Source organism: Tamandua tetradactyla, chromosome 5 (assembly GCF_023851605.1).
Source record: "Tamandua tetradactyla isolate mTamTet1 chromosome 5, mTamTet1.pri, whole genome shotgun sequence".
In the NCBI taxonomy this organism is placed as follows: Eukaryota; Metazoa; Chordata; class Mammalia; order Pilosa; family Myrmecophagidae; genus Tamandua; species Tamandua tetradactyla.
This window is the reverse complement of record NC_135331.1, coordinates 89,080,295-89,145,179: the sequence shown is the minus strand read 5'-3', so window position 1 is coordinate 89,145,179 and position 64,885 is coordinate 89,080,295. Positions and strand designations below refer to the sequence as shown.

Genomic DNA, 64,885 nt, shown 5'->3' with positions numbered 1-64,885 from the left:
TATTTACCAAGACAATTAATATGAGAATATTCACATTTCTTCCAAAAAATTTCATGCTCTTCCCTTACATACCCCTATCATTGACATTTGGCTTTGGTGTAGGTGCCTTTGTCAGTTAATAAAAGAATATTACGATGTTAACTATAGACCTCAGTTTGCATTAATTATATATTTCCCATATGCCACCCCCATTATTAGCACCTTGTAATAGTGACATACAATTGTTCTAGGTCATGTACAAACTTTCTTATATATTTACAAGTTTGTGTTTGTACTTTTTTTTGTCATGATTAAGAAATCCTTCCCTAGTCTGATATAATCAATATATTAGCCTATATTTTCTTCAAATAGTTTTTAAGTTTTTCTTTTTAAATATTTAGCTGTCTGAAATTTACCTTTGGGATGGTGGAATATAGGGATTTTTTTTTTTTCTTAAATTTGGATAGCCAGTTAACCCTTTGGATAGCCATTAACCTTTTCCCACTGATATATGTCACTTCTGTCATACTATGTTCTCATATGTGTGGAGTTTGACCCAAGAAGTTATTTTCTGTACTAGTGCCCTGTCTGTCCACATGCCAGGAGTGTACTGTTTTAACCATTCCAGCTTTAGAGTAAAGTTGTGTAGATGGTATGGTAATTACTCTTCTTCAAACGCTTTCAGTTTTTCTTCTATAAGATCTTTTTTTTTTTTTGTATGCTGTATGGCAGAGGTCACATTTCGTTCTTTTCCCATGTGAGTGTCCCATTATTGCAGCAATGTTTGTTGATTTTTTTCCTTTGTTTGTTTGTTTTTGGGAAGTACATGGTCTTCCATAAGAGGTTTAGGAACAGCTTGTTAAGTTCTATAAAATATCTTGTTGGGACTTGATTAGAATTGCACTGAACTTACAGATTTGGAAAAAATTGTCGACTTTATATTGAAATTTCCTCTTCATGAACATGGCATGTCTCTCCATTCTTTTAGGTTTTCTTTTTATGGTCAATAAAGTTTTACCATTTTCTCCCTAAAGATTATGTACACATTTTTGTTGTATTTATTTCTAAGTGCCTTATAGTTTTTATTGCTATTACAAATGGCATTTTCTTAAAACAAAATCTTCTATTTGATTTTTGCTATGGGATTAGCATATAGGTGTTTGTATATTCATCATGTCCTCAGCAATATTGCTGGATTGTGTATTAGTCCTCATAGCTGGTTTGTAGGTTTTCATGGATCTTCTATGTAGACCATCAGTCACCTATGCATAGTGATGGTTTTATTTCTTCTTTTTATTATTGTTCCAGTTCAGAACGCTCAGCACAAGGTCAAATAGAAACAGCACAAACTAGCTTCTTTATCCTGATGTTGGAAGTTGCTTTCTGTTCCTAGTTAGTTGAGTTTTTTTTTTTAATCATGAATGAGTACTAAATTTTATCCAGTTATGTTTCTGTAACTATTGAGAGGATCAATGTGTTTTGCCTTTCAGTAAGTCAAAATTGTAAACATCATTAATGGATTCTTTAAGTAAACCGTCTTTGCATTACTGGGATAAACTCAGCTTGGTCATTCATTAAACATGTGTACACCCAAACTCCACTGCATTGAGTTTGCTATCATTTTATTTACGATTTTTATAATAGTGATTGGCCCCCTTTTTCAATTGTCTGGAACAGTTTATATAAATAAACAGATGAACAGTTCCTTTGAGAGTTGGCAGAATGCCTCTGAAAAATCAACTGGATACTGTGTGTGTGTGTGTGGACATTTTTAGGTTCTGTTTCAATTCTTTAGAATTTATAGCTCTGCTTTGGTTTTTCGTTTCTTCTTGACTCAGCTTGGGTTGCCTTGCATCTAATTCCCCCACCTCTTCAGGACCAAGGCCTCATCTCCTAGCCTTGGGTGGCTGGTAAGATGCAAGCCCTTAGTTCCAGAGCTAATTCCCTCCCAGTCCCTTGTCCAAAGGAGCTACAGCCAGCTAGCTCATCCCCAGATTGTCAGTGTCCTCTTTGTTTCTAGCACCTGAGGCTTTCCTTTCCTTTTAGAATTCACTCATATGTTTAATTTTTTCTTAATTTATCCAGCACTTACTTTTAGATTTTACACATTCCTCAATTTTGCTTGATTCTGAAGTTGATGCTTTCATTTTATAGTCAAGAAATCTAGTGTTCAGGTGGTTTAATAGCCTGCCCTAGGTCACACGGCTAATTCTTTTAACCTCATTACCAAACACAAATGTCCTGATTCTGAATCCTGTGCTCTTGCCCCATTATTCCAAGCTGTCTTATGAAGCCAATCAGGCCAAATTGGAGAGGGTTACTAAAAAGTTAAATAGGGGATCTTATAGAGAAACTGGAGGGGCCTGGGATGGAGGTGGGCTAATGCTGGGAAATATGGAGGAAATAATTGTGTTATGGAAATGGCATGTGCTACTCCTAGCTATAGCTGCTGGAGGGAGAATGATCGCTTCAATCCATCCTCTAAAAAATTCTGAAACATCTACCCACCCCACCCCCAGCCCCAGATCTTGGCATGCATATTCAATGAATATTTATGGAGTGTCCTCTGTATACTAGGTCCAGAGAAGGATAGAGTGAGCCTCTGCTGACATGGTCCCTGCCCTCAGGGAGCTTACATTCAGTGGAGATACAGCCATCAATCAAACAGTCACCAGCATGTGTAGAATCGCAACTCTGCCAAGTGCCTGCAAGGAATGTGGGTGCTCATGAGAAGGGAACCTGACCCTAAAAGGACAATCAAAGAACTTTCCCAGAGGATGCAAAAAGTGAGCTGAGATGTGAAGAATGAAGAGCAGTTAACTAGGTGAAGAATGGAGAGAAGCCTTTGAGGCCCAAGGCCCAGTGTGTACAAAGGCTGTCCGCGGAGGAAGCGCGGAGTGGAGGGGAACTGGAAGGAGGCCTGTGTGACGGGACCACAGGGAGAGAGGGATGGTGAGTCGCGGGTGGTGGAGCTAGAGATGTAGGCAGAGCCACATCTTGCAGGGTCTTAGAGGCCAGGTTAAGGACTTGGTCTTTAACCTAAGATCAGAGGGAAACCATTGGATGGGTTTGTGCAGGGTGTCTGAGGCAATCAGATTTTCATTTAAAAAAAAAGCTCTCTTATGCAGGTGTGCAGTAGGGATTAGAGAAGGCCATTCTGCTCTTTTTCCAGGCCTGGGAGCGCTGTTGGGGACCAAGCACTTTGACCTTGGGTTCGGTGGACCTGGTCATTCCAGCTTTGAAAAAACCCAGACAGGACACTATGGCTACCCACTGTGGTTGCTCTGCCAGTCGCTCTGGCTGGGCTGGTTGGGTGCTGTGCCCTAGCTGTGCCTCCCACAGAAGAGGCCATCACTCTGACAGCAGACGGAGTCTGGAACCATTTGTGTTCCTCCGCCCTCCTAGAGCACTGCTGGGCCTACTAGGAAGGGGAGAAACCAGAAGGAGGCTGCGGCAGGTGCCCTGACTTTGCCTCCAGACTCCCCCTCTCCCGACCGGTGTGTCCTAGTATCACAGCAGATGGGAGCTGTGAACGAAGCCTGGGCCACTGAGGCCATGTGGTAAGACCTGTCCCCAGCGCGGCCGGGTGGTGCTGTGCCAGGCGGGGAGCTGCAGCAGAAACCATGCCGCTATGGACTTGACAGGGCCCCCACCTAGCTGTGTCCCAAGCGGTGGCCACACTGCAGGCAGAAGAAGGGCTTCTCACCGCCTTCCAGGGCTGCATGTTGGCCAGCCATGGCCATGCCTGGGGGAAGAGCAGATCACATTCCAGGCATTCCAGAGGGGATGGTGGGGGTGGGGATGGGGAGTGGGGGGTGGGGGGAGGCCTGAGCAGTAGGCCCGCTGCTGGCCCATGAGTCTGGGGTGTGGGCTGAAGCCGTGACCATAATCAGTGCCTAGATAGAGGGGGAGACACCAGGTTGGCACCTGGGCAAAACGCTTGCCACACTTGGCCAGGAGGTCGTGGTGCTCACTGAGCGGGACTTCTCCTAGCAGATGAGGCTGGGGTGGCAGCCAAAACCCTGAGGCTGGCAGTGGCACGGAGTTGGCTGGCTCGTGTGTATAGAGATGTGCTGTACAGGGGCAGAGCCCAGGGAGAAGCTCTTGCTGCAGCCATGGCTGGGGCTCCTCAGGTACGTGCGGTGGTGCAGGGTCAGGTGTGAGTTGTGGCGGTCACCCATGTGTGAGGGAAGGCGTGCCCCTTGGCAGAAGTGCTGCCCACGTTTGGGGCAGGGAAAGAGCCACTCACCCAAGTGAACTACGGTGTGCAGGGGGAGATAGGAGGCTCCATATTCCAGGCAGGAGAAGGGCTTCCCTGGGGATGGGGTGAGGGTAGGGACCCTGGTAGGGGAGGTGAGAAGGTCAGTTGCTACAGCTGAGGGGTCAGTGGGGCCACAGTAGATAGGGGGCGGGAGCCTATCCTCCCTTCTCCTCCTTTTGCTTTTCTCCCAGGCCTAAAGGGTATTGGGGGTGGGGGATGGTGTAGGAAGCCCAAGGTGAGAGCAGCAAGGAGTGAGTGAGAAAGCAAATGGGACAGAGGTAGGAGAGTAGCAGCTGAGCTTTTCTTCCCAATTGGGGCAGTGGCTGGAGGCTTCAGTGACCCCTCCCTTCTCCCAGGGCAGTGTAGGGGTAGTGGGGGAATCCAAGGCATGCCTTTTCTGTGAGCAGTTTACCAGCCAAGAGGGGTTTTTTACCAAGAGGGTTTTTTTTCCCCCTTGGCTGGTAGGGCTGGTGCATGGTGGGGGAATCGAACCCGGGTCTCCCTCATGGAAGGCAGACATTCTACCACTGAACCCCCCCGTGCACCCTCAGAGTTCTTTTTTTTTTTTTTAATGCGGTAACCATAAATAAAACATAAAATTTGCCATTTTAAGCATCCTTAAGTGTACAATTCAGTGGCATTAACCACATTTACAGCATTGTACTGTCATCACCATTATCCAGCACTAAAACTTTTTCATTACCTCAAACAGAAACTCTTGTATCCATTAAGCAATAACTCCCTTTTTTGCCTCCCCCTAGTATCTGATAACCTCTAAGCTGATTTCTGACTCTATGAATTTGCTTATTATATATATTTCACATAAGGGGAATCATACAGTCTTTGTCCTTTTGTGTCTGACTTCATTCACTTAGCAAAATGTCTTCAAGGCTCACCCATGTTGTAGCTTGTGTAAGTACTTCATTCTTTGTGTGTGTGTTTGTGCATGTGTGTGTGTGTGACAGAGCCATATGGTTTCAGTGAAAATCAACACAATAGTTGGACATTAACAAAAGATCAATTTAGAAATACTGTCAGGCAAGCATGCAAAATTCAGACAATAAAACAATGCAAGGCCTGGTGGCCTAACAAAGACTCTTCAGGTGAAGGTGGATTTGAAGATACTGAACAGAACTATATAAATTAGGAGCTGAAAGGGGCACCTCAGAGATCAGTGGGCCAGTTCTCTTATTTTATAAATGAGGAAGGTAAGCAGACATGAATAGGTGAAGCTCACACATAGTGCTATTTGCAACTACACATATCTAAAATACAGGGAGTTAAGAACTCAGAACGTATTAAGCCCATGGTTTTTGTTTTTGTTTTCTTTTTTGGATTTTAAAAGGGAATTCATTAAAGGGGCGGTGCAAGGGTAGGTCAGTGGTATAATTCTCGCCTGCAATGCGGGAGACCCGTGTTTCACTCCGAGACACACATGCCAAAAAAAAAAAAAAAGAGAGAGAGAGAGATGTCAAACATAGTCATGAGGTCCTCCTGGAGGCTTTAAGGGTGCACGGGTGGTTCAGTGGTAGAATGCTCTGCTCGTCTTCCATGCAGGAGACCCGGGTTCGATTCCCGGACCATGCACCACCCCCCACCCCCTGAAAAAAAAGGGAATTCATTAAGCCGCAAGTGCACAATTCCAAGGCTGATGGCCAAATCAAGGCAGCAACAGGAGGCTACCCCCACTCTAGAAAGACCGATGCCGTCTAGAACAGAGCTGCCACCAGAGTCTTTGGCTTCTGGACACTTCTGTCAGCTGGGAAGGCACATGGCGATATCTGCTAGCTTTCTCTCCCCATTTCTTGTTTCATAAGGCTCCCCGAAGCATTTTCCTTCTTCATCTCCAAAGGTTTCTAGCTGTGTGAAGCCCACTGTTTTCAATAAAACATTTCGCTAAGTTCATTTGATTTAAACAAAATATTCCAAGGCTGATACAAGGAGTGGGGGTGAAGTTATTAACACAGCACAGCAGCATGTTTCACAAATATATTTATGTTTAAGAGATTGAATGGAAAAAGCTTATCTCAAAGTTTTTTTTTATCTCAGAGGTTTTTAATGCGGTTTTATTGAGATATATTCACACACCATCTCTTAAAGATTTTAATGCTCAGTTTTGATAAACACAATTAAGTTTTCGTCCAATTTTCTGACACAGAACAAAATGTACTAGCTTTGAAAATGTTCATTCATTTTCTCCTATACATTTTTTAAAACTTTTTTTATTGTATAGTATAACATATATACAAAGCAAAGAAATAAAAAAAGCAATGGTTTTCAAAGCACTCTTCAACAAATACAGAACAGATCCCAAAGTTTGTCATGGGCTACCATATGATCCTCTCAGATTTTTCCTTCTAGCTGCTCCAGAATATAGGAGGCTAGAAGCCATAAGTATTTTTTTATCACTATCAACTTTATTCCTTCTTTTTTGTGTGTGAAAAATATCATATATACAAAAAAGCAATAAATTTCAAAGCACAGCACCACAATTAGCTATAGAACATATTTCAGAGTTTGACATGGGTTACAATTTCACAATTTTAGGTTTTTACTTCTAGCTACTCTAAAATACTGGGGACTAAAAGAGATATCAATTTAATGATTCAGCATTCATATTTCTTCGTTAAATCCTATCTTCTCTGTGTAACTCCATCATCACCTTTGATCTTTCCATCCCTCTCTTTAAGGGTGTTTGGGCTATGGCAATTATAAATTTTTCATATTGGAAGGGTCTGTCACTAACATAGGGTAGGGAGATGGAACTATATGATGTTCTGGAGAGACTGGGCTAGGTCTCAGGACTTATCTGGACCAGGGACCTATCTGAGGTTGTTGGTTTCTGGAAATTTACTTTAGTGCATGGAACCCTTGTGGAATCTTATATATTGCCCTAGGTGTTCTTTGGGATTGGCTGGAATGGTCCTGGTTGGGGGTTGGCAGGTTATGGTATGTAGCAAGGTCTACCTGATGCTTGCCTAAGAGCAACCTCCATAGTAGCCTCTCGACTCTATTTGAACTCTCTCTGCCACTGATACTTTATTAATTACACTTCTTTTCCCCCTTTTGGTCAGGATGGAATTGCTGATCCCACGATCTCCTATACACTTTATTTTTGTGTGTGTGTGCCTAATCTTTCACAAGTGAGCACTGGGTACTTTTAACCTATGTATTGTCAATGTATGTAATTTTAATCGCACACATTAGGAAGAAACAAAATCCACAATATTTCTATAGCTCACAGTGTTTTAAATGAAAAGCCCTCTTCAAAATGTGCTTTTCATTAGGAAAAATAAGTAAAACAGACAAATGGATCTACAGAAAACACACCATTAACTTTCGTGATTTCAGTGTGGTACACAGCCCAAGTCCCCCAAAGTGTGTTCATGTTTGAGTTAAGAATATTAGAAATGTATTAAATTGAGATTTTATTATGCTGACATTTGTTTTTCATTCCCCACCATCTTCAGCCCAGCTCTAAGCACTTGGAATTCTCTAATTGTTGAGAGCTTAGTCAGAATCATCTGGGACATTGGTGATAAAAGAGCTTGTTGTAATTCTTGCAATAACTTCTGTGGCTGTCCACACACACACACCAACTGCATTTGTCAAACGGGCCACACCCTTCTCATATTCACCTTGGGCCAGTTACTCTTCACCAAGCTGTATTCCTTCAAGGAAAAATTTCTGATCAGTTTTTAGCATTTTTAAGGTCAAGTGACTTGGAAAGCCCAGCTCTCTCCTTGGCAAGTTGCTTTGTTCTTGCAACCTGTTCCAGAAGTTGAGGTCATTGTCTCTGGTGGTCAAAATAAATGCAGGATCGGATAAAAAGGACCTCACATACACCGGTGGCATTGGTGCTGTTCAGACCCACAATTTCTCTCCACTGTGGAGCGAGGAGGCGGCGGCTGCAGCTGGGGAAGGAGCTATGGGCTGCCAACCCTCAAGGGTGACAGTACTGCTCAAATCTGACCATCTGCAGGTGAGGAATACAGAAAGACCCATGGGCACCACTTCATTTCTTGTTAAAGCTGCACAATATTTCATTGTATGGATATACCACATCTTGTTTATCCATGCTTCTATTGATGGACACCTGGGTTGTCTATGTTTTGGCTATTGTGAAAGATGCTTGTGAACACCGGTGTACAAGCATCTGTTTGAGTCCTTGTTTTCAATTTTTGGGGGCATGTACCTAGTAGTGGAACCAGGGTTTTGAGGGCTGGCCAGGTAAAGATGGGGACTTCAGTTAGGTCTCACTTGGGTGGGGCGAGTGGGGTTCTAGGAGGGTGCCCTCCCTCAGCCTCCCGAATGCACCCTTCCTTAGGCTGCATTCAGACACGTGATCTGCTCTGGTTTGGGAACTGAGAAGTCTAGAGAGAGGTGAAATGGGGGGAGGTAAGGGAGAGAGAGAGATTTTATTCCCTGCAGAAAGCTTTGCTTCTTTTCCTCTCCATCCATCTTTTGTGTGGCCCTTCCTGACTCTCCTTTCAAAGGCCCACAGAATCCCTTCTGCTGTGACACTAGCTATTCACCCTCCAAGGAAGGGGTGCTAATGTTTCATTGAATGTTTCCTGCAGTGATTCTCAACCTTGTGTACACATCAGAATCTCCTGGAGGGCTTGTTAAACACAAACTGCTGGTCCACCTCCAAAGTTTATGATTCTGCAGGTCTGGGGTGGGGCCCAGAAATTTGCATTTCTAACAAGTTCCCAGGTGATGGTGACGCTGCTGGTCCTGGATCCACACAGGGAGAACACGTCTCTGTTGTATCCATTATAGTACTAAATCCTCACAGCAACTTGTCATCATCCCCATTCTACAGGTGAGGAAACCAAGGCAAGATTCAATGACTTATGCAGGCTCACTCTGCCGGTAAGCTGGCAGAACCAAGGCTTGACCAGGTCTGTTTGACTCTAGTAACCCACCCTCCTTCTTTACCCTGCTCCTCTGCATGTATACTGTGCATTTCTCCTTTATTCAACCCTGTACTCCATATATGCAGGCTTGACTGAGAGAGACTGAAGGACTTGGGGTGATAAACACCCAGTGGAGCTAGAAGTGAGTCAGAGTTGGAGGGGGTGTAGCTCAGCTTAGGCTCAGAAACACCCCATTCTCCCTGCACTGGGGAAGGAGAATTCTGGTTCACCGGGGTAGCTATTTCTATTTGGGAGCAGGGGAGAAAGGAGAGAAAGGAGGTTCTGGTATGCCTCCCACATACTGTCAGATAAATAAAAGTTATGAGTACTGCGAAGTTCACAGCTACTTGGTGTTGGACAGGGTGATGGGGCACTCACAGCAGAGAGGGGACAAGAGAAAAGAGAATGGGGAGGTGATGAATGAGGAGCCGAGTAGGGATGTGAGGTGTAGGAGGGGAAATACAGGGGACCAGCGGGAGCACAGGCAGTTTCAGAGTGAAGCAAGAGGACCCCGGAGATAAAAATATACATGGCAGCTAGGGGGAGAGGGGGCTCGGGGAAAGAAGAGGGGGAGGAGGTGACCCTCCCCCGCAGCCCTAGTACCCAGGAGAGAAGCGGACTTCTGCCCATCTTTTTCTCTCCTTTAACGCTGAAGGAGCAACGCCCACCTTCCTCTCACCCCCGCATCCTGCAACAGCCACACCTGGATGCCTGAGATCGGTGAGAAGGGGATTTAGGATCAAAGGTTCCAAGGAGGCGGGTGTATAAGGGGCTCCTGTAAGAGCGAAGTGGATGTTGTCTATTTCTGCAACGCAAGAAATCTAGGAGTCTCCGGAACCGAACGTTAGGCCGCCAGGTCTGTGATATTTGTGGGGGCTGGAGGATGGCCGCTTGCGAAACCAACCAGAAATCAAGCGTGGAGTGGGGGGCCTCGGGATGGGCGTGCCGGCCGCCTAGGCCCGGCGTCCCGGCCGGCGTTCCCCACGGCCTCCGCCTCCGCCAGCAGTACAGGGAACTGAGCGAGCCGCAGGAATTCGGGGCTACTCAAGGGTGGGGCGCGAAGAGCAGCGGAAGCAGGAAGTGAGGGGCAGCGGCTGAACTCGGGACAGAGAGAGCGTCAGACCCCTCTCCGGAGGCGGCTCCTCCTCCCCGGCCGCTCTCCGCTGTCCCCTCCGCCCGGCATGGGGCCCGCCCCGCACGCTGAACTCGAGGCACGAAGCCCGCGCCGTGGCTTTACTTGACGCTCCGATCCCTCCGCGTCGGCCGCCGCCTGGACAAGCACACGCCTGCGGCTCCCGGGCGACCCCCTCCTCTGCCCCGCCCCCGGCGGGCACCTCTCGCGCACTCATGGGAGCTGTAGTCCCCGGCCTTGCCCACCCCTCTTCGGGAGGTGAGCGGGTGGCCAGGATGCAGAGCAGGAAGGATCTCGCAGCCCTGCCCATCTCTCTCTTCTTTTCTTTCAAGCTATAAACACCAGCTTCTAGCAGTGACAACGGAATCATTCCCCTTCCAAACAGCGCGGTCCTAACCACCTCAAACCTGCTTTCTTTTGCTACTGAAACCCTAAATTTGAGCCTGGACGATTCAGGTTTTACTGCGTAAGTTGGGATCTGATTTCCACACATCTCTCCGCGCCTTCTGTCTTTTCTAGCCTCACCGAACATCTACTCTATTTTATGACCTACCTGTTTGCTAATTTGGAGGCTCGGAAAAATGGGAGAGACCGTTAAAAACCTCTGACATTTCCTCCCCATCTCCACAGCTGATTTTACACGATTTCTGGGCCTCCCTCCCCAATCATTTTTTTAAAATGTGTACCCCTAATAAACATAGACACCGAACTGCATGTTTCAAAGAGGAAAAAAAGCAAATTTGTTGTTGTTGGGAGGAGGGTGTGAAGGAAACATTCTTCACCTTCCCCAGCATCATGTACAGATGCTAGGTTGAGGGCAATAGAAAAGGCAGTAGGTGGGGGTGCAGGCCCCACTCTGTACAATATAGAAGAATCTGATATAGATACTTTGTATAAAAGCCACGTGTCCTCAATCATGTCCTCATTTGTGTCCTCTTGCTGGCCAAGGGCTGGGGGGCACAGGGGGACAAAGAAGCTGGGGTGGTAGGCTAAGACATGGGGACATCCTGTGGTCCCCATTCTCTAGCTGTCCCCTTGCAGGGTCACTTTGGATCCTTGGTGGGGGCATAGCAGAGCTCCAGTGGCCGAGACACCTTCCAAAACTTTTCATTCACCAACTCCAGGGTCAGCGAGCCATTCAGTGTCTAAGGGAGGGTAGAAGGCAGAAGCACAGGGAACAGAAGAACATTGGAAAAGGAAATTCGGGGCAAAAAGTAACCAAGGTCGGGGAGGTGAGGAGAGAAAAGGAAGAAAAAGGGTGATGGGACAAAGCAGAAACATGGAGAACACAGGAAGAGAAGGAAGGACAGAGATGGGAGACAGATGCAGAGGTTGAGAAGAGGGCTAGTCAGTGAGCAGGTCAGGATCACGGTCATGCCCCAACTCCCCACAGCCCCCCTCCAACCACTGCTCTGAGCTCTTACCGTGAAAGCTCCGCCCCCAGGGGCGATGTAGATGGTGTACTGCTTCTCGCTGACACCCTCCAGACTGGGCAAAGCAGGCTCCTCAGGGCCATCACCTCCTCCGGCACCCCCACCCTCCCCACCACCCCCATCAGGTCCCCCAGCATCAGCGGTGCCCCCTCCAGGCCCTCCTGGCTCCCCAGCTTCCTGCTGCTGCCTCCGCTCAAGGGCAATGCGCAGGGCCAAGTACTTGGAGAGATGGTCTACTGTGGCGTTTCCAGTTGTCTTCACATACCTGGAGTGGGAAAGAGGGTAGATTTAGGGCACAGAAAGCCTCAAATGGGAAAGGGAGGTAAGGGCTTTCCAAAAGGGCCTCTGGGTTAGGGTTTCTTTCTGGGTTGTGGTAGGGGTGGGGGGAAGCCTGCTTCTAATAGAAGTCTATGTGATCTTTGGTTTCTCAGTGGTCTGGGTTAAGACAGGGTTCCTCACCTAGTCTGGCAGTATTCTCCCTTCTCCACGAGCAGGGGGTGGGGCCGGAACACGAGCTCGATTTCTCCACCTGGCTCTGGGGGACTGGGGGCCCCGGGAGGGCTTGGGGGGCCTAGGGTTCCTCCTCCCAGGATCCCTCCCCGGTCACCAGAGTCTTCAGAACCAGCACCCCCACCCACCCCACCAGTGCCACCTCCCACTGTCCCTACACTGCTTCCCCCTGCTCCCCCTCCACGGGGACGCTTGGGAGCAGGGCCTGGGGCAGAGTCAGGGGCAGAGTCTGAGCTCACATCCTCTCCATCCCCTTCTCCCTCCCCAGGCTCTCCTTCCCCCCCACTCATTGTCGTGGTCTGATCTGACCCGGGCATCGGCCGCCTCACACGCTGGGCCCTGTGGAAGCAAGTGGTTGAGGTTAGAAAACACCAAGGATAAGGGGTTTAGACTTTAAACTTTAGAGAATTAAGAGATGAGGGTACTCTTAATAGTGATATCTAGTATTTATTAAACACTAACTACTATATCAAACACCCTGCTAAACATTTTGAATTGATCACCTCTTCAATACAACAAGTCCTATAAAACAGCTAATTATATTACCTCTATTTTATGGCTGAAAAACAGGCTCATAGAGGTTAAGTAATTTGTTTGAGATGGTAGGACCTTGCCTCTCAAAGTGGGATCCAAGAACCAGTAACATCAGCACCATATGAGAGGGTATAGAAATGCAGAATCAGAATTTGCATTTTGAACAAAAACCTCAGGTAATTTAGATACTCATGAAGGTGTGAGAACTGCTGAGGTGGTGATTTAATCCTATGAGGTATTTAATCCCCAGCAGTATATGAATCCAGAGTTTATGCTCAAAATCACTATGCTATTCTAACTTCTAAAAAGTCAGAAACCAGTGGGCTGGTTTCTTAAAAGTACCAACAGTTGCTTATAGGAAGCTACAGTTTATATGCATGACTTTAAGGCCTGACAACTAGGTATATAGTCAGCTCTTAGGATGCTGAAGTTCAGAAGGGTGATGGTCACTCAGCTGGCAGGCAGCAAAACCAATACCAGGAGTCTGACCCACGGACCCCTCCCACTAGCCCTGCTGCCTCCTCTCCAGTTCTGTGTGTCTGTGCATAGCCTGCATTCTCGCCCCTCCTCGCACCTGTGCATGGCCTGCATGCGCAGCCCCTCTTCAATGCTGGAACTCAGTGCTTGCTGGTTGTGTAGGCGGCTGAGGCGAATGAGCACCCGGTCTTGGTGAGCCTCGTATTCCTCCCGACTGGGATAGATCTTAGAGATCAGGGCATCAAAGTTGGGGTCTGGCCTTAAGGACCTCTTGGATACCAGCTTCTTGCGACAAGTGGGGCACTCCTTGTTCCTGGGATGAGAGAGCAGAGGCCATGAGCAGTCAGCTGCCACGGCATTGAAGCCCAGGCTGCACAAGGACCAGTGAGAGGGGCCCAGCTTGGTATCCCTTTACCCCATCTCAAACATGCCCCTCCCGTTACCCGCTGCGCAGGGCTGTGACGATGCAGTCAGAGCAGAATCGGTGGAGGCACTCCTTGGTGGTCATCGTATTCTTCAGCATGTCCAGGCAGATGGGGCACATGAGTTCTGAATGCAGTGACCGAGGGGAAACCGCAATCTCTGTGCCATCCATGATGGCTTCCTGGAGGCATTAGTGGGTGGAAAGATGGTGTTGGGTTGGTGGGGGAAGGGATTTTAGAAACAAGTAGTCTGAGAAATTCAGTGAGATGGCAGAATCTGGGTATCTCATTTGGCAGCTTGAAAAAGATGGGAATTCTGAGATAGAGAGAGGTTTTGGTTTGGAAAAAATGGAGAAGAGAAAGGATTTGTGTCCATTAATTAAGAGTAGCAGTTCTGCAATAGGAAAATCTGAGGTTTGGGAGGAGGCCCCAGGATGGGGGTAGAGGAGTGGCATAGATTTGTGGTTTGGGGAAGACCTACAACAGAATTTCTTAAAATGTGGACCTAGTACCACTTGTATCAGGATCCCTTAGGGAACCTAATGCAGATTATGGGGCCCTGTCCTACCTACTGAATCAGAATGTCTGGTGGCCGGCCTGGGAAGCTCCATTTTTAATAAGCTCCCAAGGTAAGTCTTGAACGCACTGACATTAAATTGAGGAACAGGGAAGGTCATTTTTGTACCTGTTTATCTTTCCAATGCACAGTAAAACGGTACTTGCTCTCCCACCCTGTTTAGAGGTAATAAATGTGAAAGTGTTTTAAAAAGATTAGGGTGATTCAAAGAAAGGTAGGGCTAGGAAGCCTGTGAAGCAGGGCAAGGTCGGCAGAATGGGGCAAAGAATGGGAAAGAGGCTGCATGATGGAGGTCTGTGGAGTGAGGGATTTGGGAGGAGTGGGTAAGCTGTAAACGGGAGGATCCTTCATCACCTGCGGGGTCCGATGCAGCTCATACAGGCTCAGTTCCCACGTTTTGCTGGCATTCTGGGCATTCGCTGGCGTCGTCATGGTGACCGGGTACAGACCCCCAACCAGGGCCTCACTGCGGAGGAGGAGTAGAAGAAAGCTTGGGGGAGAGGGGGAGGAGAAGGGGTATTAAGGGGGCCGCCTCTCGCGCAGACCCCGCCCCTTCAGAGGCTCTTTCCTCAGCCCCCGACCCGGCGCCGGCGTGGCCCCTCACCCACTCCAGCCGTCAGCGCTCCGACTGCCGCAGTACCTCTCCTTGAGCCCTGGCTCCGGGGCCGAATTTGCTCGGTCCTCAACCGCTGCTCAGACAGCAGGCACAGCCGCCGCCGCCGCCGCCGCCATGGCCGGGGCACTGGGGCCCTACGTCACTTCCGCCTGCCCCTACACCCCCCCGTCCCCCCCCCCCCCGGCAGCGGGCGGAGACGTCACCCGCCGATCAGGGCGCGGGTGGGACGCGACGTGAACACCGGGATTCCCCCGCCCACGAGACGCTCCAGCCTCCTGGAAGGAGCCAGGGTGCCCTGCGTTCCGCGCCACGTGGGGGCTAAGATCCCCGCCCCCAGCCCAACTTGGTCGCACGAGGTGCCCCCTAACCTTAGGTAGCCGTTCCCCTCCCGATTCCCCCAGCCGAGGACCTTAGCCCCAGAGGGTGGAGCCTGGGATCGCCCAGATCCCGGGAGGGAACGGAGGGCTCGGGAAAGGGGCCACCTCCCCGACCCTGCTTCCCCCGAGGCCCAGGAATCTTCCCCCAAAACAAAAAAAAAAACCTTCTCGGGAACCCCAGCCCGGGATCCTGGAAAAAAGTTGCAAACAATCCTCTGCGCTTCAGCCCTGCAGTCCTTCGAACGCAACTAACTCCTGAAGGGTCCAGGATTCCCCTTACCACCCTGGGGACTTGCTCCACCCTCCACTTTGGCTCTCCCCAGACCCTCCGACCCGCTCTCTCCCTCGAAGTTTGGGGGCAACGGCTCGGGACGTCCAGACTCAACTCTCGGCCGGAGGCATAGACTCGAGAATTGCGTTTGGACAATCAAGAGCCGCGGCCCGGGGCGGGGGAGGGAGGCGCACGGGAGGAATGGGGGAATGGAGACGCGGAAGCAGGGACACACACACACACACACACACACACACACACAAGATGGGGCCCCTATCGGGAAGGGGGCGTGCGCGTGTGGGTGGTGGGGCACAAGGGGCAGAATGTCTGGAGTGGGAAGTGGGCAGCTTTGTTCAGGACTGGAGTAAAGGAAGGGGATGGAGAGGGAAGAGAAGAAGAAGGAGCAGAGCCATCCCCACTGGGGGCAGGGGTTGAGGGAGATAAGGGAAAAACAGACTTTGATGGGTTTCCTGTGCCCATCAGCCTGTGCTGGGGATTCCGGACTTGGGCTGCAGCTGCCAGGGGGGGTTGTCTGTCTTTGGGACAGGGCATCAATGGGTCCCCTCCCCACCCCTGGGTTTCCCCCTACTTCCCTGTCCTCTCCTTCTCTTCGTGGCCAGTCCTTATGTGGGCTCCAGAGTCGATTAGCACGGACCCCCTCCCTTTCCTCCTCCTCTTCCCAGCCCCCTCCCTTCTGCTCTCCTCCAGCCCCTTTCATCCGCTGGTCCATTCCCCTAATCCTGGCCCCCTCCCTTAATCCCCCCCATCCGACCCCAGGCCGGCTGCAGCTATTGTAAGATGGAGAGAAAAGGGAAGGGGGACTCAGAGAAAGAAGAGGGGTGGGGGAGGGCCACCTGTTCCAAGACCCCCCTCCTAAGGCTAGACTGGACACTGGGATGGGGCCATGAACAAATCACCCTTGGGGATCATAAGGACTCAGGGAATTGGAGGGGGGCTGATGCTGCAGGACCATTGAAAAGAGGTGGGGCAGAGACCCCTCCCTCCAAAAAGACCCAGTGTCACGCATACACAGTGTCACACACACTCTCTCCTCTCACACCCGGCGGTGGAGGTTGCCCTGGGAGACCAGGCAGTGAAAGGGAACAATCTTTCTTTGGGAAAGGGAAAGGAGGGGGAGGTGGGGAAGGGTCTGAGAGCTTGGACACAAGAAGAACCAGAGGTGGTAGGGAAGAGGATTTGGAATTTATTAGGTCACAAGTACCCTTCCTCCCATATTCAGCATTCCCAAGTATATACTGCCACCCCTTTTGTAGCCTGGGAACTTAAGAGTCCTCATCAGCAGGAGTCTTGGTAGGGTGGTGGGGGAGTAAGCATAGTTGAGTTCTTGAGGCAGTTACATGAAAAGACCTCCTGGGAGGGGCAGAAACATTTGGACAGATGCAGAGGTAGAGAGACAAATGGGCTGGGGGGGTGTCCACTTTTGTTTCCTGCCTGCTGGAACCTCTGCCTTTCCCCTTGTGGCTCCAGACTCCCCTCCCTGAGTTGCTTTCTCATATTGTCTGGATTCTCTGTCCTTTCCCTCCCCATGCCAGCCCCATACCAGTGACTTCCACTGAGGCTCCAGTGATGTATCCACTATCTTCAGATGCCAGGAATGCGACCACATCTGCCACATCTAGGGGCATGGTGGGGAGAGGCAGAATCCTGCTCACTGTTGTGGACCCAAAGTAGCCAACATCTCCCACCCAGAATACCCCCTTCCCCAACACACAATGCAGCTGCCCATCCTGGTGAGGCCCTCACAAATACCACAAACCTTGGGCTTTCTTCATTCAGGCCCCTTTCCCAAGCCTCCTCCCACTCAGTGCTCACCCTCAGGGTTCCCCATGTATCCCATTGGGATCATTCCAGTCACCTGTAAGGAAATACTCTTATGTGAGTAGAAGTTTCACTGATGGATCATTTTATAGATTGAGTTGAAGTCTGTGGCTCTTCTTGCTTTTGTCATTCATCCCTTCATACCTTTATTGAACACTTCATAATTGCCAGGCACTGTGCCTAGCATTCTCTCTGAAGTCCAGGGAGGTTCTCTGAAGGATTCTGCCCTCCCCCCAAAACAAAACTTCCTACCTTGTCCCGAACTTTCTGTGGCACCTTCTGTGTCATGGGAGTTGTAATGAACCCTGGGAGGACAGTATTACAGCGGATCCCATGTCTGTGGAAGGGAGAGTAGCTGCTGACTCTGGAGTAGACTTAACATTGGCCCCTCCCTCATACCTGTTATATGCTTCATTGAAGCCCTCCAGCATCTCCAGGAGTGTGACTAACCGTCCAAGCTCCCGGGCTACAGTCTGGGTCAGCCCAATCACTCCAGCCTTGGATGCAGCATAGTTTGTCTGCCCCATATTCCCCACCTATAGGTGAGTCAGAGATCTGGAATGAGTCAGGAGTTCCAAAGAGGGGCTCTTTTCTTTATTCCCATTTGACCTCATCCCAACTCAACCTGACCTTTCCTACGATGCTACTGATATTGATGATAGAGCCAGGACAACCACCGGACACCAATGCTTGGGCTGCAGCCTGAGTGACTAGAAAGGTGCTCTGAGACCAGAGGATAACAAGACAAAAAGGATCAGCTGTTTGAAAGCCCTCCTCCAACCCTCCCACACCAAGGTAGGGAGGCCAGAAGTCCAGAGTTCAGAGATCACCACCTTGAGGTTGACAGCTATGACTCTGTCCCAGTCATCCTCAGACATGTGGAGCAGAAACTCATCACGGGTGATGCCCGCACAGGACACGACGACAGATGGCAGGCGAGAAAAGCAGGCCTACAGGAGGGGGAGGTTACCCACCAAAAAAAGCACAAAGAGCTGGGGCAGTGTAGGCAGTGCCTGCATTGAAAGGAGGCAAGAGCTCCCCGCGTTCACCTGCACTTGTTCCAGCAGGCGCCCAACAGCCCCAGCGTCAGACACGTCGGCCTGGAAGGCAGTATGAGCTCCACTAGGCGCCCCTTCCTCACTGCCCCGCCCGCCCAGCAGCCGCACCGTCTTTCGTGCCGTTGCCCCGTCCAGGTCGCAGGCGGCCACGGTGGCTCCCTCTCCGGCCAAACGCACACTGACCGCCCGTCCAATGCCACTGCCTGCACCTGGGATGGAAGGGAACACGCGGCGGGGACGGAGAGTGGGCAGGGGTCAGAGATCATTTGGGGGCATAAACAAAATTCGGACAAGGGACCAGAGGTCACAGGACCGCGAGGCCTGAAGCCGCGCCCCCTGACATCATTCTTTATCCCCAATCCGCCCCAGCAAGAACCCCCTCAACCTGTGACCAGCGCCAGAGCTGAGCGGAGCCGAAGCTGAGACGCCATGGTGGGCTGCGAGCTCCCCAACACCGAGCCAATCCGAGAGCTGAGGGGGTGTGGCAAGGGCAATACCGGAGCCAATCGAAAGCCTGCCAGCGAGAGGCCATCTGCGGCCAACAGCGCCCGCAGACCTCCCTCCGCGGGGGCGTGGCCAGAGTACCTTATGCGAGATCAGACCCACCCCCTTCCCCCAAAAGACACAAAGACGTGGTGCTAAGATCCTAGGACTTTATTTCCGGTCTCCGTCCCTTCCCTTAGATTTAAACACAGTGATATAAAAAAAATAAAACAAAAAATCAGGTCATGAGATTTGCAACTAACACTCACCTCTCCCAAGCACCCACTCCACTCCCCCCCCCAATCCCTCCCAAATCAGGACACACGATTGAGGTTTATCCCCGAGGCTCCTCCTGCTACTGGTTCTGTTTAGGGTTCTTTCTTTCAAGTCTTCACCAACAGATGAGAGAGAAGGCAGATCTGGTAAAACCGGTGTGTGGCAGTTTGGTCCTCTGAGAACAGGTGGGTAGGGGACACTGCTGTGATCACCTCACCCCTTCCAGACTTCTTCATGGCTCCTTTTGGCCCCCTAAACCTTACAACATGGTCAGCCCATACTCAACACCATGTTCCCCCTCGCCTTTCATTCTCATCTCTACCACCCCCATAAGACTGCCAAACCTTGATGACCATAGTGCCAAAGTCAGCACTCCCTTAGGCTACAACTCCTTGCTCTGGCAGATGTCCCTGGCCTCAACCCTCAGACCCCACTTGGATTTAGGGGCAAGAAGTTTGGGGCAGGGGTGGGGGTGGTATATCCTACCTCTCACTCGAGATGGGCAATCAGCACCATCATGACAACTCCCCCCAGCAGCCCTAGCACCTCCAGAAGTGACTGCAAAGGTGATGCCTCCCTCAACAGCTCAGGCAACACCGACACTGTTGCTACATAAATGAAGCCACCTGCAGTGAATGGCAGAATCCACCCAGGACCTGCACCACCTGCAACTTCACTGCCTACTGCCCCTCCTTCAGCTAAGAGGGCACAGGCTGTGCCTGCCAATGCCCCTACTGCCGTCAGCAGCTGTAGACGCATCGCCTGGTGGGCAAAAAAAGAGAGAGAGAGAGAGGAATTCACCAACTCACCAACATGGCTGGTGGAGTACATGAGTAGGGTGCATGTCTTTGGAAACTAAAATTTAAGGCAAAAGAAAGAGGGATCTAGGGTAAACATTTTCTGAAAAATCTTAGAGATCAAATATGTTAGGGCAGTGAACCTCTAGTTCACTTCATTCCACAAATATTCTGATTCAATAGGTCAGGGTGGGGTGGAGGTGGTGACGTAAAAGATCCCTATACACTGTTTAGATGGTTTATGGACCATATTTTAAGACATACAGAGATACAGAACAAGGAAATAGAACTTCCTCCCCCTCATTACTAGAAGATTTGTTGTCAATGACTGTTGTCTGAAACCAATAAGAAACGGACTTATGCTTGGGGTGAGCAGAAATAAAGGGTTTGAGATAATCATGCTTGTTGCACCTCATTACCAACCTGCTTTTTACTGCAGCCAGACTGGACCAAGATGGCAAAATCCCCGATCTCATGAGGTACTTCATGTAGCAGGACTGTCATTGTGGTCAGGATCCCCAGCCCCCGGCCCCCTCGAAATGAAGCACCAATTGCCAGACCATCCGTGAAATTATGTGCCAGATCAGCAGCCAGATTCAGGTACCCTGACACACGTAGGTCTTAGAGCAGAGGAAGAGGGAGTGATCAGAGGCATCCATCACTCCTGGTCTTAGCCCCTTCAGTCATTCTCACACCTCCCCTTAGACACATGGCACACCCAGCCCCTCAGTATTTCTCAGACATTTGTGCATATTCCAGTTCACATGCTCTGATTCAGGATGATGTCCCCTGCTCAAGCTCACTGCCAACCAATAAGAGCCTGGTTGCTCACCTGAGCCTGTTGCTTCCTCTTCAGGATTCTGTGGTCTCACAGGCCCATCTTTGGGCCCTGTGCTACCTCCTCTCCTCTTTCTCTTCCCCCCAGCTTCCTTTTCTTCTTCTTCTGAGCTCTGCTTCTCCTTTGAAGAATGTTCTGTGGGAAGCACAGGAGTTGGAAACAGAGATCTCACATTTCCTCAAGAGAGAAGTCCCCTCCTACCTAAGAGCCAGGAGATGAGGGAATACTGAGGCAGGAAAAGTGACTTTTGGGAATGTTATTTCTGGGCTTACGCTGTCTTCCATGTCCTTTACTTCCATGTATGTGACCATGAGTGTGTCCATGTCCATGACTGTGTCCATGTCCTCCTTTTACATGTCTCACACATTTCTCCACCACAAGAAATGCGACAATTCCACTGAGGACCCACAGTCCCACAGAGAGAATGGGGCCCTGGTCTGGAAGAGAGGCATTGAAATATTAAGGGAAAAATGCTGATTTCAGACTCCTCTCCAAATGCAGATGGTAACAATTAGGGAGAAAGAGGCATTCTCCAGTCATCACCCCATTTGTCCCTTACTCACTACTATGGGAGTGTCCATGTCCCCTTTGCTCCACAGGGTGGTGAGAATGAGGCTCTGGGGGCAGGAAGGGAAGAAAAAGTCAGATAAGGGAACACCCAATCCAAAGGTGTATTTGGGGAAAACTGGAAGATCAGGGATTACAAAAGGGAAAGAACCCTTTTGCCCAAACAGTAAAATATATTAAGATTTGAGGTAGAGGTCACTTACCCAGGGCATGAGGGATGAGGTGCAGGAAGGCATCTCCCAGGAGTCCCCCCGAAGCAAAACTGAGCAAGATCTGGAGCAGAGAGCGGTGCCGGGGGGAGTTTGACTCCACAGGGATAAGGAAGAGGACAAAAAATGGAGCTGCAGAGATCAGCACTGTGGCTCCCAGTGCCTGGTGAGGGAGAGTCAGGGGTCAAGTGAGTTTTCCAACAATCCAGAACCAGCCCCTCTCTCCCCCATCCCCTGGGGACTCACATAGGCCCAGAGAGTGAGAGTGTCCAGGTCCTGCTTGATCCCTGGAGCCCCAGACTCCTCATAGCCTCCATGGCTATGCTCATTGTCATGTCCATGCCCATGGGAGAAGCCATGGCTATGGCTATGGCCATGTTGCAAATCCTCATGTGAATGTCCCTGGTCGTGACCGTGGGTATGTCCATGCCAGATGCTCTCGTGAGTGTGGCCATGGCCATGGGCATGGCTGTGTCCATGGTGGAAATCCTCATGTGAGTGCCTGTGGCCGTGCCCATGGAAGTCCTCGTGCAGGTCCTCGTGCAGGTCGCCATGACCCCCGTGTCCGGCCACCAGCAGCCCCAAAGCCGCCCAGGTTAGCAGACCCACGGCCACCCAGTGGGGGGCCCCCAGGCCCTTGGCCATCTCGCTGACCAGAGGGACAGAGATAGTGACTCCACTTGAACCTCAACTCTATATCTATACGGGGTCCGCTTTACTCCACTTGCGCCCTCAGGCCATTTCTATAGACCGTTTCCCCATTCTACTCTGTTACCACCCACATTGTTCCCAAGACTCGTTGTCTTTATCCCGAATTCCCTCCCGGATGTAGAGCCCCTGGGACGCCGCTCTAGGTTATGGTCCTCTGCTTTATTGGTTCTCTGGGCTCTCGTCTCTATGATCCACTAGACCCGGGAAAAGGCCTAGAAAGGATGGTAGGGAAAATCAGGGGTTCTCACCGGCTCCGGGATCCGGTCCTTTCCCGGTTTGCTCGGACGTGGCACTCCCGTCTCTAGCTCCCGCGAGAACAGGAAGTTCCGTCCTACCTCCTCCCCAATACCTTTACCAAGATGGCGGCCCTCAGGCAGCGGCAATCCCACCTATGCTGTTGCGCATGCGCGGGTGGCGAGGTTATTTGAGGAGAGGTTGGGCGAGGCGGGCTAACAGGAGGAAAGAGGCCGCCTCCTCCGTTTCCAACTAGCCGAGAGGGCGGGAACTAGCGTCGAGACTTCCCGTCTGTACCAAGATGGCTGCCATATCGGCGCTGTCATTTTGGCTCAGTGCAGAACGCAGCGCTTAGTTCGACCCGGTCCCGGCCCAGTCTTTTGCTCTCGGGCTTCCTCGTCCTCAGCTAGCCCCCTGGTCAATTTTTTGGAATCCCTGGTAACTCTTCGGTGTCCTCCTACTCAGCCAAGCATGTCTTGGGCTGCTCGCCCGCCCTTCCTCCCCCAGCGGCATGCCGCAGGGCAGTGTGGGCCGGTGGGGGTGCGAAAAGAAATGCATTGTGGGGTCGCGTCCCGGTGGCGGCGGCGACGGCCCTGGCTGGATCCCGCAGCGACAGCGGCGGTGGCGGTAGCAGCCGGAGAACAACAAACCCCGGAGCCGGAGCCGGGGGAGGCTGGACGGGACGGGATGGGCGACAGCGGGCGGGGTGAGTGTCCTAGCGGGCGGAAGGGCGACCGAGTAGCCGTGTTGTCTGCAACCCTTCCCCCCACACCCTTCCCCCGGCGCTCTTTCGCAGGTGCTCCCGCCCCCCTGTTTGTAAACACGCGTCCCCTCCCTCCTGAGGGCCTTAGCGCCCTCCCCCGGGGCGGGGCGGGGAGGGGGAGCTTCCACCCTCTTAGCTGTGGCCCGTTGAGGCCTTGCACATCGGAGTCCCGAGCTAACCACGCTTGGGATTTCCCTATAATTTGAAGGCTCTGGACGTGTGGCGGCGGATCCCACACCCTGGAAGGGGTCTCTTTCCCCTATCGCCTAACCCCTGCACAGTTCGGCGACCCGGCTGTATGCTGGGAACTGATGGAGTGGCTGGTCCACCCCACGTGCTTTCCCACCCACAGAAAGATCTGGCTTGGGAAGACCTGGGTATTCATCCAAATGCTTTGACTGGAGATTTTCTTCACCTGAATTATTCTCCTTTTCTTTGTCACCTCCCCCCACCACACACACACACACACACACACACACACACACACACAAAATTAGAGGTTAAACTGTTGTTTGACTACAGTGTGTTTCTGGGCTTGGATGGCAAGGGTGGATGGGATGGGGTGGGTGTAGCAGGGGAATTAGAGAGAGAAGTAAGGTCTCCAGTTCTAACTGGAGTTCGAAGACTTATTTTCTCTTTTTGTCTCTCCTGTCTCTGTGTGTCTCTGTGACTGTATGTACCCCTCCCTCAGACTCCCGAAGCCCAGACAGCTCTTCCCCAAATCCCCTTCAGGGGGGACCTCCTTCCCCTGGGCCACCACTGCCTCCTTCAGCAGCCTCATCCCTGGGAGGTTCTGGGGCCCCACCCCCGCTGCCACCACCCTCACTGGGCTCCCCCTTCCCAGTCATCAGCTCTTCCATGGGGTCCCCTGGTCTGCCCCCTCCAGCTCCCCCAGGATTCTCCGGGCCTGTCAGCAGCCCTCAGGTGAGAGGTTGTGACTCACTTACTGCCTCTCCACTTTCATTTCTCTGTGACCCTAGATTCTTGTGTGAACTTCCCTATGGCCAACTAACCTTCCAGTCCTTTAATTTCGGTAGGCCTATGGTCCTTGTGAGACTCCTTGCCCTTTTTTGAGGTGACTGATCTTGCAGTGCACGCTTCCTCCCCAGCCCCATTAAAAAAAAAAAAGAAAGAAAGAAACAAAAGAAACCCTTATAACCTTGATGTCCCTTTCATCTATCAGTGATTTTCTGCCCGTCTGGTCCCATGTGCCTTTCTGAGATACATGTCCTTCGGGACCACTGTGTTGTGCAATTTCAGGGAGCACTGTTTCTGTCTATTCTCATTGGGTGTGCTCCAGAGGAGTCCCTTAACATAGACTGCAGTGGAAAGAATGCCCTCTGGAATGTGCAATGCAGGGCTCTGCCTAAGTTATAGGAATGATTTCCGTCACCTTTGAGAGATTTTCCTTCCCAATGAGTCTCCCTATGACTTCCCTATTTCCCCCATCCCAGATTAATTCAACAGTGTCGCTCCCTGGGGGTGGGTCTGGCCCCCCTGAAGATGTGAAGCCACCAGTCTTAGGGGTTCGGGGCCTGCACTGTCCACCCCCTCCAGGTGGCCCTGGGGCTGGCAAGCGTCTGTGTGCAATCTGCGGGGACAGAAGCTCAGGTATGGGGCTCAGCGGCTCAGCAAAGAGGAGGAAAGAGTCTGGGCCACTCACCATCGCCTGTGGGATTTCCAGGTTCTCAAGGGGTTGGGACAGAGTAAGTGAGTTGGGGGAGGTGTAGTGAAAGCTAAGGAACCTGAAACTCAGATAAGGGATGGGGTGTCTGAGGGAAGAGGGAGCTGGGACAGGGTTTTTGAAGAGTGACAGAGAGCAGGAATAGATCATCTCAGAGCTCCTTGTTCCCCAAACACAGGGAAATTAAACTAAGTGGACGTCAAGTTTTGCCAGGGGAAGGTAGGCAAGAGATTTAATGGTGAGTGGGGTTTACATGCACTCTTATAGTAATTCCCCTCCCTCCATAGGCAAACACTATGGGGTCTACAGCTGTGAGGGCTGCAAGGGCTTCTTCAAACGTACCATCCGTAAGGACCTGACCTACTCATGCCGGGACAACAAAGACTGCACAGTGGACAAGCGTCAACGGAACCGCTGTCAGTACTGCCGCTATCAGAAGTGCCTGGCTACTGGCATGAAGAGGGAGGGTAAGAAGCCTGCCCAGGCTTCTAGTCCATAGGCCCTTCCTCTCCCACCCCATCCTGTAAGAGAGGAAGGGGAGCCAGTAGAGAGAAGACTGAAGGAAACCTCAAACTTTCTCTCAGGAAGACAGGACTATTCTTTCTCTCCTCCAGAGGGCGGTATTTAATTTCTCTCTGTCTTTTCTCATCAGCTCTTTTCCCTGGTACCTTGATCTAGTCCCCCTTCTTAATGGCTTTGCTTCTTTGGTCAGCTCCACCAACCACTCCAGACAAGGGGGGAATAAATTTTCCTTTCCCAGGAAGGATCTCTCTATCTCCCCTTTTCTAACATGGATAATCCCTCCTCTCTTTGATCTGATGCTCCCTCTCTGGTTTCTGTCTCCTATTATCCATGGTCTCTCCTCTGACCTCTGGGACTCGACTCTCTTAAGCTATAAACTTTACTGAAGACTCTCAGGGCTTGCCTTTTCTCTGCTTTGTTTCCTCATCTTCTTAAGTGTGATTCATAGGATTTTAAGAGAGACACTTTAGAGAGTATCCTGGCCAAATCTTTCATTTTAGAGATTAGCATGTCATCTGCCAGGTAAAATGACTTTCCCAAGGTTATGCAACAAAAGAGTAGCAGGGCTGGGATCAGAGCCCACATCTCTGAAGTCTTAGGCTAGCACTCCATTTCCTGTCTGTTGAGTCAGAAGAGTGCAGTGTTTGCAATCAAGCAGACTTGGAATCAAATGTGTGACCTGCCATGCATTTTGGGCAAGTTATTCTTTAAAAATGTGGACTATAGTTCACGGAGTTGTTGTGATGATCAAGTGAATGTTAAAAAGTGCCTGGCACATTTCTTAGCATGTAATAGCGCCTCTGTTTAAATGTTAGCTTCCTCCCTAGTTCCTCTCCTGCCCCTTCCTTTTCCTTCTTGACTTATTTATCTGCCTTTTTATGACCCCTGCTTCCAGGTTGCCCCCCCAATCTACCATTTCTAGTGACTCCCCCAATTCTTATAGATATCTCCCAACGGCCATGAGACCCTGATGAGGCCCTAAGGACATTTTGAAGCCCCTCATGACTGGCTGCTTACATTCCACTTTTCTCCTTCTTTTCCATCCAGCGGTACAGGAAGAGCGTCAGCGGGGGAAGGACAAGGATGGGGATGGGGAGGGGGCTGGGGGAGCCCCTGAGGAGATGCCCGTGGACAGGATCCTGGAGGCAGAGCTTGCTGTGGAGCAGAAGAGTGACCAGGGCGTTGAGGGTCCTGGGGGAACCGGTGGTAGTGGCAGCAGCGTGAGTGATGGGGTCCATCCACTCTCTTCCCTGAGGCGGGTGGGAGGAGGGAGTCTAGATATGTTCTGTCTCCCCCTTTGTCTCTTTCCTTCCCTTCACAACCCTCCTAACACTGCCTGGGATGGGAAGTGCTGCCAAACGAGGTCTCTCAAACATCTGAGGTGGGTGTGATAGCTCCCTCCATCTCCACCCTCAAACACCCACCTGCAGAATCACAGTCAAGTCCCAAATAAATACTTGTTTACACAAATTCATAGGGATTGGTTCAGAATGGGCTTGAAAGGAGACTCCAATAAAAGGAAGGGGTGTCTTATAAGGGAGAGGGCCCAGTGCAGCTCCAAACCTTCCATAACTTTACTCTCCCATCCCCTGCAGCCAAATGACCCTGTGACTAACATCTGTCAGGCAGCTGACAAACAGCTATTCACGCTTGTTGAGTGGGCAAAGAGGATCCCCCACTTTTCCTCCTTGCCACTGGATGACCAGGTCATTTTGCTACGGGCAGGTCAGTGACCTTGGATTCCTTTGACTTGTTGACATGTGGCCTTTTTTGACCTTCTGATCTCTAGTGACCTTAGTGGCCTTACCTTGAATTCTCAGGGAGCCAAAAGTTCACTGACCTTTCTACCTTTTTCTTCCTTTCTTCTGATGCTTTGAATTTCATGGCTTGCTCTCTGGCTCCTGATCCTTGCTGCCCTCCACGCAGGCTGGAATGAGCTCCTCATTGCCTCCTTCTCCCACCGATCCATTGATGTACGAGATGGCATCCTCCTCGCTACAGGTCTTCATGTACACCGCAACTCAGCCCATTCTGCAGGCGTGGGAGCCATCTTTGATCGGTCAGTGGCCCTGGGCTGGGCTGATCTGTAGGTAGAGGGGGTTGGGCTATAGGCTGGTCCGTGTCCAAGGCTGGCTGAGCTGTGACCTTTGAGTGACCTGCAGGTCCCTCTCCAGGGTGCTGACAGAGCTAGTGTCCAAAATGCGTGACATGAGGATGGACAAGACAGAGCTTGGCTGCCTGAGGGCAATCATTCTGTTCAATCCAGGTAAGAGGAGGATTACCCCTGTCTTTCAAGACCAAGGCAACCTGAGAGCCTCCTCTTCTCTATAGATTCCTAAGTTACCAGCCATCCCCCTCAGTAAGACCCTCAACCCTGAAATCTCCCAAATGACCAAGAAAAAGCCCCATTCACTGATATGTTTCCAACCCCAACTCGCAAACCTAATGGGTCCCCCATCTGTTGAGCATCCAGGAGATTTGAGCTTGCTTCCTTTGCCAAGCATTTGGTGAAGGCTGAGTAGGTGGGGCCCAAGAGGGGCATCCTGTGGGACCACATCAGTATATCTGTTTTGGTTTGATTTTTTTTTCCTTCTTCTTCTTCTCTTCCCTGCCATCCCAGATGCCAAGGGTCTCTCAAACCCCAGTGAGGTGGAGGTTCTCCGAGAGAAAGTGTACGCATCACTGGAGACCTACTGCAAACAGAAGTACCCTGAACAGCAGGGACGGTGAGATGGGGCTTTAGGGGTGAGGAATTTAGGGAACCGAGGCTCCCATAGGGGTAGGGAGTGCCTCGAGGATGTGTTCAGGTCCATGTAGTTCCTGCTCTCACCCGCTTCTCTCACTACCACCTCAGGTTTGCCAAGCTGCTACTACGCCTTCCTGCCCTCCGGTCCATTGGCCTCAAGTGTCTAGAGCATCTGTTTTTCTTCAAGCTCATTGGCGACACTCCTATCGACACCTTCCTTATGGAGATGCTCGAGGCTCCCCACCAGCTGGCCTGAGCCTGGACCCAGATTTGGTGCTCCTCACATGGAGGGGAGGGCACAGCCAAGAGGGACTCCATGACATGGGGCAGGGTGGGGAGGGGTGATGTTCCCAGAACCTTGGTGGGGTGAGCACTGCAGGGCCAGAACAGAAATCTCCTAGGGGTTCCATAAACCCTCCATGGGGTTTGCTTGACATCCAAGTCAGAGGGGACCTCAGGCTCCTGTGAGGGCTGGGGATCTTCGTTTAGTGGCCTTGAGTCTCTGAACTTTTTGGGGTATCCCATGATCTGGGGTGGCCTTACCCCTTACCTGGAACAATATCTCCTTCCCATCTCCTCACCCCTCTGCACAAAGCACTGGCCTTGCCCCTAGGGCCTTCCTCTCTCTCTCATCTTGCCTCACTTATCTCCCCATCTGAAGAGTGGAAAAGGGGAACTTCCCCAGAGATGGATATTGGGGGGCAGGCCCCCCAAGCTGATGGACATGGAATAGGGCTCTAATAGGCCTTCCCAGGCCTGGCTGATGGGGGCTTCTCTGGAAGAGAGAGGGAGGGCCCTGTCACTGCCTCCTGCCCAGAGTCCCCTTTTATAGTTCACCTCCTACTGCAGTCAGACTGAAAAATAGAAAGGTGGTGGTGGTTAAAGGGCAGGTGGTGATGGAGGAACTGATCTATTTTTATTTTCCTCTGAGGATAGAAACTTGCAGTTAGATTCAAAGAAGTACTGTACTTCCCCAGGTTAAGTAAGCAATTCTGATAATGGAGCTGGGTGTTTGGGAAAGATGGCTCTGAGATGGTCTGTCCCTGGGGCTCTCCAAGCACTGGCCTTAACACCTCCTCCCCTCCCAAATCTCCTAACTTAAAGGGGCCTGGACTGTGATGGCCTTAGATAGGGCAGGGCCAGGCAGGGAAAAGTTTGGTGAGGGTAGTTCTCAGGCCTTTCACAGCTCCCCCCCAACCCTGGACAGTGTGGAATGGGACATAGAACCCATCCTGAAAATTGAGGGGAGGTGGTCAGCCTGCAGAGATGGGGTGCTGGGGCTGCATGATTCTTGCCCTACAGTCCCTCTCTTTGGGGTACCTTCCTCTTCTCTTCCACTCACATAAAATCGCTTTCAAATTAAAATCGCTGCTTTTCTGGACTGGGATGACTGTGTATGGAGGGGCACACGGCGCCGCCGCATAGGCCTGGGTGGGGAATGGGGGTGGTATCCGGTAGGGAGCTCCGGACGCACTCCCCTGACGGCTTCCCTGGGGCTCGAGAGGCCGGCGCAGGTGGGGGAGACAAGGCGCGCTTTGTCGGGGTGGGGGGAGGTGGGGGGGCGGTACGGGTGGGGTGTGCCAGGCTGGGGGCGGGGCCGACCGGAGCTGGAAGGATGGTGGTGGGGGGTGGCGGAGGCGCTGATTCTCAAAGGCTCCTTGTTCGCTTGCGCCCTCCCAGCGACAGCGGGCGGCGGCGCCTCGGCTCACCAGGGCCTTCTCTCCGGCCGCACCGCCGACTCCGGGCAGACCCGGCGCCGTGCCCGTTCGAGGGAGCCCACAGGGCGCTGAGCTTGGCGGCTTTCTTGGGCACTGCCCTCCCGGAGGCGGCCCCATGTCCCCGAGTTACCCCATTTCCCCGGACCCTCCCAACTAGGATCGCCTACCTCCTCATGTCTCCACAGTATCCCTTTCCACCTGGAGTTCCCGGGCTCCCTTACCTCGTCCTATTTCCATCTGCTTGGCCCTGATTAACCTGTCTTTGTCGGTCTGTCCCAGGCTCCGGCCTCGGTGTCCCCACGCCGGGCCTCTCCCCCCACCCCCACCCCCCCCGCCGCTGCCCCCCTCTCGGCCTTCGCTGCGGGTCTCTTATAGCCTGGTCTATAAATACCTCCGCCGTAGGCCGGACTCTGTAATTACCCGGGGCGGGGAGAGGGAAAGTAATTCCGGAGACCTGATTACTGGTGGTGGGGTGGGGGGCGACCCCAGACCCGTCTCTCCCCTCCCACTGTTCCCTAAATCCCTCCCTGGTCACTGCTGAAAGGGCGCTCTGGGTCCCCAAGGGAGAAAGAACTACGGGGGGTGGGAGTAGGGGGCTGGGGGAGGCTGGCTGTGACTGGACGTCTGGGTTCCAGAAAAGCAGTAGGCTGGGGGAGAAATACCAGGGTTCCCGAAAAGAGAATGCGAGAGTACAGCCCGTTGACGACCTGCAAGGAACAGGGGGAGAGCAGTCCGAGGGTCAGCGAGGGAAGAGAGAGGAGGGAGGGTTCCCGCTCCTCTTCACCCTCCACTCCAGGTGGGGATCGAGGGTGGGGTTTCCCTTCGGTGGTTGTGGGCGGGCGACTGCAGGCGGGGGCTGGGCCGGGGGCGGGGGCGTGGTAGGGGCTCTGGGCAGCTGGGGTGGCCGGGGACACACAGGAGCAGCAGCCACCAAGGAGAGAGCAGCGTCAGAACCCCGACGGTGCCTGGCTGCATGGAGCTGGGTCGCTGACAGCTGTCGCTGCCCGACAGCTTCTGATCTCCCCGGGACCCCAGCATCCGAGGTGGCCAGCTTGCTCAATCTCTCTTGTCAGCCTCTGGGCATCCAGTGCCTTCAGACATCCCCAGTTCCTGGGACCAGTGTTCCCGTCGCCCAGCTATGGAGGGGTGCAGCCACTGCCATCGCCTCCTCCTGCTGGTACCGCTTGTGCTGGGGCTGAGTGCTCATGCAACCTGGGCAGGTAAGAGGAGTCCGGACTCAGACCCCTGTGTAGTTGAAGCCAGGATGGAGCACAAAGCATCCTAGGGGAAGGGGCAGCTGATATCTGGGGCAGGAGCTTTTGATCCTGAGGAGGGGAATTTAGGTACCAAGGGTCCAGGTTGGAAGGCAGGACCCTGGGTTTCCTGGAGCCAGAGTAAGGATCACTTTTCTTCCCTGAAGTCACTGGGGGAAGGCAAGTGACGCTGAAAGGTGGAGGACCATCTTAGATAGCTCTGAAAGGGGCTGGATGCCTGGATGCTCTGGAAGAGCTGAAGGTGGCCAGGGCCAGTCTGGTTTAGCCTGGTGCTGGGGAGGAAATGGAAGGTGACTGTGGGTGGGTGAGGGGTGTATGTCCATTTATGGGTTCTGTATCTCTAGGGTGAGCGGGGAGCTTCTGTGGATAGAGCAGAGTCTAGCAAGTCTGGAAAGACTGGATGCTTCGACTGTCTGAACCCAATGGCTTCCCTGTCAGGACCCCCACCCCCTCCCTATGCCCTCGATGCTGCCACGCGGCTGGCTCTGGGGAGCACTGGGGCTGGCTGCCAACAGGACGGCCGCTGGACAGGCTGGGATCAGGTGTCTGAGGCCGGAGCCAACTCTTTGCATTCCTGTCCCCTCCCTCCCCCCTCTGGCCAGCCGGGCTCCCTGGGGACCCTGGTGCCCATGACCCGAATCTTTTCCTCCTTTTTCCCAGGCAGAAGTCCTGGCTCCTAAGAGAGGATTTTGTGTCAAAGAGGAGGGGGCTGGCAGCATCTGGGTCCTAGGCAAGTCCCTACTGCTAGAAGAGGCTAACTTGCATTTAACTTGACTATTTATTTCTTCTGCTCTGGAGAGAAAAGGGTCAGAAGGGCAGTGTAAAGGGTTTAGGTTAGATCACAGAAAGGAAGAACTTCCAGGATGTGGGGAGAGGGAGGCTCAGGAACGGGAGATTGAAGGGGATGATACTGTAGACCCTGGGAATCTCTCTTAGGGTCAAAAGGCATGGGTGGGGGTGAGCCTCTATAGGGAAACGGGTTAGTGTGGAATTCATAAGATTAAAGAATGGGGCATTTGGGGGACCAGGGAGCGATGGGGCTACCAGTGGGGAGATTGTGGGGCAGATGTGGGGAAGCTGGAGACAGTGGGGCAAGTATGTGGCTTGAGGTGGGAAGACTGTGGACAGACCTGTGGATCAGTCTTCTATTGGGCTGAACTGAACTCTCCAGGGGCTTGGTGAAGGGTGGGGGGGCCTCCTGAGGTCCCACTGGCCTGGGGTCTCTGTGAGTCTCTGTGTCTCTGTCTCACTCACCCCGCGTCTCTCAAAGCGGCCCTTGTGTGTTGGTGTTTGCGGAGCCACCACACGCGGGGGCTGGGCTTAGGCGGGGGTGGGGGGGCAAGGCCGCGGTTTCCCGGCTCCTGCACTCAAAGGGCCTTTTCTCTGCCTGCTCGCCCCACCTCACCCACCCCACCCAGCTCTGCTCTCCTGATTGCTCTGCACCCTGCCTGCCCCACATTTCTCTGAAAGTTTTGCTGGAACTCTCGTTTGGGATTTTTCCAATTGGGAGCTGATGGTGTGAGGACTGTGCGTTATCAGGGGGCAAATGAGGGAGAGGTGCCCTTTGTCTTCCAGGGTTTTTGAGCCACAGGAAGTGGAGTTCTAGGTGGACAGGGCTGGTGGCCCAGGTCTTGAGTCATTGGACCTTGAAGTGGTGGGGCAGGGTCGAGGTTCCAGGTGTGGGGAACTGGCCTAAGCTTTGGGCGAGTTCTCTGATGGGATCCACAGATGTGTGGCTCAGGGCCCTGGACCTACTCCGGCTATGCGTGGCGTCTTCAGCCTCCTTCCCCTCGGCTCCCCCCCTCCCCAGCCCATCTCCCAAGCCTGGGAGCACAGGCTCCTGGGGCAACTCTTTTGTGTATTTCCTTCCCCAGCATGACCAGAGTTGTCCCCACCTCTCCAAACACAGGATTTGTAGCACTTTGAAGCACCCTTGTCATAGAGCTGCTTCTGCTCCCTCCTCTGGTGCCCTCACCCCACTCCTCTCGTGCCCAGGATGATCGTTTGCCCAGATGTTGTTTGTGCTGGAGACTGGACAGAGGCCAGAGACCCAGAGACAGAGATATGGAAAGGGAGGGAGAGAGAGGGAGAGAGACAGGGAAAGAAAGAGATGGACAGAATGTGGGGAGAGAAATGGAGGAAGATGAAAGAGATAGAAAGACAGAAAGACCAAAAGATACAGAGCCAAAGAGAATAACAGAGACTGAGTTAGAGAGAGAAGGGAAGAAGGATAAAAGTTGAGAGAGATATTATGTGATAATAGAGAGAGACTCATAGGCTCAAAGAAGGATAAGGGAGAGAGTGAGAGGCAGAGATCCTGGGCGGGAGAGGGGCAGGAGAATGCATGGAGTCCCAGGCCAACACTGTCGTCATCCAGGTAACACTATGTGTCCCATCCATTCAGGTCCCAACCCCAATTGACTCCCAATCTAATTCCCTGAGGGTGCATCCCTTCCCCTGACTCTCCCGGACTCTGACAGGTGCAGCCCCTGTGGATGTCCTCCGGGCCCTGAGGTTCCCCTCCCTTCCTGATGGTGTTCGGAGAGGGAGAGGCATCTGTCCGGCTGACGTGGCCTATCGAGTGTCCCGACCGGCCCAGCTCAGCGCGCCCACCCGCCAGCTCTTCCCAGGTTTGTGTCCCATGGTGTGGTAGGGAGGGCTGGGGGTGGTCATAGGGGTGGGGTTTGGGATCAGGCACCAGAAGGGAAGGGGTTTAGGGTTCTCTCTGCCTCTCACACTACCTGCGTGTCTCTCTTGGGTACCAGGAGGCTTTCCTAAAGACTTCTCTCTGCGGACTGTGGTCCGGACCCGCCCTGGCCTGCAGGCTCCCCTCCTCACTCTCTACAGTGCTCAGGGGGTGCGGCAGCTGGCCCTGGAACTTGGCCGACCCGTCCGTTTCCTGTACGAGGACCAGACTGGGCGACCGCAACCCCCGGCTCAGCCTGTCTTCCGAGGCCTCAATCTAGCAGATGGCAAGTAAGTTGGTTTGCTCCTCGGGTCCGCCTGGGTCACACTTCCAAGAGCTCCCCTCTGGTCATTGCCCAGAATCCCCTTTCCTTAAACTGGGAAATCCTGCTGCCTCTTTTGGCCACACCTCGCATGCCCACTGCCCAAACTCCAGCAGATTCTAGCCCTGAGTTTGGGCTTTAGAGTTAAAAAAATTCTTGCTTTGCAAATGGTGCTAGCCTGTACCTTGGGCAAGTTATTTAACTTTTTTTTGAGTCTCAGTTCCATACCAATAAAATAAGGATAATAGAAATATGAAAATCAAATGAGAAAATGGGTGCATGGTGTTTGGTGGGTTGTAAGCATCAGTAAATGGTAGCTAAAATGGTAGCTATTATGATTACTGCTGTTATCAACATTGGCTTCAACCCTTCAATCAGCTGTTCCTTTGACCCTATAGACTTTTCCCCTTCAACTGGTCACTTGAACCTCTCTCCCTATGACAAGGTGGCACCGTGTGGCTGTGGCCGTGAAAGGTCAGTCTGTCACTCTCATTGTTGACTGCAAGAAGCGAGTCACCCTGCCCCTCCCCCGAAGTGCTCGTCCTGTGTTGGACACCCATGGAGTGATAATCTTTGGTGCCCGTATCCTGGATGAAGAAGTCTTTGAGGTAATGGGAGTGGCCAGAGAAAGGAGTGACTTCTCATATCTTGTGTCTGCTTACCTTCAGGCCCTACCACCTCATCTTTCCATTCCCTAGCTACTCATTTCTCTTCTTGTGAATGTACGTTTCATTTTCCTATCTCCAGTGCTAATTTTCTCTAAAGGAGAACAATACCCACTTATATGTACCTATGTCCACAGCTACTTATTCCATACTCAGTCTTTATCAGTCTCCGCATCCACCCATCCTCTAACTCGTCTATTTATCCACCTCCCCATCCATTTTCTGTCTCATCCACCTACCCACCTATGCGCACATGCGTGCATCCACCATCCTCTCATACATCCATCCACCCAGCCAGCCATTTACCCACTCACCAGCCTACTCATGCATTCAGGCTCCTATCCATCCTTTCCCTGCTCGCTGACTCTCTCCTTCAAAGCACCTATCCATTCATCTATCTTCTATCCACCCACCTACCATCTACTCACCTATCCTTCCACCCACTCAGCCACTCTCTCCTTCAGTCTACCCAGCCACCTCCTCGTCTACCATCCATCCCCATTTTCACTTCCATCCATCTGCTTACCCACCAGTCTGCCCCCCATTTACCTTGCCCATCTATCTACTTCATAATCCAACCATACACACATCCATTCATTCAGCACCCATCAACCCTCCCTATTCATCATCCACTCACTGGCCCACCCATCCATCCATTTATCCATCCACCCAGCCAGTCAATGTTTTCTGAATATTTACAGTTCCAATGCCAAAAGGCAGACAAGAGAATATAATACAAGGTCTTTGTCATACCAAGGAGATCCCAGTTTGTTTCTGGAGATGAGACAAAAACCCTAAACTACAGTATAAGTGTGCTAAGCATCATATATGGGCACATCAAATGCCTTTGGAATAGAGAGCAGGTCCTCCCTCCCTCATTTCCAGAGGTCCTGAGATTTTTCATCTTTACGGTCATTGGAATGTCGTAACAGCAAAGGCTGAGACCACTGTCTCAAGAAGGCACCTGTGGAACGGCCCATGCATTACCACTAGGGGGCAACGGGGTAAGCAAGGGGTGAACTTAGAGGTGGAAGGCTCAGGTTCTGCCCCTGTGAGTGACCTTAGGCCAGTCATTGTCTTTTTGAGCTTCTCTGAATGAAGTACATTTGAAAAATAGGCATGAAGATCCTGGCTTTTCTGGCTGTGGCGAAGGTCCGGTTAGATTATGGACGGGAAGATTCTTTGAAACCTGAAAAGGGCTGCACCCATGAGAGACCTGATAACGACCTTCTCCCATTACATAGCTTCACCTTGGTCTGGCCTTCTGGCCTTTGCCCCAGACTATTCCCATTGTCTTTCTCTGAAATCTTATCTACACCCCCATTGTTGTTTCTTGCTTATGTCTGTGTAGGGTGATGTCCAGGAACTCGTCATCGTCCCTGGGGTCCAAGCTGCATATGAATCCTGTGAACAGAAGGAGCTGGAGTGTGAGGGAAGTCAGAAGAGGGAGAGACCTCAGAACCAACAGTCCCACAGAGTCCAGAGATCCCCGAAACAGACATCATCAAGACTTCATAGGCCACAAAACCAGGAACCCCAGCAACAGGTGAGGAAGGTGAGAGAACCCTCAGCACAGGACACCCCAGGCAGGAAGATATCAGATGTCTTCCCCAGGGGAATTTCCCCCAAAGTTCTAGACTCCTCCCCGCCCCCGCCATTTTGGGCTCTTGATCTTCCCTTCCGAATCCGCCCTCCCCAGCCATACTGTCCTCCTCCAATTTCCCTCCTCCCAGTCCTCATTCATTAACCTTTTTATTTTCATTTAAAAATAAAAAGAGTCATTATAAAGAATTAATAGCTGGGAGCTATGTCTCCTGTTTGTGTCTCCTCCTCTGCCAGTCTTCCCAGAACTGTGTCCTTGGCTTTCACATCCCTTCTTGAATTAAGAGATTGGCAGAAAATAGGGTGGTGGTGGTGGGGGGTGGGTGTTGAGATATGGGGAGGGAGGATGGGAGAGCAGAGTAGGGGAGAGATGGAAACAGGGAGAAGGAAGTTGAGATAATAAAACTGAAGAGGATAAATGGGGAAGAAATAGGAGACAGAGGGAATCCTGAAGGGGTGGTGGGTCTGCAAAAGTGTGGGGGTCTCTGGTCTCCTGTGCATGGAGGTTCAGGCTTAGAGACTGTGATGGAGGGGGCAGGGAAGGAAGACTCTGGCTTGGGTGGGGTCTGGATGATTAGGGGGACAGATATGATCTGGGGTCAGTGGTCTGAGGTTGGGAGGGTCGATCTCTTAATCATGTATGCTTCTGCCCCACATATGGGACCCATTCCCCCTTTCCTACCTTTCCCTCATTTTTTTTTCCTGACCTCATACCTCTTCTTTTATCCCCAACTCCCTATTTTCCAATTCTGTGGCTCCCTTGTTTCCCAACTCCCATACCATTTCCTCATCTCCCTCTTCCCACCCTTTCCCTCTGGATCCTCCAATTACCCTGCCCCCTTCCTACCTATTCTCCCTGCCCTCCTCCCTAATCCCAGCCCCTTGAGTCTCTCTACTATGACTACGAGCCCCCCTATTACGATGTGATGACTACCCGGACAACCTCTGATTACCAGGTAAACCTGAGGGGCCCTTGCATTTCTCCCCTTCTTCCCACCAACCCTTGCGAACATCTCCTGTGACGTCTTCCACCCCTTCCCAATCTATGGGGTGAGACTTCCTAGATTTAGAAATGGGGCCTACTCACTCACTGGCCCCTCCCATGTCTCTCTGCTGCAGAGGCCTCGAAGCCCCAGCCACAGGGGTCTCCCTTCCCCCAGGGGGCGCCGGACCCCTCCCCGAAAGCCTACCGCACCTGCCAAGAGGTCAGCGGCCGGGCAGGCACCCCTCTCACCAGGCCGGAGGCCCTCTCGAATTGGGGGCTCCAGCCCAGCACGGGGTCAGCCTCTCCCCTCCCGACGCCCAGCGCGGCGGGCAGCTCCCCCCGCTGCCCGGGCCCCCCCCAGGACCAGAGGCAGCGGTTACCGGCAGGTAGAGCCGGGGCATCCAGATCTCTGCCCCCCAAACCCCTCTGACCTCGGAGATTCACTCTCCCCAAACTGTCCCCCTCCAAAGGGGCTGCAAGATCTGAGATTTCCCCCAACCCCCAGCACGGACAGACACTGCACTTTGTGGGGGGGGCAGGTGCTGCTTTGCATCCCTTCAGGCTAACCTTCTCTCTCCTTCCTTTCCACCCCCTCAATCCTACCCCCCTGTGCTATGCTGCCCATTTCCTTCCCCTTGGGGTCAGGACCCCACCCTAGGTGAAGAGGAAGGAATCTTGGAGTCAAGCCCCTTGCCACCCTCTGAGGAGGTAACTCCGTCCCCTCCCCTCCCCCCAGCTGGGAGCGCTGGATGTCGGTGACTCACTTCCGTTGCCCCATGTCATCTTGATGAATCAGCCTCTCCTCTGGCCGGAGGGCTGTTTGTCATATTCGTTTATGGCTGTCTGTCTTCTGGTCATTCCAGACCTATCGGTTTGCTCGTCTCTCTCAGTGCAGCCATTTTCCCTCAGTGTCCATGTTTCTCCTTCCATCATTCTTGGATTCCAGAGTAACCTCCTCTCCATGCTGGTGTCAAACCACCTTACTTTCTGTGTCGTATTTCAGTACCCAGGAGCCATTTTTTGTCTAATGCTGTCACTTTCTCTCTTCTCCCCATCTCCCCATCCATTTCTTTGGTCATTCCCTGGACTCCTTTGTCTGTCCTTGTGTCCATGGACTGTCCACTCTGTGCCCAGCCCTCCGGCCGCCCTTCTTGTCATCCACCATCTTTTCCCATCCGGTCCCTCTGCTGGACATCTCTCCCCCTTCTGAGCCTTTCGTGGCCATCCCACCCCCTTTCTACGTGACCACTGCCCTTGCTTTTCTTGTGGAAGAGACTCCAGCCCCAGTTCCCCTCAGAATCCTTTGGGCTAGAAGTTGTTGCGCCCTGGGGTCCAGGGAAAAAACTCCTCTCAGCCCTAATGCCCCCCTCTACCCCCTCTCCCTCCCCGCCGCCGGGAAGGAGCAGACAGATCTCCAGGTCCCCCCCACAGCCGACAGGTTCCGGGCAGAGGAATATGGGGAGGGTGGCACAGACCCCCCAGCAGGGACCTACGATTACACCTATGGCTATGGGGAAGATTATCGTGAGGAGACGGAGCTTGGCCCTGCCCTTTCTGCGGAGACAGCCCACTCAGGAGCCGTAAGTGAAGGGAGCTCCTCTTCTCTTCTTGACCGCCAGTGGGAGCTACAAGAATTGCTTCCTGTTGTTTTTCATCATTGTTGGTGTCGTGCCATTTTCTGTTCATGTAAGGTGTATATGTTGCTTCAGAAGATTCCTTTCTGCCTCTCTTTGCTATATGTCTTACCTTGTGACTTCTCGTGGATCCTTCTCTCGGGCAGCTCTTTTTTTTTGTTTGTTTAATCTTATGGCCACTTTCTGTATTTCTTGTCACTTTCGTCTCACTCAAGCTGGATTTCATATAACTTTTGGTCAGTCAGCCCTTCCTTGGTGCCCACTTTCAGTCTGTCTCCATTATTCTTTTTCATTCAAAACAGTTTCTTGTCCCTGTAGCTGCCAAATGATCTAATTTCCTGTGTCACATTCTCTAACCTAGAGGCGACTTCCTGTCTGTCCCTCCTGTCTTCTCCTGCCACAACATTTATTTTAGTGACTGTGTCAGATTGGACTGAAGAAAAACACCTATTATTTGTGTTTGGTTCTAGGTTTTCATGCTTCTTGTGATAATTTCCTTTGAGAATAAGCTACTTTCTGTGTGTCTCAGGTCATCCGAGTCTTGAGTTTCCATCTTAATAGATAATTTCTCATGGCCCCTTCCTGTGTGTCCTAATCTTGATGTTTGTGTTTTCTGAAAGAATTTCCTTCCATGGTCTTAATTCTCCTTCCGGGAGTTACTTTCTATCTGTTTTGTGAATTTTTTCTCTCTTGGTCCTGGTCGCCGTGTTATTGTTGAAGGTCCACTTCCTGGGTGGACCCTTCTTGGGTGCTTCCTGTCTGTCCAACCACTTCCTGTCTGTCCAGTTCACTTTCAAACCATCTTGGCCATTCTTACTTTCTCTTGGCCGTGGCATCATTCTTGCTTCCAAGTATGTGTCCCTTTGTTTTGCCTCTTTTAATTGTTTGCCATGTCTTCAGCCACTCCCTGTCAGTTGGGGTAGTTTCTGTCTGTTCCGCTTCATCTCTTGCCTGCCTTGCAATTGTGGCTGCCTCCCTACCCCGCTGCCTCACCCCACAGCTCCCTTCTCTAATATTACCACCCCTTGACCTTGTTGCTGCCTTTCCCTTGGGCTGCTTTCTGGAAATATGGGGTTGACCTGGGACTTGGGAGAGTTTGTAAACTGATCATTGGTTGGGTGAGGGGGTGTCCTCCATTCTCTCTGTCCTCTTCTTGGTTCTGGCCTTAGAGTTAGGGTTGGGTGTCTGACTGGGAAGTGTGGAAGGGAGGCAGGGAGTGGGCTTAGAGTATAAAGAGGGCCGGGGAAGAGTTTAGGGTTCCCACTGGGGGAGGAACTTGAGGGACTTAAGGTGGTCTGCTCTGAGCATTAGCTGAATGAGCCCAAGAGTTGTGGTTTTTACCCCCTAAAATAGTAATGAGGCTTGGGTTCAGAATATCTGTGGGGACTGCCCTCTGTATGTACTTAGAATATGGATATTCAATCCCTGGGGAGTTATTTAACTTATGAACCTCTTGAAATTCTAAGTAAAATTCTGTGCAAAGGGCATACAATTTCTTTTTCTTCTGGAGAAAGGCCCCATATCTTTTGTCAGATTCTCCTGTGGGTCCATGACCCTCTCCCCTTCTCCCACCAATAAAAATCTATCCACAGCTTTAGAGAGATTCATATTTGGTGGGCTGGGGTAAGGGTGAGGTAGTTGATGGTTTCTTAAGGTTTAAGGATTCCTGGGGTTTGAGGGAGTTTGGGGCCAAGTGTAGGATTCTCTAGAAGAGGGTTTGGGAAGGTTGGGGGTTTGGAATTCCAGGAAGGGACTGGAGACCTTTCTGAGAGAGGCTGTAAGGAAGAGGAGAAGATTGTGTTTACTTAGATGAGGCTAGGAAGGTGAACTCAATGGGAAATGGGTGGGGTTGGGGTGCTGAAGTCTTGGCAGGCCTGGGTCTTGGGGAGGGCTGGGGGTTTGGTGGTTGTGTTAGGGAGGTCTCAAGAAGATCTGGTGATGAAGGTGGGGTTTGGATGGGGAGAGTCATCATGTCCTGGCTGCTCACAGGCCCCACTGGGGGTTACATGTGTGTCTCCCTCAGGCTGCCCATGGACCCCGGGGGCTGAAGGGAGAGAAGGGGGAGCCTGCAGTTCTGGAACCTGTAAGTCACACTGGTTTCAGAGCTGAGGGTAATGGAGGAGAGAGGGAATCAGGGGTGGGGGTGGGGGTTGCTAGCCCTATAGCCTCTTACTTTCAATCCTTAACTCCACAGGGTATGCTAGTGGAGGGGCCTCCTGGCCCAGAGGGCCCTGCGGTAAGTCCAGCTGTGATCTCTTAGCCTCCATTCTCTTCCCAGAGACCCCCTCCTCACCCCGACATGCTCATCTGTGCCTCCCCCACAGATGCACAGGCCTCCTTCCCAGAACTCTAGAGCATCCTTGCAATGGAAGCTCCTCAGATTTCTGGATTTGTTCTGTAGAAATCACCCCTCAGCCATGTACCCCTCTCCTATCTGCACTTCCTGCTCACCTATATCTTAATCCCTTGTTTTGTTCCTCAGGGATTGACTGGTCCACCTGGCATCCAGGGGAACCCAGGCCCGGTTGGAGACCCTGGTGAGAGGGTAAGAGAATGTCCTGAGTGCAATAATTGCAGAGGAGCCACCAGTACCCAACAGGAGGCCTGTGCTCAGTAATCCCTCTTTAGCTGACTGATTAGTGAATACATGTGCTGTTGTGTCCCTCAGCACCCAGAAAGGAGGGTAGACTCTGGTTGGGAGAGGATGGCTTGGGGTCTCATCTTCATTCTTCTCCATGGTGGGAAGGTGTTCAGGAAAGATCTAGGGAAGTCTGCATTTAATCCCTTGAGGAGAGTTTCAAAATGATGACAAGACCCTAATGTCCCCTTTTAACTGTCACTCTAACCTCATTCTCTTCCCGCTCCAGGGCCCCCCTGGTCGAGCAGGGCTCCCTGGATCAGATGGGGCCCCTGGCCCCCCTGGCACATCCCTCATGCTCCCAGTGAGTTGTTCTCTGGGCTTTGGGAAGGGATGCTGGTAGGGCTGGTTGGCCAATGGAGTGGTGTTATATCACCAAGAACCTGGAAAGGCAGGAAAGCTATGGAGGTGTCTCTAATGGCTGTCAACTCAAAGGGATTGGTCTTTGGGGTGGGAGGTTTAGGACCTCATCAATGATCTAGAACCAAACACAGATCTTCTAGAGTCAAATTTGGATTACCTAGAACCAGGCAAAAAATCCTGTATTTCAGGGAGGTTTAGAGCCAAATGAGAGTCTTTCCAGAGGAAAGAGGCTAGAGAGTGGGGGAGGAGGGATGGAGTTGAATTTATGAAAACCTCTAAGTCATTACCTAGAACCCATGGGAAATACCGGAGGAAGGCAGGAGGGATGTCCCAGAACCCGGTGATAGGAAAGAAATGCTGGATGAAGCTTCTGATAGGGAAAGATATGGATTTTTTCGAAGAGAACCTGAACCTTTTCTCCCTTTCCCCATCCTTCTAAACCAAGTTCCGGTTTGGCAGTGGTGGGGGTGACAAGGGTCCTGTGGTGGCAGCCCAGGAGGCTCAGGCCCAGGCAATCCTGCAGCAGGCACGGGTGAGTAGGGTGGAGGAGCTCTTGGTTGAGGAAGGGGATGTTGTGGGGAAGGGAAGACTCTAGGAGGGGGCTGGAAGGGTAGGTCTGAGTGAATGTAGCACAGGGGAAGGTGTAGGTTGGTTTGGGGCTAAGAGGGGAGGTTGGGGAGATTAGAGTTAGGATGGATGAATTTGGAAGGTGCACTGCAGTTGGGAGTTTTCTAGTTGCCTCCTTCTCAGCTCTGCTCTCTCTCCTGCTCCTTTAGCTGGCGCTCCGTGGACCCCCTGGCCCCATGGGATACACAGGTCGTCCTGGACCCTTGGTGAGTGCGTAGAGTATTGGGGTAAATGGTCTTTTCTTGTGTGTGTGCATGTGTGTGTTTGAGATGTATAAATATTTCTGTAAAGGCACAGGCTGACAAAGTTTTCCTTCTTTGGGGAAAGGACTTTGCAGTCACTGTTGGGTGTGTCCTCCAACATAGCCAATTTTTCCCTCTCACAGGGACAACCTGGGAGCCCTGGCCTGAAAGGAGAATCTGGAGACCTAGGACCTCAGGTGACACCCCCTGCCCCCCATCTGATCTTAAAACCCAGTGTCTCCATCAGTGTCTGTGATCATTAATCCAGTCCTTGTCTCCCCTTTCCAGGGCCCCAGAGGACCCCAGGGCCTCTCAGGCCCTCCTGGCAAGGCTGGGCGAAGAGTGAGTGGCCTGGTTGGGATGGGAAGTGGGTGGGAGATAGGGTATGGAGCACGGGTGGCTGTGCCTTTGCTTGCTCTGATACTTCCCTTGCACTTCAAGGGTCGAGCTGGTGCTGATGGAGCCCGAGGGATGCCTGGGGAACCAGGAGTGAAGGTAACAAGGCTTGGACCCCTCTCTGACATCTGTAGCGTCCACCCCTGCCTGGGCACATTCATTTTTTGGAAATGACCTGGTTCCCCCGGTTCCCCCATGATGCAGCCCTCCCCACTCATGACATGATTGGAGGTGTTCGGGTGGGAAAAGGGCCGGGCCCTCACTCTGTCCCTCTTCTCCACAGGGTGACCGAGGCTTTGATGGACTCCCAGGGCTGCCTGGGGAGAAGGGACATAGGGTGAGTATACTGGGGGTACTGTATTGTGGGCAGAGTGGAGATACTCTGCTGGGAATGAGGGAATATCTTAAGTCAAGCAGAGTAGGTTGGTGTTCCCAGCAGGAACTCAATGAGTGTAATTGGTTGGCTAATTGATGAGGGTCATGCTTGTCTGTGTTGGGGACTCTGAGGTCCCTCTTACCTGTTCCCATTTCTAGGGTGAGCCTGGTACCCAGGGCCTTTCTGGGCCCCCTGGCGAGGATGGAGAGCGGGTAAGTGTTGTGGCAGGCAGGGGCTCTGCACAGGGGAGACCTGAAAGGATTGTCTGCTTCACTGTGTCCTCCTCCTCCAGGGAGACGATGGGGAGATTGGACCTCGGGGGCTGCCTGGAGAGTCGGTGAGTGGCCAGGAGTTCAGGTTGGGGGCGAGGCTGTTCTTTTGGGAAGCCAGGAGAGGGCGTGGGCATGAAAGGGACACTTTCTCTCTCACCCATGCCTGCCCTCTCCTCCCCTCGCCCTGAATTCAGGGACCTCGAGGTCTTCTTGGCCCCAAAGGCCCACCTGGTATTCCTGGACCCCCGGTAAGTAACTGTCCCTGATCTCTGACCCTGCCCTACCCCCTGACCTCTCCAACTCTCCACCCTTCCTAACTGCTCCCCCTCCCTTGAGTTCCATGATCCCCACTGGGCTCCTTGCCCCCTGAACCACTTCAGCCATCACCCCCAGATGTCCTTGGAGAACCACATGGTACAGTGTACCAAGGACTCTGAGTAGCCAAAAAAAGTCCTCAAGAAAAACAAAATAAACCCTACAAACCCAAAGACCCACAGACCCACACCCTGTGGATCTGGGCTGGCCATGTTTGCTTAGGTTCGGGATGAATCGCAGGCCTGGCTGATGTGTGTCCACTGTGTCCACCCTCTGGAATGGCCAGGCCTCTCCGGAACCACGGGTCACTCCAGGGCCTGCGCCCCACCTCCCAGCCTGCTCACACAGCCCTCGTGTTTTTCAGGGAGTCCGAGGCATGGATGGTCCCCAGGGCCCCAAAGGGAGCTTGGTGAGTGATGGACATGGGAGATCCCACCCCAATCCTTGCCCCCTGGGCCCCTTTGCCACCATTTTTATCCCCTGTCTGCTTCCTGCTCTTGCCCTCTTGGCCTTCCCTGCTGGGGCCGAGCTCTCAGCCCTAAGCTTGTTCTCTCTTCGTCTCCTTCTGACCCCTGAGTGGTTGTCTGTTTCTAGGGACCCCAGGGAGAGCCAGGACCTCCCGGGCAACAGGGCACTCCAGGGACCCAGGTGAGTGGCTTTGCTGCTCCCCTCCCCAACGTCAGTGACCTCCCCGCAGTTTCCATAAGGGTCAGACCCTGGGTGAGGATAGAGAATTAAGGACCTCAGGCCCTCGTTGCTCATGCTCTGAATTGAAGGGGGGGAGGCTCACTGGAGGAGAGTCGTCCATGCCTATAGGACCCCCATGACTTTCTCTCTCTCCGTGTGCAGGGTCTCCCCGGGCCTCAGGGTGCCATCGGCCCCCATGGAGAGAAGGTAAGTGATTCAGCAATGTGGGGGTAGGAGGTGTGCTGAGAGTGGGGGGGTGTCGGGAAGACCCTATGTTTGTGGCTGGGGTCAGACTTGACCCCTCTGGTGACCCTCCTGGTCTTCCTACAGGGTCCTCGAGGGAAACCAGGACTCCCTGGCATGCCTGGCTCAGATGGACCCCCGGTGAGTGACCTCCCACCTCTGATTCCAATTCCCCCTGACCCTTCACTCCAGGGAATGACCTCTGCGCTTCCCTGTGATGGTCCATCCAGTGGCCCTTTGCACTGAGAGGTCACTGGTGGCGCCTGCCCATGGTCAATTGCTTCATTAGGCCACAGTGGAAACTTGGGTTGAAGGAAGTGTAGGAAGGGGTGTGGGGACAGAGAGAGGGGCCACTGGCCACATTCTTCATCTTCCACCCCCAGGGTCACCCCGGGAAGGAAGGTCCCCCTGGAACCAAAGGAAACCAGGTGAGACCTTGCACACCTCCTTTCACCCTGAAGAAGCCTCCACCCAGGTCCTGGGGCCTCCTTTTGTCCTTCACACGGTCTGACAATGTTCTCCATCCTCAGGCCTGTGATCCCTTCCAGACTCCAGTGTCGTTGTCTCTTGCATTTCCCCTGTCCCCTGAAGTCCCCACAGCGACACCTGGGGACCCCTACATAAACTACTCTCTTTCTTATTCCAGGGTCCCTCTGGGCCTCAGGGTCCCCTGGGATACCCTGGGCCTCGCGGCATCAAGGTAGGCACTCCTCCAGCAGTCAGGGGAGTGAGCGGGTGCCTGAGGGGTTCAGTGCCTACACCCCATTTCCACCTCCTCATGCCGCTGTCTCTATTCCCCTCTGATTCTAGGGTGTGGATGGAATCCGGGGTCTGAAGGGCCATAAGGGTGAAAAGGTGAGCACCATGCCCCCAACTTCCCAGCACCCCAAGTCCTGCCCTGCACCGACCTTCCCATGCCTCCCTCCCTCCCCCCACCCCACGCTGCCCTCCAGCTCCTGAACTCTACCCTTATAGCCCTGCTCTCTGAAATTCCCCATTTAACCTCTGAACTCTCTATCATCTCCGGCGTTTCTTACCCCCATCTTTCTCAGGGAGAGGATGGCTTTCCCGGATTCAAAGGTGACATGGGTGTGAAAGGTGACAGGGTGAGTAGAAACCTCGCATTGGGCTCCCAGCTCCATGCCCCGGTGACCCTCCACATAGCCTGTCCCCTCCATGTCCCTGACTCCCCAACTGCAGTGCTCTGTCCCCTGTCGGGCCTGATCCCAGGAGAATGGCAGCGTTGTGGTCCGGTCCAGGTCACACCCACCCTCCAGCCACAACTCTCCCTGTCCTCGGGGGACCTCCCGTCCCCCCAACCCAACCCCGCTCAGCCTCTCAGTGCCTGCCTCTCCTCTTGGGCCCAGCCACCACCTCCAGGCCCCGACACTTTCCAACCCTCTCACCCAGGGCGAGGTTGGAGTCCCCGGTTCCAGGGGAGAGGATGGTCCCGAGGGGCCGAAGGGACGCACTGGACCCACCGGAGACCCTGGTCCCACGGGACTCATGGGCGAGAAGGTGATGAGGGATGAGGAGCCCAATTCTAGGCTGTCTCAGGATGAGGAGGTGCTGGGGGCCGGGCTGGGGGCCAGGTGGGTGTGCAACAGTTGGCATCAGCAAGTCAATCCGCAAGTCGATGGAAGACCTGGGTGTGTCAGGCACTGATGGGTGGAGGGGGATGAATGAGACATCAAGGAAAAGTCCATCAGAAAGAGTTTACAACATATGGAAGAGACAGGCGTAGAGGCCCACGTGGGATGAATGATGGACGTGCAAGGCAGAGTGAAGATGAGCTTCCAGCAGGGAGGGAACCAAGAGGAGGTGAGGTCTGAGATCTCCAGAGTGAGCCCTCCCTAGGCACTGCATGTAGACACACTTGTCAGGACAGCCCTGTAAGGCAGGGGCGCCTATACCCCCTGTTTTTGGATTAGGAGGCAAAGGGAGGTTGAGATGCTTGTGAGTCAAGAAGCCGGTGAGGGGCAGAGCCAGGACGGGAGCCCTGGCTGCAGAGTCCCGGCTCCCAGCCGCTGCTCCACAGCTGTCTGGGCAGGCCGGGCCTTGCAGCAGAAGGAGGGACTTGGGGCGGTGCACAGCATGCTGTGCAGAGCCCAGGAGGAGGACTTTGGAGAAGCTGGAGTGTGTGTTGAGCTAGAGAAGAAGGCAGCAGCTAGAGCACAGCGGGTGCTGCAGGACCTGGTGAAGCCTACAGACTTGACTCCTGATGGGGAGTCAAATATTCTGGCATTAGAGGTGGAGAGATTACAAAGCCCAGGCTGGTGGAAGGGGAGGAGTCAGGGGCTGGGGTTCCTGTGGGGATAACTGCTGCGCTGGGGATGGCTTCCATCTCAGAAGCCGGGGTCTCCAGGGATGGAGTGTGTCTGTGGTTCCTCTCCCTCCTGATTGCTCGCCATCTCTTTCCAGGGCAAGTTGGGCGTTCCTGGTCTCCCTGGCTATCCCGGACGCCAGGGTCCCAAGGTGATGTGATGCCCCATTTGTGCCCCCTCCTCCTTCTCTGTTCCCTGACCCCTGATTCAAGGAAGCCCAGACTGAAGGAGCAGTGGTCACCCCAGTTAGCATTTAGTCCACCTCATTCAACAGATGAAGAAGCAGGCCCAGGGCGCAGCAGGGATTTGTCTGAGGTCTTTTATTGTTGGCAGAGCCCACGTTTCCCACACCGCTCCTCCACAGCCTTACCTCACCTTCCTGGACCCTCTCCTTTCCCAACTTCTCAAATTTTCTCCTTTCCCACCCTCTTCAGGGGTCCCTGGGATTTCCCGGATTTCCTGGAGCCAGTGGAGAGAAGGGAGCCCGGGTAAGCTGAGGGGAGGGGGGTGTGAGGGAAGGGAGGGGGTTGGGAGGGCACGGCAGGGTGGGGCTTGGAGGGGACTCTGCAGGGGTCATGCCATGGGTGATGTGTTCTCTCTGCTTCATTCTCACCAGGGCCTGTCCGGGAAATCAGGGCCTCGGGGAGAACGGGGTCCCACGGTGAGTGCAGGGCAAACAGACAGGGCACTCAAGATCCAAGGTGGGTGGGCGGGACACGGTGGCTCAGCAGGCAGAGTTCCCACCTGCCATGCCGGAGACCCAGGTTCAATTCCCAGTACCTGCCCATGCGAAAAAAAAAAAAAAAAGATCCAAGGTGGGTGTGTGGGTTTTTCTGACTGTCCACCTTCTCTCTCTAGGGTCCACGGGGTCAGCGAGGACCCCGAGGAGCCACTGGGAAGTCTGGAGCTAAGGTTAGAGCCCTCCACTTCCACCCTACCCCTGCCTGCTTACTCCCTAGCTTCCCCTCAACCCTTTTGACCTTGGCCTGGCTAGAAAGCAGTTCTCCTTCCCCCTGACTCTGTTCTCCCTACCAACAGGGAACATCAGGCGGTGATGGCCCCCACGGCCCCCCAGGAGAGAGGGTGAGTGTGGCTTAGTGTCTCCTGAGTGGAACCAGCCTCTCCTTACCCCGGGGAAGAAACTGCTCACCTCCCCCCATCTTCCTGACTCAGTATACTCTGTCTCTAGGGTCTTCCTGGACCTCAAGGCCCCAATGGATTTCCTGGTCCCAAAGGACCCCCGGTAAGTCGACTTCTGACCTCTGACTCACCTGGTTCTGTGACTCTTTCTTCCCCACCCCCCTTTCCATCCTCAAGTTCACCTGACATCTGACCCCCTTCCAGGGCCCCCCTGGGAAGGATGGACTGCCAGGGCATCCGGGCCAGAGAGGAGAAGTGGTGAGTGGTGCCCATGACCCCTAAACCCCCTAGACCCTCTAGCCCCAGAACCCTCTGGAAGACCCAGCAGGGAGGTTCTCCTGGCAGAGCGGAGAGGTCCAGGGCAGCTCAGACCCACGGCCCAAGGACCTGGTGGTGACCTTGCCCCTCCCTGCAATGTCCACTGCCTGCTGACTGCTGTCTCTTCTCTCTTCCTTGCTCAGGGTTTCCAAGGGAAGACTGGCCCGCCCGGTCCCCCGGGGGTGGTGGGACCTCAGGTATGTTTACCCCTGGAGAGAATGGACCATGGACTCTGGAGTTAGTCTGCCTCTCTTCCCCCGTTTCCCCAACATGCACCCCTGCCCTTGCTCTGCCTGACCTGGACCCCTGGGGTTGGAGAAAGTGGGGGCAAGGAACTGGAATTTGGGGCAGGGGTCCTGAGCCTTAATCTGTTTTGGGGACCAGTTTCCATCTTCTCCTCTTGGAGAAGCGGCAGTTCTCCACCAGCGACACAAGGTGGCGCAGTCACACCACACTGGGGGAGGAAACCCAGCAGTTCTCCCCCCCCCCCCCCCCAGGAGCGCCCCAGGACTTTCCCAGCAGCTCTGGGGAAGGGACCAAAGGGTTCCTGAAGGATGTGTGTATGTGTGTGTGTGTAAGGAGGTTGGGAGTATTTTAGGATGCTCTTTGGGCAATGGGTGGAAGGGTCTGAGATTGGGGTTTCTCTGCCCCTTTCCCAGGGAGCTGCAGGAGAGTCCGGGCCCATGGGGGAGAGAGGCCACCCAGGGCCCCCAGGGCCCCCTGGAGAGCAGGGTCTGCCCGGAACAGCTGGAAAGGAAGGAACAAAGGTCAGTGAGGGGCTGCGGTTGGGGTGCAGAAAGGAATGGGGTGGAGACCTCTCTGCCCACTTTGGAGCATGGCTGTGGTTCATCATCTCTTTTCCTTCTAGGGAGACCCCGGTCCCCCAGGGGCCCCAGGGAAGGATGGTCCCGCTGGTCTAAGGGGCTTCCCAGGAGAGAGGGGCCTCCCGGGCACTGCTGTGAGTGTGGCCCCAAACCCAACTGTGATGAGTCACCATGTACCCCGATTCCTCTCAGCGTCACCCCAGTCCTATCTCTGAGCCTGTCCCCCTCCCTGGCCCTTATCCTTCCCTGTGTTTCTCTTGGACCCCCAAATCTGTAATGGCCCACCTTCCCCTCTCATCTCTGTTGCCCCAAATATCTGCTTCACAGGGTGGAGCTGGTTTGAAGGGGAATGAAGGTCCGGCTGGGCCCCCCGGCCCTGCAGTGAGTTTGGGGTCCCTGGGAGGGGGACAGTGGGCAGGACCCAGGAAAGGGGGTGGCTGATGGAGGAGAGGCTTCTAGAGCTAGGCGGGTAATACGTACAGAACCTTTGACAAGGTTGAACTTAAACGTTTGGAAATGGATAGACGTGACAGTAGCACATTATTGGGATTAAAAGTAATAGTGATGAACTATCTGTGCATGTGATTGAAAGGCTTGCTCAGGATCATGTATGTCACCAGAAGGAAGGCTAAAGGTTAAAATATGGGAGTGTAGAGCTAGACAGGGACCACGGGGACTGGCAGAGGGAGTTAAGGATCAGCTAGAAGTCATCCGGTTCGGGGGGGTGGCCTGGGGCCTCCTCCCTGGCATCTGATCCCATCACCCTCTCAGGGCTCCCCCGGGGAGCGAGGTGCAGCAGGATCAGGGGGACCCATTGGCCCCCCAGGGCGTCCAGGACCCCAGGGCCCTCCTGGAGCAGCCGGAGAGAAAGGTGTCCCTGTGAGTGCGGGGGACCCTGGGGAGGGATGTTGGGGCACGGTCTGTGAATCAGGGGGTGGCGGGGGAGCCATGGAGGGTTTCCTGTGGGGTTGTTTGGGGGTGAGTGTCACCTCCAGGCCATGACTGCTTTTCACACATCCTGCAGGGGGAGAAGGGCCCCAGCGGTCCCACTGGCCGCGATGGGGTCCAGGGTCCCGTGGGGCTTCCCGGACCTGCTGGGCCCCCGGGTGTGGCTGGAGAGGATGGAGACAAGGTGAGGGAACCCACAGACCCTGAACTCAAGCTCCTTTCCAGATGCGAGCACTGATCTGGGCATGGCCTCTGCTCCCTACCTTACTGTTCTCCTTTCTCCCGTGTCTTGTCTGTTTCTCCTCCCAGGGTGAGGTGGGAGACCCTGGACAGAAGGGCACCAAAGGGAACAAGGGTGAACACGTGAGTGTCCGTGACCTTTGACTGCTACCTCCTGAGGACTCTTAAGCTCCCTTCCGCCTGGTCTCTCCCTAACTCTGTGTCTCTGACTCTCTCCCCACCTCCCCAGGGTCCTCCTGGACCCCCTGGACCCATTGGTCCCGTGGGGCAGCCTGGAGCTGCGGTGAGTGACTGATGACCCCCCTCCCCTACCTGAGGCCCGGGCAGCCTCTAGATTGTTCCCAGGCCCCGTCTGCCCTTGGGGTAGGGAGTGGGAGTGGGGGGTTCTGGGCGGGGTACCCAGCTCCGTGCCGGGTTTGTGGACAGAAGAGATCAGATCCATGACCCCTCTCTGTGTCCTTGTCGCTGACCCCCTTCAGGGAGCAGATGGAGAGCCTGGAGCTCGGGGACCCCAGGGACACTTTGGAGCCAAAGGTGATGAGGGAACAAGAGGATTCAACGGGCCCCCAGGACCCATTGGCCTACAGGTGAGTTGGGGGTACGGTGGGGATATGGGCTGAGAGGTGAGGTCAGGATGGGGCTCATGTCTGCCCTGGACCTCGGCCAGAAGCCTGCTGATGAGGACAGGGGAGACGGGCCAGAGGATGGGGGTGGGGGCAGGTGGGACCTCGACGGGGAGGGAACAGTGGGGGCCCACCACCTTGGGCTGAGCTTCTGCCAGGTTAGTCACTGGGTCTGGGGTTATATCCTTGCCCAGGGCTTGCCAGGTCCCTCAGGGGAGAAAGGAGAAACAGGAGACGTGGGCCCCCTGGTGAGTGAGACCCACTGATGGCACGTGACTCTGCTGACCCCAGTCCCACCTGCTAATCACCCCCTCCAGCCCCTCCAGCTCTCCCCGCCCCCAGTGCCCCACTTTCTCGGAATTTCCTGGCTGCGTGCTGCTCCCTGGCCACCCTCCTCACCATCTTCTCTCTGCCAAGAACCTCTGCTTCTCCCATCCACCCTCCACCATCCAACCCTGCCTACCCCACCTTGTTCTCATTTCCCTTCCCCATCCCTGGTCTATCTCCTTTTCCCTAGGGACCACCTGGCCCCCCAGGACCTCGAGGCCCAGCTGGACCCAATGGAGCTGATGTGAGTCCCTTCAGGTCATCGTGGCCACCCCCTGCCCCCCTTTACCCGGTCCATAAGCTCCAGTCTCATCTCAGGGGCCAAGAGAAGTCACTGACCCCTGGAAGGCCCTTGTTAGGCCAAACTCCCTGTGAAGCAACCAGCCCTTAGCAAACATTCCAAGAAACTTCCCCCACCCATCACTTCCAGGAGGCCCCTTGCAAAACCAGACCTGCCCCAGCTCATGCAGCAGTCCCATGATTGTCCTTGCACAGGATTGTCCTTGCATCTATAGTCTCAGCGGCTACACTCTCTAAGTCATTCCTGGTTTAGCCCTCCAGTTACTCTAGTTCCCAAGCTAGGCAATGAAAATCCGCCAACCATTCTGTATTAGCCGTACCCCTTCCCCTACTCGGGGCTGTAGTTGTGTGTATTGTGTGCACAGCTTCACAATAAAGCTTTGATCCAGTTTTGGTCTCTTCTCCCTCCCGGTTGGAAAACCTGTCAGCTCTCACTGTCTCACTGACTTCTTTACAGTTGTGGCCTTGGGCCCCTTGTCTGGGCTCTTGGCCCCTGAATGGCACTCCTCACCCTAAGTGATGACCCTATTTCTGTTCCTCCTCCAGGGTCCACAAGGCCCCCCAGGAGGTGTTGGGAACCTGGGTCCTCCTGGAGAGAAGGTAACTGGGAAGGGGGTGAATGGACGGACAGGTCTTGGGAGAGGAAAGGAGGATGGGACTATGATCGATCCTGGTTGGGGGAGGAGGGTAGGATGAGGTGTTGGGGGGATATTGGAGGTCTGGGGGAAGGAGGATTTTGAACCTCGTCTCCTTGCAGGGCGAGCCAGGAGAGTCAGGATCTCCAGGGGTCCAAGGCGAACCAGGCGGCAAGGTGATCCCTAGGACTGAGTGAGCTCTGCTCTTCCCATGGGTCTTCCCATGGGCTTGACCTTCTGTCTGCTTCCCACGGCCACTGAGAGGGACTGGGGGGGGGAGGCTGGAGGGGTCTTGGAAGCCGGGGCTGCATCTCTGTGCTTCAAGATCCCCTTGAAGCCATGTGTGCCCTCCCCTCGTCCCCCAGGGTCCGCGTGGTGAGCGTGGGGAGAAAGGAGAGTCGGGGCAGCCGGGCGAAGCGGGACCACCAGGACCTAAAGGCCCCACGGGTGATGATGGCCCCAAAGGGAACCCTGTGAGTTTGGGAAGATATAAGGGGGACCCTGCAAATGGGAGGCCTGGGAGTATGGGTGCGTCACGGTGCAAGGGGCCCAAGACTGGGGGATACCCGGGAACGAGGCTCCGGGAATGGGGTCTTCCAGGAGGGCTGTAGGGGGCCTAGGATCCAGAGAGAGAAAGTGGAGATGCCCCCTGGTTAGGATCCTGAAAGCACTGGAGGGCGTGCAGCAAAGGGGAGGGTGGAAGGGGGTCCGTGGACTCCTCTTCCTCGGGTGGGCACTGCCTGTAACAGGGAGAGTGTGACGTCTGGAGGGAACTTGGGGGATTGAGGCCCTGACCTCTGTTTTCCCCTGGGTCAGGGTCCTGTTGGCTTTCCTGGTGACCCCGGGCCCCCTGGAGAAGGTGGTCCTCGGGTGAGTAGCCCCTAGAAAGGGAAGGGGTGGAGAGGGTGGGGGTCTTCAGGTGGCTGTCTGTGTGACTGATTGGGACCCGGGCGTGGGGAGCTGTGTGTGTGGCAGGGCAGGCGGAGGGATGGCAGGAAGGGGTAGATTTGGGGGTGATGCCAGCTGGGTCTCAGGGTCCCCGTCTGAACTCGTTTCCTCTCTGCAGGGCCAGGATGGTGCAAAGGGTGACCGTGGAGAAGATGGCGAGCCAGGACAGCCTGTGAGTGACCAGTGACCCTTCCCCCCATAACTTCAGATTCTGTACCCCTCTTTTAGGTGCACCCCTGAAATGTCTCTGGGGACTACAGACTCCCCCACCCCTTTACCTCCCTCCCTAGGGATCCCCTGGTCCCACCGGGGAGAATGGACCACCTGGACCACTTGGAAAGCGGGTGAGTGAGGGGAGGTGGACGCCTGGGACCTTGAGGGCAGCCGTGGGGCAGGGTGGGGGAGGATGGGGCCAGGGCGTGTGAGATGGGCGGGGTGGGCTCAGGGGCTGGTGTCCGGCGGGTCCTTGGGGTGGCGCATGGGCGCATACACATGTGTGTCTGTCAGCGTATCTTTGGGTATATTTGTTCCTGGATTTTGGAATGTACGTTCTTGCCAGGGGTGGCGTCTACCAACCAGTCAGCGCAGACACGGGAGGAGGGGCTGCCCGCCTTCCAGGAGGGCCCCTGCTGCGCCCGGGGATTAGCCCTTTAGTCACTGGGGCAGGAGGTGGGGCACTGGGCGGGATGTGGGCAAGAGGCTTTTTTTTTAAAAATTTTATTAATTTTTAATTTTTTTTAAATATCAAAAAACACCCAGCAAACGCAAACATTCGTAACTTTTGATCATTCTGTTCTACATATAAAATCAGTAATTCACAATATCATCACATAGTTGCATATTCATCATCATGATCATTCCTTGGAACATTTGGGCAAGAGGCATGTTGACATCTAGCACAGCTGTACCTGCCCTTCTGGCCTGGGGCCGGCCTTCTGGGTTTGTGCCCGTGTGTGCTCGGAGTGTGTCCTGGGGACAAGAAAGGGAAGGAGCTGAGCCTGGCTGCACAGGGCCTCATCTTCTCTTCCTTCCGGCCCCCATCTGCAGGGTCCTGCGGGCACGCCCGGGCCTGAGGGGCGGCAAGGAGAGAAGGGAGCCAAGGTGAGGGAGAGGCCGCCCCGCGGTGGACACTGCTCCTTACGGTCTCTGCCTCCAGACGCCAACCCAAAGTCCCGCGGCCCTTATCCAGCCCCTTTGGGGACCCTCCAGACGCCAACCCGAAGTCCCGCGGCCCTATCCAGCCCCTTTGGGGACCGGGGTTCTCCATGCTTGGTCCTGCCTCAGGGCCTCCGGGGGTTTGGGCCCATCCTGCCTGTCTCACCCCTTCCACCTTGTGCCCCCATGCCCCACCCGGCACCCCGCCCCCTGCCCTCTAGGACGCTTTCCTTGTGTGTGTTTCAGGGGGATCCTGGTGCTGTGGGTGCCCCGGGAAAGACAGGCCCCGTGGGCCCTGCAGGCCCGGCAGGAAAACCTGGTCCCGATGGTCTGAGGGGGCTCCCAGGCTCAGTGGTGAGTCTGGGATGGGGGTGGGGGTGGGGGTGAGGGCTGGGGAGGGAGGCGGGAGGGGCTGGGGTGGGGAGCAGGGAGTGTAGAGAAGAGGGGAGAGCCTGGTGGGGACACAGCTCCTGACCCTTGGGGTCCCCTCGAATCTGCAGGGTCAGCAAGGCCGCCCTGGAGCCACAGGCCAGGCCGGGCCTCCGGGTCCTCTGGTGAGTGATTGTAGATGGGGTGGGGTTGGCTGGCGGGGAGGGTATTGAAGGAGGTTGTCCTGGGGGAGTGGGCAGTGGGCTGAATGTAGCCCTGGAGGAAGGGGAAGCGGTGGGATGAGAACTTGGTCCCAGCTTTATCAGGAGAGAGTGACCTCCCTTCTTCCCACAGGGACCCCCAGGGCTTCCTGGCCTCAGGGGTGATGCTGGAGCCAAGGGAGAGAAGGTGAGTGACAGCAGACCTGGGCCAGGTATCTGTCCCCTCACCCTCGGCCCAAGGCCTACGGGGCATGAGTACCTCCCCCACCTGCTGCAGACCTCCAGCACCCAGTCCTCAGGGTCCTTACTCAGTGGGGGCCACTCCCAGCCCTTCCTGCTGCCCCAGCCCCGGTGCCCTTGTCTCTCTCCGAGTCTTCTTGGCTCTGACCCCACGAGTCTCCTCCCAGACCCACGTGTCCCCTCTGCACCTCCTGACCACCTGTCCCCTTCTCCAGGGTCACCCAGGTCTCATTGGACTGATTGGGCCCCCTGGGGAGCAGGGAGAGAAGGGTGATCGGGGACTTCCTGGCCCTCAGGGCTCCCCCGGACAGAAGGGAGAGACGGTGAGTGGAGGGGGTTGTCCTGGAAGGGCTGAGCAGATGAGGGGTGGTGCTTTTAAAAAGGAAAAAAAATTTTTTGAGGGGAAGAGCATGGGCTGGGAATCGAACCCAGGTCTCCTGCATGCCAGGCAAGAATTCTACCACTGAACCACCCTCGCACCCCCTAAAAAGGGGGAATTTAATAATTTACAAGTTCATAGTTCTAAACATATGAAAATGTCCAAACTAAGGCATCCAGTGAAAGACACCTTCATTCAAGGAAGGCTGATGGTTAAGGAACACCTCTTTCAGCTGGGAAGTCATGTGGCTGGCATCTGCTGGTCCCTTGCTCCTGGGCATTGTTGCTTTCAATCTCTGTTCCTGTGGGGGTTCCTCAGTTTACATCTCCAGGGCTGGCTTTCATCTCTTGTCTTCCCTTCACTCTCTCCAGATTCTGGCTTGCATAACATATCATGGCAACATCTTCTGGACTCCAAGCATCTCAAAACATCCGTGTCTCTGTTCTCCGTGTGTCTATGTCTGTCTCATCTCTGCTGTGAAGATTCTGTCAGCTGAGGCTTCTGTCATTTCTCTAGGCTCTGTCGTTTCTGGCTCTCTCTCCAAAATGTCTCCTCTTTTAAAGGATTCCAGTAAACTAATCAAGACCCACCTGGAAGGGGTGGAGTCATATCTAATCAAAGGTAATTAGGTGTGTCACATCTCCCCCGAGAAAATCTCATCAAAACATCCCAATCTATATTAATGAATCAGGATTAAAAGAAATGGCTGTCCCTACAAGATTGGCTCAGGATTAAAACATGGTTTTCTGGGGTACAGAATAGAATCTAACCAGCACAGGTGGGGAAGGGTGTGGGAGGTGGAGACTCTGCTGTAGGGTGGGGGGAGAGAGGGTCAGATGGGAGGACCCAGCTGAACCAGGCCCCTCCCCTTCTAGGGGATCCCAGGAGCATCTGGCCCCATCGGTCCTGGAGGGCCCCCTGGCCTCCCTGTGAGTACCCCCTCTGTTCCTCCAGTAAATCCCCTACACTTCTCTGCTCCCCCTTCCATAATTGCCCAGTGCCTCCCAAGGCAGCCGCCAGCTTAATGAGCACAGCCCTCAGTCTCCATGTTCCCTGCCCCACGCTCCCCTGCTTAACCCGAGGGTAACCCAGAGACTCACGACCCTGCCTCCCCATTCCCTGTGGACTGTTCTTACCCTGTGGCGACGCCTCTTTCTTTTTCCTTATTTCCCAGGGACCTGCTGGCCCCAAGGGAGCCAAAGGAGCCACAGTAAGTGACCTCTGCTTTTTGACCTCTGACCCTTCCCCCTCCTGCCTGTCTAGGGCAAATGTCCTCGTCCTGGTAGAGCCCCAATGCCAGGCCTGAGTGACCCTCCTGTGACCTCTGGACCCATGCCTGAGCTCATTTACTCCTTTGACAGGGCCCAGCTGGACCCAAGGGAGAGAAGGGCATCCAGGGCCCTCCAGGACACCCGGTGAGCCACCTTGAGCCTGCTCCTCTGAATGTCCCTCTGTTCGGGTGTTCTCCACTGCACCTCCATACTCATCTAGCCTCTCACCCTGTCCTCCACCCAGGGGCCCCCTGGAGAGGTGATCCAGCCGCTGCCCATCCAGATGCCCAAGAAGACCCGACGCTCAGTGGACGGAAGCCGCCTGATGCAGGAAGATGAGGCCATGCCCACTGGGGGGGCTCCAGGCAGTTCTGGGGGGCTGGAGGAAATCTTTGGCTCACTTGACTCTCTGCGGGATGAGATCGAGCAGATGAGGCGGCCGATGGGGACCCAGGACAGCCCTGCCCGTACCTGCCAGGACCTGAAGCTGTGCCACCCTGAGCTGCCTGATGGTCAGTGCCCATATCAGGCGACACAGCAGGGGCGATCATCAAAGTACTAGCAGCAGCGTGGGCCCTGGGCCATCAGAGTGGAGGCGGGGGGGGGGGGTGCCTTGGGGAAGGTGCTGGCATGGGGCTGGGGTTTGAGGGGCTCAGAATGGCAGCTATTGACCACAAAGTTCAGAGGTAGATCAATCTTTTAGCAACTGATACCACCATACCGGTGTGTACCAGCTCCAAACCAGCCCAGTCCCTCCAGGCACAGATATATGCACACATGCGTATGTGCATTCTTGCATTTACACAAACATATGTGTGCCTGCAGTCACATGTGGTCCCAGTGTGAGTATATGCACATTCATCCCTCTTCCGCTCAGAGGACCCTGGGCCTGGGACTGGGGTCGCTGATGGGGGTGGGCACCAGAGAAGCTGTGGGTGAGAGAAGAGAAGGACGGGGCGGTTGAGAACCATGTGGGGAGGACTTGAGAGAGTTGGAGCAGTGGGAGGGAAGTGGGAATGTGGGGTACAAGGAACACCTTGAAGACCGGGACCTTGGGGTGGCCTTGACCCTCCCCTCTCCCTGACCCAACAGGAGAGTACTGGGTTGACCCCAACCAGGGTTGTGCCCGAGACGCCTTCCGGGTCTTCTGCAATTTCACGGCAGGAGGGGAAACCTGTGTGGTGCCCAGGGATGACGTCACACAGGTGGGAGCTGGCCCCAAAGTGTACCCCCTCCAGGGCCTGGTGGGTGCTGGGTTATGGACCCAGATATATTCCCTGGCCTTTGCCCCTTATAGTGCCTTTTGGACCTGTCTCCATTCCTTGATTCCTTCCTCCTTTTCTTCTTACGTGTCCTCCAAAACTCCTGTTGCCTCTTTCCCATGACAATCCCAGACAAGCGTTTGCCTTCCATTTACCCCTACCCCTGCCTCCCATCCCACTCCGGTCTGTCATTTCTCCCCAATTCCACCCACCCACTCCCTGCTCACGACCCTCCCTCAGCTGCCCTGGTTCTGTAGATGCTCCCCAGACCCCGACTCTGTCTCCCCCTGAGCCCAGCTTCTCCCTCCTTCCAGTTCTCCTACGTGGACTCGGAGGGCTCCCCCGTGGGTGTGGTCCAGCTCACCTTCTTGCGGCTGCTCAGCGTCTCGGCCCACCAGGACGTCTCCTACCCGTGCGCTGGGGCCACCCGCGATGGCCCCCTCAGGCTCCGCGGCGCCAATGAGGATGAGCTGAGCCCGGAGACCAGCCCCTACGTCAAGGAGTTCCGAGATGGCTGTCAGGTGGGAGCCAGGAGGAGGAGGGTGGGGGCGGGTCCCAGACTCTGGTGCGAAGATCCTTGGGCAGGGAGGAGTCCAGTTTCCTGGTGCTGATGCGCCCGAGGGAGCTCAGACAGGGCTGGGGAGGGAGGAAGGATGGACGCCACACTGTGTGGGGTTCTGGGTGGGGTTTGCATGTGTGCACATACCAGGGCCATGCAGGGCAAGCCCAGGGGGCTCTCATGCACATTTACACACAGGCTGCCCAGCAGAGGCACCCGGGAGAGCAAACCCTCTCCCCTGTGGAGTCATAGGTGGACACACAGACGCGCCTGGAGGGTGTTAGGGCACACAACGCACGTGGAATCACGGAGGCTGCCATCACACAGGGACACCCACACACGTGTGCACACGTTCCCACGGAGCCACACAGACTCACACAACCACCCACACTGTCAGAGCATCTCAGAGGGAATCAAAGTCACACTGGCGTATGTGCACATGGGCACACACATGCACACACGCACACACGCACACACGCACACAGGATCTTCCTAACTTTCCCAATCCTGAGTCTCTGGAAGAAATTTTAGGAAAACAAAAATTAGCAAGCGTGAACATGTGGGACAGGTTAGAGGAATAATATCTCGGGGTGCTCAGAGGAAAAGTGAGCCTCGGCTTGAGGTTGGGGTGCCAGGGGATACGTGTGGTCTCCCCACGCTCACTCTCCTCTGTCTTCCCCTCAAGATGCAGCAGGGCCGGACGGTGCTGGAGGTGCGAACACCTGTGTTGGAGCAACTGCCAGTTCTTGATGCCTCCTTCTCAGACCTGGGGGCCCCTCCGAGGCGGGGTGGGGTGCTGCTGGGCCCTGTCTGCTTCTTGGGCTAGGACCTCTCTGTCTGATCTTGCCCATTGGAACCAGGCCCACCTGGGATCCAACAGCATCAGCAAAGCGCCACCGCCTAAGTGGGCCCCTCACCACCTAGGGGGCCTCGCATCAGGCCACCAAGCGCCCCAGTCAGGAGCAGTCCTGGGGAGGGGTGACGCGGGCACCAGACACCCCCGGGGAGGGGTGGCATCGGGGGCACCCGGAGCCTGTGACCTGTCCAAGAGCTGAGACCTTCACCTCCCCATCACCACCAAAACAAGTGGAAGAGAAGAGAAAGGACACTGTGTATTTTGTATTTAAAATTAATTATATTATTTAAAGAGTGGAAAACGAATCAACAAAAAAGATAAAGAGAAATGCCAACAAAAACCAGCGGCTCTTGGAGACAGGGCTATTCAGGGCTGAGCCTCTGGCACCCCCATCCTTGCCTACAGGCTTTCCTCAGTGACTCTGTGTGTGTGCATGTGTGCGTGTGTGTGTGGTTTCCTGCCTCCCCCCCCCCGTAGCACACACTGTGAATGTTGGAATATATGATCTTTGCCTCAGGGCTCTGACTCTCTCTCCCTCCTCCACTCTGACTTTCAGTTGGTCTGGGGCTGCCAGGGGCTGCTTGATTCTGGGCACGCCCCCAGGGGGGGAATGGGATGGTGAGGGCTGTTGAAATATGAAAATTCTTCCATATTCCCTGGTAAATCGCCATGGCCCTGAGCTCCCAAATACCCTCACTGCCATCTTGACCACCCAGTCCCTTCCCCCGGCACCCGCTTACCTTCCCTGAGCCTGCAATTAAAAGGTTAACATCTGACATATAGGGGGAAGGGATCCCTAGGACCCTGTTTAGTTCTGTGACGAGGGTACCTTCTGCTTGATGGTTAAATAATGTGATTGTCTCCTCCTGGCGTGTATGTGTGTGGTGCTTGTGTTGACATATTTCAACTCCCCACTGCCCACTCAGCACCCCTTCCTCCTGGCCAGGCTGTTACTAGAAATGGATGGTTTAACCCCGTGTTCCCTGGATGGGCTTGTCTGGCTGGGGTGCCAGAGCACAGTGTTTGTAAAGCCTGGGTGATAAACCCAGAAGCACAAACAGGTGCTCTAGTGACTTTGGGTGGGGGGTCAGGGTCCCCCTGGCCGGCGTTCTGTCTGATAGCAGCAGGAGATGGTTTCTGAGAGGGGGGTGGGGGTGGGGGGGGTGGGGGTGTGCCTGCCCTGCCTTCCTCCCCAGTTAGTCTTTGGGCACATCAGGGCAGGAAAGAGATTTAGACGGTCAGGTCTGAACTTTTCGCACATGAGGAGACTGAGGCCCACTTCCAAGTCCACATTTACTGCGCCTTTACTTCTGGTCACCTCATCCCTCCACCTCAGGTTTACCAAGTCAGAGCCTCGGCCAGGATCCCCGGTTCTTGCCTGTATTCGCGGGTTCGAGGCTTCTATTTGCGGCGTTCAAGATGCACATTCCCACCCCTGTCTCCTCCCTCTTCCGCCTCCCGGAGCAGTCCCAGACCCGGCTTGCTCAGCTGCTCTGTGTCCAACCCGAGCAGGCGTCCCGGTCCCCCATCGGCCCGGGGCTGGCCACGGCTGCCTGGGTCTCCCTAGCTGGCTCCTCGCCCCTCTTGGGGCTCCCTGTTTGCACGCAGCATTTCTGGATCCCACCCGTTCTGGGCGGAAGGTTTAAAAACTCACTCCCGGGACCTCATCCCCACCGGGACGCCCCCTCCTCGCTGGACGCCCGGGCTGCAGAGGCGGAGAGGGGGACGGGTGTATGCGAATGTGTGCATGTGCGTGTGTGTGCGTGTGTGTGTGTGTGTGTGTGTGTGTGTGTGTGTGTGTCTCGGGGCCGGGCCGGGGCTGCCTGGTACCCCAGGCCTGCAGTCCGCGCAGGCAGCGCCCTTCTCTCGCCCCTCCTCCGCGTATTTCTTCCCGCGGGCGGATCCCGACCCCCGCGCCTTGCTTTGTCCCCCCGCTACCTAAAGAAAACACCCCAATCGTTGAAACCCTGGAGTCAATTTATTCTCGATCCCGGGAAGCTCTCGTGTGGGAACCGCACAAAGGTGGGTAGGAAACCGACCGCAGGTGGAAACCTCTCCTGCACGCCGGGCACCTCTGGCTCGTTTGTCTCTGCCTCTGCTGCCCCCGCCACCAAGACCTCGATCCGCTGCCCGCAAGCAGAACCATTCCAGTCCTATAAGATGTCCCTAACCGCTGCCCCTCCTTCTTCACGCACTGAACCCTCACTCACACTCCGCGCGACCCAGGGGGAGGATGAGGGGAGAAGGAGGCACCCCTGTCCCCTCTCACGCCCCCGGCCAGGCCTGAGTTCAACAGAAACTGAACAGATGCCCCCCCCCCCCCCCCCCCCCCCCCCGCCCTCGCCGCCCGCACCCACTCCCAGCCAAGCCGGACCGGAACTGAGGTTTCTCCAGCGCACTCTCTCTGCAATTGGAGCCAAACCCACAGACGTCGCTCCCAGGGCACAAAAGGGAGTGTCCTCCAAGGTCACTTTTGGTCAGAGGCTCGGAGCTCAGAGGGCGTTTCTCCATGGAAACAATGCCATACAGCCACTCAAATAACATTTCTACATGGCGGCTAGGTCCCAGGTCAATCCACAAAAGCCCGTTTAAGTGGTGTGCTAATCAACCCCAGCAAGCGATTTTGTGCCAAGTTGTGGCTGAGGATGCCGGTATCAGGGCTCTCTCCTTGGACAGGACTTCTCCCTCCCCTCCTCCATCCTGGGCCTGGCTCTAAGGAAAGGTGGGAAAGAGTTTAAGGGCATGTGGATGCTTGATAATGGCTCCAATGGCATGTGAAATGGAAGGTTCCAGATGCGGGTGGGGAAGTGATAAAGGAGAGAGAGGCAGAGGCTTTGGGGAATTACTTTGGATCTGACTGGGTCAGAACTCGAAGTCTTGTAGAAGGGGCTGGATTCTGAGACGTCTTAACTGCTACGCAAAGTGGTTTCACTTGACCCTAGTAAGTAAGAGGGGGTCTGATGGGTTCTGAAAGGTAAGTGATATGATGGAGTTGTGCTCCAGCCCGGCCTTGCACAGGTTGGATTGGGGGCGGGGGCGGGGATGAGGGGGCTGGAGAGAGACACAGGCATGCAGCCCAGAGGAGGCTTGGAGGCTTAGGAGAGGATTTGGCACCAGAAGGGCAGTGAGATTGTAGAGAATTGGCTGTGGCATCTGTGACTCATGGTCAAAAGACAACTTAGAAAATATGTTTTTCTATTAGATTCTACTTAGATTCCTGTACCAGGGAGTCTGTCTGTGCTGGGTTTGTAGTTTCTGAACAGATCAGGGTGGGTGGGGCTGAAGAGAAGAGAGCGCAGGGAGTGGGTCCAAGTAAGACAATGGCTGCCTCAGAAAGCAGTTGCTGTGTTGTAGGGGGTGGTGGCCCAGCTTTGTGGTTGTACAGCCCCTGCTCCTGCCATCTCGGTGTGGTGGGCAGTGGCATCCTCCCTATTTCTGGGCGGGCTGTACGGTTCACTGAGTGCATGGGCAAAGGCCCTGGTTGGGATTCTCAACTTGGACCTATTCAAGTCAGCAGAAGACACCCCTGGAGCTTGTATTTGGCCTCCTGTTACCTTTGCCCTCATCTTCAGTGAAGCTTCATGGGAACACGGAAGCCTAAGAGGCACTGCCAGCAGACTCGTCTCAGTGGGAAGGCCTGCCCCACCAGTGCTCGAATGAAGACCAGGACATCTATAGGTGCACCTCCTCCAGGGCCGCCCCAAATAGCAGGCGCTGGAACGCGCACAGTGCTCCGTGAGAGTGGTCTCACCGCACCGCCTCTCCTCAGTTGGCAGGAGCATGCCAATCCGTTTTGTTTACTTGGCTCTGGCATCTCTTTCAATTAGTGACACCGTAATTCCAGGCTGAAGGTATTCTGATTCTCAAGAAATAGAGAGATGGTTTTCCAAAGTGTAAGAGACAACGGACATGCTGGACATCAAGACAGCTCGAGGGGGCTGAGCCTCAGGTCGGGCCATGTTCCGGGTCTTGCCAATTCCCCTATAAAGGGCTCAGACTCCATAGACCCTGCGGCCAAAGTATGTCGGTCAGGGGTGATAGATTGCTGTGTTGTGTTCGCATCTCTCCAGGATCTGGGTTTTATTGCTGGATAAGGGAGTGGGCCAATGCTACTCGCTATACAAATTAGACCCATATTACTAGTGCTCGTTGGGGTTTCTTATAACTCTGCAACTTTCCACTCGTTACTTTTCTGAATGCCTGATGATTTTCTTTACTTTTCAGAAAGAAAAATCTATAAACTCAAACAAACAAACAAAAACCAATGAACAGGGCGGTGCGAACTCTGCCATGCCAGAGACCTGGGTTCGATTCCTGGAGGCTGCCCATGCCAAAAACAAAAGACAAAATACAAACAAAAAACCCCCCAAATAATGTACACGTTTCAGAGGTGATTAGGGTTAGGGAAAAGGTGGAAAGTAGTACTGTGTTTAATTGGGGTCCTGAGAATAGAAAGATCAGATGGAAAATTCCAGAATGGCAGGTGGTTTAGTTTGAGTAGATTTGAACAGAGGTTGCATGTAAGGCCTAGGGTGCTGGTGACATTAATTCATGTTCCTAAAAAAGGGCTTCTTCATTTAGCTTATTTAGCTTGCCGGTGGTGCTTTGCTGCTAACAGGGCTGCTCATTTAATACATTTGTAAAATGGAGATGGCGTTTGCTCTGA

At 54.0% G+C, this 64,885-nt stretch overlaps 5 protein-coding genes and 1 non-coding gene across 13 annotated transcripts; 2 read left to right on the top strand and 4 right to left on the bottom strand.

Moving 5' to 3' along the window:
* Nucleotides 1–10,984: 10,984 nt before the first annotated feature.
* On the bottom strand, nt 10,985–15,002 carry RING1 (ring finger protein 1). Of its 5 annotated transcripts, none has more exons than XM_077161471.1 (7): nt 14,885–15,002; nt 14,599–14,734; nt 13,689–13,849; nt 13,343–13,558; nt 12,184–12,573; nt 11,716–11,989; nt 10,985–11,436 (listed from the first exon to the last, which is right to left on the bottom strand). In XM_077161471.1, exons 2-7 carry the CDS (start codon nt 14,674–14,676, stop codon nt 11,335–11,337), a joined length of 1,221 nt encoding a protein of 406 aa, XP_077017586.1. In that variant the 5' UTR covers nt 14,677–14,734; nt 14,885–15,002; the 3' UTR covers nt 10,985–11,334. The 5 variants fall into 5 exon arrangements, with proteins under 5 accessions (XP_077017586.1, XP_077017590.1, XP_077017587.1 ...); XM_077161475.1 differs by having other exon boundaries at nt 14,599–14,710; XM_077161472.1 differs by having other exon boundaries at nt 14,849–15,001.
* A 1,393-nt stretch (nt 15,003–16,395) lies between these two features.
* Nucleotides 16,396–18,933, bottom strand: HSD17B8 (hydroxysteroid 17-beta dehydrogenase 8). Of its 2 annotated transcripts, XM_077161470.1 has the most exons (9): nt 18,791–18,933; nt 18,397–18,614; nt 18,181–18,297; nt 17,978–18,070; nt 17,798–17,883; nt 17,600–17,684; nt 17,342–17,384; nt 17,070–17,144; nt 16,678–16,879 (listed from the first exon to the last, which is right to left on the bottom strand). In XM_077161470.1, the coding sequence occupies exons 1-9, from the start codon at nt 18,834–18,836 to the stop codon at nt 16,863–16,865; spliced, it is 780 nt and encodes a 259-aa protein (XP_077017585.1). In that variant the 5' UTR covers nt 18,837–18,933; the 3' UTR covers nt 16,678–16,862. The 2 variants fall into 2 exon arrangements, with proteins under 2 accessions (XP_077017584.1, XP_077017585.1); XM_077161469.1 differs by lacking the exon at nt 17,342–17,384 and having other exon boundaries at nt 16,396–16,879.
* A 111-nt stretch (nt 18,934–19,044) lies between these two features.
* SLC39A7 (solute carrier family 39 member 7) lies at nt 19,045–22,637 on the bottom strand. Of its 2 annotated transcripts, XM_077161467.1 has the most exons (8): nt 22,535–22,617; nt 21,822–22,224; nt 21,570–21,738; nt 21,363–21,416; nt 21,072–21,236; nt 20,794–20,934; nt 20,385–20,581; nt 19,045–19,926 (listed from the first exon to the last, which is right to left on the bottom strand). In XM_077161467.1, the coding sequence occupies exons 2-8, from the start codon at nt 22,218–22,220 to the stop codon at nt 19,654–19,656; spliced, it is 1,398 nt and encodes a 465-aa protein (XP_077017582.1). In that variant the 5' UTR covers nt 22,221–22,224; nt 22,535–22,617; the 3' UTR covers nt 19,045–19,653. The 2 variants fall into 2 exon arrangements, with proteins under 2 accessions (XP_077017582.1, XP_077017583.1); XM_077161468.1 differs by having other exon boundaries at nt 21,570–21,722; nt 22,078–22,637.
* A 250-nt stretch (nt 22,638–22,887) lies between these two features.
* On the top strand, nt 22,888–29,600 carry RXRB (retinoid X receptor beta). Of its 2 annotated transcripts, none has more exons than XM_077161466.1 (10): nt 22,888–23,226; nt 23,975–24,207; nt 24,738–24,894; nt 25,255–25,434; nt 26,537–26,709; nt 27,085–27,214; nt 27,416–27,548; nt 27,664–27,755; nt 28,110–28,215; nt 28,344–29,600. In XM_077161466.1, the coding sequence occupies exons 1-10, from the start codon at nt 22,992–22,994 to the stop codon at nt 28,489–28,491; spliced, it is 1,587 nt and encodes a 528-aa protein (XP_077017581.1). In that variant the 5' UTR covers nt 22,888–22,991; the 3' UTR covers nt 28,492–29,600. The 2 variants fall into 2 exon arrangements, with proteins under 2 accessions (XP_077017581.1, XP_077017580.1); XM_077161465.1 differs by having other exon boundaries at nt 27,652–27,755.
* Nucleotides 29,601–30,866: 1,266 nt separating this feature from the next.
* Nucleotides 30,867–60,697, top strand: COL11A2 (collagen type XI alpha 2 chain). The gene is made up of 66 exons (XM_077161464.1): nt 30,867–31,173; nt 33,708–33,857; nt 33,993–34,203; nt 34,681–34,843; nt 36,252–36,446; nt 37,381–37,458; nt 38,133–38,195; nt 38,888–39,067; nt 41,145–41,204; nt 41,316–41,357; nt 41,604–41,666; nt 41,989–42,063; nt 42,568–42,654; nt 42,899–42,955; nt 43,135–43,188; nt 43,280–43,333; nt 43,433–43,486; nt 43,671–43,724; nt 43,922–43,975; nt 44,056–44,100; nt 44,230–44,283; nt 44,715–44,759; nt 44,945–44,998; nt 45,200–45,244; nt 45,368–45,421; nt 45,664–45,708; nt 45,927–45,980; nt 46,091–46,135; nt 46,333–46,386; nt 46,691–46,798; nt 47,702–47,755; nt 48,039–48,092; nt 48,221–48,265; nt 48,463–48,516; nt 48,643–48,687; nt 48,794–48,847; nt 48,949–49,002; nt 49,206–49,259; nt 49,722–49,829; nt 49,931–50,020; nt 50,214–50,267; nt 50,658–50,765; nt 50,911–51,018; nt 51,144–51,197; nt 51,304–51,357; nt 51,554–51,661; nt 51,892–51,945; nt 52,215–52,268; nt 52,871–52,924; nt 53,082–53,135; nt 53,325–53,432; nt 53,776–53,829; nt 54,026–54,079; nt 54,198–54,251; nt 54,955–55,008; nt 55,309–55,416; nt 55,563–55,616; nt 55,786–55,839; nt 56,108–56,215; nt 57,147–57,200; nt 57,446–57,481; nt 57,633–57,686; nt 57,787–58,054; nt 58,635–58,747; nt 59,119–59,325; nt 60,049–60,697. Exons 1-66 carry the CDS (start codon nt 31,092–31,094, stop codon nt 60,187–60,189), a joined length of 5,214 nt encoding a protein of 1,737 aa, XP_077017579.1. The 5' UTR covers nt 30,867–31,091; the 3' UTR covers nt 60,190–60,697.
* TRNAA-GGC (transfer RNA alanine (anticodon GGC)) lies at nt 56,300–56,370 on the bottom strand. Its single transcript has one exon. It is a non-coding gene; the product is annotated as a tRNA-Ala (tRNA).
* Nucleotides 60,698–64,885: the final 4,188 nt, after the last annotated feature.

Coding starts and splice junctions, on each gene's coding strand:
- RXRB (XM_077161465.1), top strand. CDS start 22,992: ATGTCTTGGGCTGCTCGCCCGCCCTTCCTCCCCCAGCGGCATGCCGCA. Junction 25,435..26,536: donor TACTGGCATGAAGAGGGAGG/GTAAGAAGCCTG, acceptor TTTTCCATCCAG/CGGTACAGGAAGAGCGTCAG. Junction 26,710..27,084: donor CCGGTGGTAGTGGCAGCAGC/GTGAGTGATGGG, acceptor CATCCCCTGCAG/CCAAATGACCCTGTGACTAA.
- COL11A2 (XM_077161464.1), top strand. CDS start 31,092: ATGGAGGGGTGCAGCCACTGCCATCGCCTCCTCCTGCTGGTACCGCTT. Junction 53,136..53,324: donor AAGGCGAACCAGGCGGCAAG/GTGATCCCTAGG, acceptor CTCGTCCCCCAG/GGTCCGCGTGGTGAGCGTGG. Junction 55,417..55,562: donor GGGGGCTCCCAGGCTCAGTG/GTGAGTCTGGGA, acceptor TCGAATCTGCAG/GGTCAGCAAGGCCGCCCTGG.
- HSD17B8 (XM_077161469.1), bottom strand. CDS start 18,836: ATGGCGTCTCAGCTTCGGCTCCGCTCAGCTCTGGCGCTGGTCACAG. Junction 17,145..17,599: donor CACAGAAAGTTCGGGACAAG/GTAGGAAGTTTT, acceptor CCATGCCCCTAG/ATGTGGCAGATGTGGTCGCA. Junction 16,880..17,069: donor AGCCTCAGTGGAAGTCACTG/GTATGGGGCTGG, acceptor TGCCCCTCCCAG/GAGGTCTTTTCATGTAACTG.
- SLC39A7 (XM_077161467.1), bottom strand. CDS start 22,220: ATGGCCAAGGGCCTGGGGGCCCCCCACTGGGTGGCCGTGGGTCTGCTA. Junction 20,935..21,071: donor TAAAGGACATGGAAGACAGC/GTAAGCCCAGAA, acceptor TGCTTCCCACAG/AACATTCTTCAAAGGAGAAG. Junction 19,927..20,384: donor CTGGCTGCAGTAAAAAGCAG/GTTGGTAATGAG, acceptor TTTGCCCACCAG/GCGATGCGTCTACAGCTGCT.
- RING1 (XM_077161471.1), bottom strand. CDS start 14,676: ATGACGACGCCAGCGAATGCCCAGAATGCCAGCAAAACGTGGGAACTG. Junction 12,574..13,342: donor CGCATGCAGGCCATGCACAG/GTGCGAGGAGGG, acceptor TTGCTTCCACAG/GGCCCAGCGTGTGAGGCGGC. Junction 11,990..12,183: donor GGAGAATACTGCCAGACTAG/GTGAGGAACCCT, acceptor TTCCCACTCCAG/GTATGTGAAGACAACTGGAA.